This window comes from Euphorbia lathyris, chromosome 7, assembly GCF_963576675.1.
Source record: "Euphorbia lathyris chromosome 7, ddEupLath1.1, whole genome shotgun sequence".
Classification (NCBI taxonomy): Eukaryota; Viridiplantae; Streptophyta; class Magnoliopsida; order Malpighiales; family Euphorbiaceae; genus Euphorbia; species Euphorbia lathyris.
The window spans coordinates 27,555,001-27,615,182 of NC_088916.1; the positions used below are offsets into that span (position 1 = coordinate 27,555,001).

Sequence of the window (60,182 nt, forward strand, 5' to 3'; positions counted from 1 at the left end):
ATCTTGCGTCTTCACGTACTTCAGCTTCACCTCCTTTTGCTCAATGCACTCCCGAATAAAATGATACCTCGTATCAATGTGCTTACTTCGATCATGAAACACGGGATTTTTTGCTAATGCCAGTGCAGACTTGTTATCGATAAAAATCTCTGTTGGATCATTTTGACTCATCTGAAATTCTTTTAGCAATTTCCGGAGCCAAATTGCATGACAGACACACGAGGTTGCAGCAACATATTCAGCTTCACAGGTGGACAAAGTCACAATCGCTTGCTTCTTTGAACTCCACGTAAATGTAGTATCACCCAGAAAAAATACAAAACCAGTTGTACTTTTTCGGTCATCCTTATCACCGGCCCAATCACTATCACAGAATCCAACTAATTTGAAATCGTCAGTTTTTGAATAAAGTAATCCCAAATTAGTTGTACCTTTCACGTAACGGAGAATTCTTTTTGCTGCATTCCAATGTGACATCGTTGGGGCTTCCATGTATCGACTTACTAAGCCGACTGCATAAAGAATATCCAGTCTCGTACACGTTAAATATCTGAGACTTCCGACCAAGCTTCGGAATAATGTCGGATTGACTCTGTCTCCACCTTCATCTTTCGTCAACTTGATTCCACATTCAACCGGCGTGCTGACGGAATTACAATTTTCCATCTTGAACTTCTTTAAGATCTCCTTTGCAAAACCACTTTGAGAAATAAAAATCACGTCGTCATTCTGCTTCACTTCTATGCCAAGATAATATGACATTAGACCAATGTCAGTCATCTCGAACTCACGAGCCATTGTCTTCTTGAACTCTTCAAACATCTTAGGATTGTTCCCTGTAAAAATGAGATCATCCACATACAAACAAACAAGTAACATATCTCCATTTTTCACCTTTGCATACAGGACATATTCATGTGGGCATTTGACAAAGCCATTTTCTTGAAAATATTTGTCAATGCGACTGTTCCAGGCTCGTGGTGCTTGCTTGAGACCATAAAGTACCTTTTTTAATTTTAGCACTTTATTTTCTTGACCTTTCACAACATACCCAGGTGGTTGCTGGATATAAATTTCCTCTTCCAGATATCCGTTGAGAAATGCGGATTTCACGTCCATTTGATGGATACTCCACCCGTGTTGAGCAGCTACAGAAATTACCAGTCTGATACTCTCCATTCTGGCAACAGGAGCAAAAACTTCATTATAGTCAATTTCGGGTCGTTGACTGAACCCTTTCGCCACCAATCTTGCTTTATGTCGGACAATTTCACCGTTTGCATCTTTCTTTGCTTTGAACACCCATTTAAGTCCAATGGGTTTTTGACCGGCCGGAAGTGATGTCAGCTCCCATGTTTTATTTTTCTCGATCGAATGAATCTCCTCTTCCATGGCTTGTCTCCATTTTTCATCCTTCATTGCTTCTTCTGGATCTGTTGGTTCATCATTAACAAAATGACAATAAAGAGTTAATTCATCATCGAGATTTCTTGTTACATCATAGAGATCTTTAATAGGTATGAATTTTTTAGGCTTTCCGGGCGGATGTTCATCTGAACTGTCTCCATCACTCGAGGATGAACTCGAACTGGATGAGCTTGCTGATGTCGAACTGGTTGCTGGTGTTGTGGCTGTGACTGTGGTTGGTTCTTCCTGATCATTGTCTTCATCCATGAAAGGATAAAAACTGTAGCTGTTTTCTTTTTCACCGGTCCAGTCCCAAACTGCTTCTTCATCAATGGTGACATCTCTACTGATGATGATTTTCTGAGTCTGAGGATCAAACATTTTGTACCCTTTGGAATGTTTTGAATAGCCCACAAACAAATATTTCTTACTTTTATCATCTAGCTTCTTGCGTTCTTCATCAGGTATATGGACATGAGCAACACTGCCAAAAACACGCAAATGAGAAATACTGGGTTTTATTCCGTTCCATACTTCTTGTGGAGTTTGATCCCAAACACTAACAGTTGGTGATCTGTTCAACAGGTAGACATCACAGTCTACTGCTTCGGCCCATAACTCCTTCGGTAAATTTTTGCTTTTTAACATGCTCCTCACCATGTTGAGCACCGTTCTGTTCTTTCTTTCTACTACGCCATTTTGCTGAGGTGATCTGGGGACTGAAAGGAAATGACAGATTCCATGCTTTTCACAAAATTGCTTGAAAGAGATGGACATATATTCACCGCATCTGTCTGATCTGAGTGCCTTAATAAAATGACCACTTTCTTTCTCCACTTGGACTTTGAATTTTTTAAATGTCTCAAATACTTCTGTTTTTTCCTTCAAAAAATACACCCAAGTTTTTCTACAATAATCATCAATGAAAAGTAGAAAATATTTATTTTTTCCCAGGGACTGTGGAGTGATCGGTCCACACACGTCTGTGTGAACTAGCTCAAGTGGTGCCTTTGCTCTTGACATGGACTCCTTTGGAAAACTGGTTCTGAATTGTTTTCCAACAAGACATCCTTGACACAGTTGATGAGGCTGGTCAATATGAGGCAATCCGTTTACCATCTGCTTCTGTCCCAACTGCTTCAGTCCTCCAAAATTGAGATGTCCGTACCGTAAATGCCAAAGCCAGGGGGGACTTTGCACACAAGCTTTCAAACATTTGGCCACATCCGTCTGAATGTTAATTGTGAACATTCTGTTTCTCGCCATGGGTACTCGTGCAATCAGCTCCTTTTTCTCATTCAACAGGAGTAGTTTCTGATCCACTATGTGAACTTCATAATTTTTCTCCAGTAATTGTCCAAAACTCAAAATATTGCTTTTCATGTTGGGAACATAATAAACATTATCAATAAACTGGTGAGCGCCATTTTTGAGCCGAATAAGAATGGTTCCTTTGCCTGTAATAGGAACCTTAGAGGAATCTCCAAATACAACATTACCACGAACGGATTCATAGAGCTCCACGAACATCTTCTTGTCACCACACATATGGTTACTTGCCGCATTGTCAAGATACCATATATTATTTTCGCGATTTTCTTCACCTTCGTAGGTAAGTAACACAGTGCCAGTTACTTCCTCATCTTGAATATTATTGGCAGTCTCCTCTACCTCCTTAGGCGGACTCCAGCATTCTACCGCGTAGTGACCATACTTGGAGCAATTATAACTAGACCTGTTCATGGGTTGGGCCGGGCCGGGTTCGGGCCGGGCCTAACTGGGCTTTACATATAATTATCTTGTCCAAGCCCAACCCAGCCCACCTATATTTATATCGGGCTCGGGCCGGGCTGGGCTTGACTATAAAAAGTAATTCCCAAGCCCGCCCAACCCGCCCATCTAATATGTTAATATTAAAAAAAAAAAAAAATTCTAATGTTATTATTTTAGGACTTTAGAGTAATTTAATTTTAGATTCAACTACAAAATTTAATAACAGGAGTAAATTTTTTTTTTTAAATACACCACACATATATATATATATACAATTAAAAATATTACTATATAATATAAAATCGGGCCGGGCCGGGCTCACTTGGGATTTTGAGAGCAATCCCAAGCCCAACCCATTTTATATGCGGGCTTGAGCGGGCTTGGACCGGGCCGGGCCAAAGATCAAATATCAATGTCCAAGCCCAACCCATGAAGTGCGGGCCTGGGCGGGTTGGGCGGGCCAACGGACTCATGAACAGGTCTAATTATAACACTGAATATTGGACTTGTCACGTCCTTCATTCGGCCTCCAGTTTCCTCTTCCTTGACCGCGTCCTCGACCTCTTCCTCTGCCTCTGGTGAATTGAGTGCTTCTGTCATTGTTGTTGTTGCCGTTTTCATTTCTGCCTTGATTTTTGCCACGTCCTCGTCCTCTACCATTTTCTCATCGACCTCTTCCGCGTCCTCTGCCGGACTGACTACTTTCGCCATTTTTAAACACAACCTTTGTTGCTAAGACTTGTTCTGCGGAATCTTCTCTTCGTTTCTCAAACCGCTCCTCTCGTGCTTGTAGTGACCCTACAACTTCGTCAACTGACATTTCACTGATGTCTCTAGACTCCTCCATAGCCACCACTACGTAATCAAATTTTGGTAGTAGTGATCGCAGAATTTTTTCAACAATTCTGGACTCTTCAATTTTTTCTCCATACTGCCGCATCTGATTTACGACAGATTTTACTCGGGACGAGTAATCACTAATGGCCTCCATCTCTTTCATCCTCATCATCTCAAATTCTCCTCTCAGCATCTGTAAACGAACTTTTTTCACTTTCTCCTCCCCTTGAAGAGAAACTCGTAGGATTTCCCACGCTTGTTTGGCGGTCGTAGCTTCGGCTACTTTCTCGAATATTAATTCATCCAAACCTTGATGGATGAGAGTAAGCGCCTTTTGATCGCTTTTGCGATTTTTCTGCAGAGTATCTTTTTCTGCCTGTGTCAACGCTGCCTCGTTACTTGGGACTACGTAGCCTTTTTCGACTATATCCCAGACATCTTGACATCCGAGTAACGCATTCATTCGAATACACCAACTTGGATAATTGGTTTTGGTGAGCTGAGGGTATTGATAAGGAAGTTTGAGACCGTCTGACATTTTTGTAGGGTTTGTTTTGCGGAAGACTGACTTTCGTAACGTGGCTCTGATACCACTCTGTTGAAACTAGAAGAGTTAAAATTATAATTTGAACAACCAATAATTTAAAGATTGAAGCACCTTACCACTCAAATATTTTCTTTTTTATTCAACACCACATAACTAAGGAATACTCTTATATATATATGAATTCATAAACATATTTGTCAATTTAAACACCCCATACCTACCATACATTATTTTTTCAACTAATTAAATGCATTTGACTATGCATTTTGAAGGAAGACTTCTTCCTTATCTTATCTTCACGTGAACTTGCCATTATCCTTTTTTTTTTATTTAATTCTTTATTTAGAATTAAGTTTAATATTTTAACAACCAGCTCCGAAGTCAAAGACAGCGGAAAAAAGTCAGGATATTCACCTAGGCATACTCCCCTTAATCTATTCATCCATTTAAAATACTAAGTTACAAAAGAGTAAATTAATAGCTCTAACTTTGGATGTTTTACATTAATAATTTGAACTTAGGAATACTTTGAAGTTAGTGATCAAGTAATACTAAAATACATATAACCTGTTATAAAAAATATTTATGTTTAAATATTTTTTAATGCTACTGCAGCTAATAAAGTTATAGCAATTCAAATAGTTAAGAAGATATTTAATCTATGATTTCTTAACAAATAAAATTGGAGACTCAATATTGGAGTTATAAAGAGGATTAAATTTGGAAAAATGTTTAGTTGAGATATTTCCTATATTTAGAATTAGAAATATATATATAAAGAATTAGAAAAAATCCAGAAAGTTTGTTTGTCTGATACTGATACTGCCAAATAAAATCCATAGAAAGCCTCACCATATTTAATGTTGCATTTACAAGGACAATCCCACATGTACAAGTACAAGACAACATATGTTTATATGACATTTTACTTTTACACAGAGAGAAAGTATCCATGTATTAATACATGTCGCACCTCATTTTAAATATGCATATCCTATTTGTTTTTAAGAAGTATGCATGCATATATTAATTAAATTATTAATATTTTAAAGTGAAATAAGTTTCTAACTAACTAATGCTCCATCGACATAATTTAACAATAAGTCATCACCATATCTAACCTTTGGGTAGAGTTACTTTATATGGTTTCATCCTCCCAAACATAGTTATTTTATCAAAACTTGCACCATAATTTTATATTATAATATAATACAATCGAGTATATCATAATCAGTTGATACTTTATTTTATAAGTTGGAGAAGGGGCACGCAACACTTTAATACAAATTTAGACTCATGGATGTTTTGATTTAAAAGGTTTAATAATATAATGATAATTTATAGAGCAAATATGAGATATGAATCCTTTCATAAAAAAAATTATACATAAAAATTTAAAATATATTTCAACAAATCATAACTACAATTATTAATTTTTTTGTTTAAAATAATAATAATTACAGTATATATTATTACGTTTAATAAATACATTTGTTTATTCAAAATAAAAAAGATGTTTCAATTTTTAAATTAAATCTCGAATTTATATTCAAAAAATCAATTGGACCTATTTTAAATCTAAAATATCAATTATTTGAGTTTTTTGAAACCTAAATGATATTAATATATGTATAATTTTTTGGAAGCCACTTATACCATTCACATTATTTAATTGACTATCTGAACTTTGAAAATGACTTATTAATCAATTGAACTTATTTAAAATATTTCATTAGCCTCCCAAGTTCACGTGACAGAACAATAAGAGATTTTAACAACTTAAAACTTGTATCACTTTTTGATTAAAAAAAAACTTTATCACTTTAAATAAGTTAATACATCATAATAACTACTTTACAACTACTAATATATCATTTTTTTTGGCAAATTCAAGAAACTAACAGATAATAGATAATTGTAATTAATTTCAGAGACATGGACGATATAATAAGCTGGCTTAAAAAGTACCCATGTAGGCATATTATTATAATTTAAGCAGACTTTCTGATGTATAATGTTAGCTAGTTAATTGTACAAATCAAGTAAGTAAGTGATACCTATAAGTCAGCTTGTGTAATTATATATAGATTTGGCGGTGATGGGAGTGGGAAAAACCAAAAGAAATAATTAAAAATGGGGCTTTTCTTGGAATTGTTATTCTTAATGGCTGAAGCTAGCAAACTTGATAAGTTTTTAAAAACTTCAGAGAAAACAAGGGAACCACAAGACACGGGCCTAACAGAGTGAGAACCAAGAGGATTTGTCAATGTTATAACAGAAGGACCGAAGGAGGATCATTCTCTAAAGAGAAAAAGGTTATATGAAGATAAAGAAAGAATAATCAAGTCTAGATCTGAATTCACGTTTGGAACGTTAAGAAATCTCCTTCGACATGCATACAATAATGTCCTGGTGATTGAAATATTGACAGATATACAATAATGTCACCTCGTTTGGAACGTTAAGAAATCTCCTTCGACAGGCATACAATAATGCCCTGGTGATTGAAATATCGACAGGCATACAATAATGTCCAACGAGTCTTCATTGATACTGAAGTTCGGTGAACATCATCATTAGGAAAGCATTTGAAGCACTTCACTTAAATCATGAACGACTAATACCCACATTGTCATCATCGGTGGGGATTAGTGGGCATAGGCACCATGCAAATGCGAGTGGAAACTAGAGATGGTCTAACAAAATGGTATACAAATTTTGAATTTCTGGTAATCGACTCAATACTTACCTATAACATAATCAGAGGCAAGACTTTGTTATCCAAATCACATGGACCTCTCTCTATCCATCATTTAGCATGGAAAATTTCTACAAAAAGAGGAAAGGCAGTCGCTCTGGGAAGTCATATAATATCTTAGGAGACACATGTCACCTCGTTGAGTATGAAGCCAACATAGGATGTTGTGGAGGAGGAGAAGGAGAGGGATGAACCCCTAGGAGCCTTGGAAACATTGGGGCTAACCGAGGGAAAATCTGTTTAGATCTCTGTGAAATATTAAAAGAACCTAAAGAAGCAGTCATTGGTACATTCGGAGGATGTCAAAGGAGTTTCGCCTGAAGCTATAATGTATTCACTTAATGTCAATCTGAAAGCTACTCTGGTCATTCAAAAGAAGCTATGGAGCAGAGAGACAAAAAATCATTCAAGCAAAAATAAACAAATTAAAGGATTGAGGCCATATTAAAGAGGTGTACTATCTTAAATGGGTCGCAAATATGGTGGTTGTAAAGAAGGCTATTAGAAAGTGGAGGTTGTATGTAGATTTCACGGATCTTAATAAGATTTGTCCTAAAGATTCCTACCCTTTCCCATGTATAGACATGCTAATTGACTCTTGAGCAGTTTATGCTATTTAGTCATTGTTGGATGCGGTTGCAAGATATCATTAGATACCCGGAATCAGATCAAGACAAGTTTTACCACTTATGAAAGTACCTATTATTACAACGTCATGTCTTTTGATCTAAAAAATTCTAGACCTACTTACCAACGTCTGCTAGCTAAATTTTTGTAGTAGCAAAAATATTTTGTAAGATACTTAAGTTTTATTCCCGTCAACAATTTAGTCTATTCATCTATTTAAAATATCAGTTTACCTTTATTTATTAGGAGTAAATTAGTACCTTAACTTTAGATGTTTATACGAAAAACTCATACCACAAAAAGCATGGTTTCCCACCAGGATACAGATCAAAAAATTCAAATAGAAAAGCACATGTTAAAGCCAATCAGGTTCAGACTTAACAATCTAACAATGATGATATTTAATTTGAGGATTCGTTTCTAGCTCATGCAGAAGAAGATCACGAGCCATTCATGTTAACCATGAATCAATATAATCAAATCATGAGCCATATTCCAACATCTTGTTCATAGTAGGGAAACTATTGAGCATCTTCTAGCAACAGTTACTCAGCAAATGCTAATAGCAATCATAAATTGACATACACTGCTACAACTTTATCTACACCTACTCATTATTTTCATTTTTCGCTATGCCAAATAGCCTCTCAGATGGCGGTAAAAAACCGTCATCGCGCAAGAGAAAAAACTGTCACGAAGCTCACTATCGTCTGATGCACCTTCAGACGATGGTTGAGTTCTGTCATGTAAAGGCATGTCACATGATATAAGCCTATTTGCATGCTGTCTTATTATTCATGTTACGATGACAACTTATTTATTATTACCATCACCTTTAATGTCATTGCATGACATACTAATAAGCAAAAAGCATCCTGAGGCCCCTGATCTTTCAATGTTTGGTGCATTAAGCCCTCGATCTTTTATTTAGATACATTGAGTCCCTGATTTTTCACCATTTGGTGCATTAAGCCCTCGACCTTTTATTTAGACACATTGAGCCCTTGATCTTTCATATATGGGTGTATTAGGTCCTTCTATAAATCAATTAATATATAGGTTTATTAAGGGCATGTTTGGTGTGACAACAAATGATGTTCTAAAAATAACAAATTCTAAAATAAAAAATATATTATACAAATTAATAAAAATAATTTAAATAAAAAATAAAAAATTTATTGAACACAATAAAACCTTGTTTTTCGATAATTATGTTCTAAAAATAAAAATAATGTTAAAATTGAAGCACATTTTGTGAAAATAAGAAGAGTAATTTTATCAATAACAAGTAACTACAAACAACTGTTCATGAAACGAGCTTTTCGTGAAAAGCTCCAAAATGTTGCAGTGTCCAGAGAAAATGCGAAACACTGCAGTTATATAAACATAACCAAACATGCCCTTAATAAACTTATATATTAATTGATTTACGGAAGGGCCTAATACACCCATATATGAAAGATCAAGGGCTCAATGTGTCTATATGAAAGATCGAGGGTTTAATGCACCAAATGATGAAAGATCAGGAGCTTAATGTGTCTAAATAAAAGATCGAGGGCTTAATGCACCAAACAATGAAAGATCAGGGGCCTCAGGATGTTTTTTGCCAATTAAAAATGTCAAGTAGATATATGAGAAATTGACATATTGGTATTCATGATGACAGTTTTTATAATAATTTCTGTCGTTCTAGCATGTTTCAGATAACATAGGTTTTAATCAATCATGTCAATGGATTTATTTTTAGATGACATTTTTTTAAACGTAAATGTCACTCCTAACATTATGTTGTTGAAATAGGGGTATAATTACAATTATTTGTCTTGATTTTTAATATGCTTTTCAATAAAATTGTCATTATACTATAATTTAGAAAAATTTATCCTTGTATTTGGAATAATAGTTTATTTATGCATCTAAATCTAGATGTTTGTATAATTATGTGGTAAATTTGAGGATGTTTTTAAATTTAAGTGTCATAATATCCAAGACACTATATATATTTTCAGAAGCGAATGACATAATAAAAATTATGTGGCCAACTTGGGGACGCTTAAATAAAAGGTAATGGAAATTTCTGAAATTGAAATAATTAATATAAAAAAATCACGACGTTAAAAATCTAAGTGTTGGAAGCATGACAATGTTTGTATGCAATATGTCGTCGAGCTAAATTTACCGACACAAGGTTTTATGCGTCTTTAAAATTAACGACACGCAATTTAATGACATTTGTGACGACGCTTTGAAAAACGTAAGTAAATATTTGGAGACATCGAAAAACGTCGTTAAACCTTAAATTTTAGCATCGTAATAAACCATTATTAGAGGTGATCCATGTCAACAATCCGTGCAATGATGAACTATATTATAATCCAATTATTAGAGGTGATCCATGTCAACAACCTAAGTGAAAACGCTGCTATTAAGACCCACGATTCAATGCAAAGTTTCCTTTTATAATCTTCTTTTTTTTTTTTTTTGGATTTTTCGTAACCATTTTTACAGATTTCTTTTACAAACCTTGTGTATAAATAGACTGTACTTCTAACTAATCAAACTAATAAGACTGTCACTTATTCATCTTATTATTCGTTGTTGATTATTCTATCATTAGTCCTTATTTTTTTACCAATTATTCTTAATAAATTTCAGTATTAACAAAAAAATATTTTATATTTATTCTGTAAATAGTTTAGTCTATTCATCAATCTAAAATAAATTATTGAATAGTACCTCTACCTTTGGATATTTTACACTTTAATAATTTGAACTTACGAATACTAAAATACATATAAATAATCCAGAAAGTTTGTCTGAAACTGCCAAATTAATTCCATAGGAACCCCTCACCATATTTAATGTTGCATTTATAAAGACAATCCCGCATGTACAAGACAATATATGTTTATATGACATTTTACACTGAGAGAAAGATGATAAATTAATTGACATGTCGACCTCATTTTAAATATGCATATCCTATTTGTTTTTCAGAAATATTTAACGTATTAATTATTAAAATAATTCGTGCATAATATTTTACGGATAATCTAACCTGTGCCATGAGGCACAGGTTTATCTTTGATATTAATTACTTTTTGGCGTAATAATTACTTCTTTTTGCTGTAAATGTAGGGTAAATTACACCCATGGCCACAGAACTTTATTCATTTCATATTATGACCACTCAACTTTATTTCTTTCCAGTATGACCACTGAACTTTACACTATTTAACATCAGTGACCACTTAACTTCATTTCTTCCCAGTATGGCCACTGAACTTTACACTTTTTAATATCAGTGGCAACTAAATTTTAACTAACTTCTCAAAATGACCGTTAACGATCTCAAAATGAAAATTTTCAAGAATTAAAGTTGTTCAGAACGACATTTACCATGAAACCACATTTTTTTATTTTTGAAAATCACATTTTTCGGAGCTTTCTCTCTCTAAAAATTCACTTTCTCTCTCCTAACCAAACAACACATACATAACCTCAAAACGAAAATTTTCAAGAATTAAAGTTCCTTAGAATATCATTATGTTGTTTTTTATTTTTATTAAACAATAGTTGTTATAGTTTCATCTTTCAGATTCATTTCTGTTATTACTCAGATTCTATACCTCTCACTATCTTATCCATGTTTTTTTTATTTGTCTTTTTTTTTTCCAAACTGATAGTTTTTTTTCATATGTTGTAGTTATTTTTGTTTTCAATTGTGTTGTTGTTTTCTTTTTATTAAACAATAGTTGTTATAGTTTCATTTTTCAGAGATGAAATTCCATTTCCGTCGTTACACAGGTTCCATATATCTCGCTACCTTATCCATGTTTTCTTTTTTATTTGTCTTTTTTTTTTAAAAAAAGACTAAAATAAAGATTTTGTAAATTTGTATTCTTTTTTAGTATATGTTGCTAGGTGTTATCGTTTCGATTGCTAACTCTTAACTAAAATTTAGATTTTCCGCTTTATATGAACTCAATTTTTGGCTTTCTCAATTGTGCTGTTGTTTTATTTTTATTAAACAATTGTTGTTATAGTTTCATCTTTCAGAGATGAAATTCCATTTTTGTCGTTATCCAGATTCCATACCTCTCGCTACCTTATCCATATTTTCTTATTTATTTATTTATTTTTCAAAATGACTAAAATAAAAATTTTGTATATTTGCATTCTTTTTTAGTACGTGTTTCTAGGTGTTATCGTTTTGATTGTTAACTCTAACTAAAATTTAGATTTTCGGCTTTTTATGAACTCAATTTTTAGTTTTAATTGAAGTTAGATTAATTTTTCTAACTCGGAACATGTTGAAATTCACTCATTTTTTTAGTTTGAGTTTAGCTAATTGATATGGATTGTATTTTTTATTTTTATGCATTTTGGTAGAAATAGATATAAAGTTTCACACGATAGTTGTTCATTAAAGTTTGAGACATATTAAATAAAATATTAAAGAGATATTGGAACATTATACTTACAATGAAGTTTATTTCAATATAAATTATGTTATATTATTATTATTATTATTATTTTATCAAGAAGTTATTTTTTTCCAATTTTCTAGACAAGGAGATTGTAAGCGTCTAATACGCTTGATAAGATGTTTATTCTTGAAGAATATGGATTATGCTAGATACGAATTCAAAATCAAGGTAAATAAAAATAAATTTTGATGCTCAAAATCCTAAAAATGTACATTAATTATGGATATTGAGATAATTGTTTTTACAACATTGGCTTATATAATTTTTAACTATTATATTATGGTTCGTACAAAATTTTTAGTATTTCAAGATTTTTAACAGATGAAAATGAAGTATGATCATAGGACAAATTATTGAAAAATATTAATTAAGAAAATATTATTATTTGAATCTCTTCAAATTCTCAAATGTTGAGCATAATGATTCTAATTAATATAATTAATTTCACATATTAATTATAAAACGTTTTTTTTTGTACTGAGTGGTTACAATTGCGATTTAATTATATTTAACTAAAATTAATTTATGGACTTAATACTTCATTAAGAAAAAATAAAATGTTTAATTAATGGGCAAAAAATATTTTCACTCTCCTCTTTATACACTTATATCTCGACATTCTCTCTTATTTTCAAAAAAAAAAAAAACCCGAGAGGAAGATGGTTCTCTCCTAATTATTTTTTTCGTCCCTTCATTTTTTTTTCAATTCTTTTGTTTGTTTTTCTTACTTACAAAATTCAAGAATATATAATTATTAGAAAATATTAATGAAGTCAAATAAGTGATATCTGCGAGTATGGCTAATATTCTATATAGTGAAAGAATGAAGAACAAATTGATCGAATGCCTTGATGAGATATTACGAGATGAAAATAGAAGAAATCATCATCTTAAACTGATTCAATTAGATATACTAGGTTATTGTAGCAGAATGAATAATTGAATTCGAATACTTGGTGATCATGAAATTCCATCAACCAAAATAATTATCATCAAGATGAATTTGTGACTAATTCTTACGAATTTTATTTTTTTATATGTAACATATTGAATTGATAAAGTTTCTCCATATGCAACATTAGAAAATTATTGATTGTAATAGTTTATAGAATAATATATTGATATTGCTTCCATTTTAACATAGATTGTATTTTTTTTGTATCGTAGATATAATATTTAATTTTAATTGTATTTTAATTCAATTTTTGTTTAACCTATATTGTAATTCTTTTGTATCGTAAACATAATATTTAATTTTAATTATAGTTTAATTTAATTTTTGGTTTTTATTATATTCTAATATATTTCTTAATTAATCTGCTATTTTATTATTATTGTTTCATAGAATATTTGAAATATGAAAATGTATTAAAATTCCTAAAAAGTACAAATCATTGAATTTTATAAAAATAAATAAATCATTCATCTTTAGTTAAAATTCTATAAAAAAGTAGTCAATTATTTTTAAAATTAATTTAATTTGAATTATCATTAAAAAATATATATTAATTTCAAATATACATAATATAAATTTTTTTCATAACATGCAATAAAATTATTTAAAAATAAATATGTCAATTTATTTATTTATCTAAATTATATAAAAGTTTCATACCCCGTGCATCGCATGGGTTTTCGACTAGTTTTTTTTAAAAATTGAATCTCAATTTATATTCGAAAAATCATTTGTACTTATTTTAAATTTAAAATATCAATTATTTTAATTATTTAAAGCTTAAATAATATTAATATATGTATAAATTTTTTTAGACCTCTCCAACCGTGGGATCTAAGCCGGCACATTTTAATCTAGACTCAGGACGCCACTTATACTTGTTCACATTATTTGAATGACTCCGGAACTTGTCTTATTAGTCAATTGAACTTATTTAAAATATTGGGTAATTAATTTATTAGTCCCTATATTTTGACAAAACACACTGTTTAGTCCCTGTATTTTCAAAAACACATGGTAAGGTCCCTAACTTTTTTCTCAGTGAACTGTTTAGTCCTTCTGTCTGTTTGTTAGATTTTTTAACGTTTATGACTTCGGAAATGACTAAATTATCCTTTACTATTTACCCTCAAACTTTAGAAGAGGAAATCCAATTTAGAAAAAGAAGTCGTTTGTATGGAGAACAAGAAAAAGAACAGACCCAATGCTTACGATTTTGAACGATTAAGAAGAAAATCAAGAAGAAGAACACTCAAAGTTGATTTCAGATGCATTAGAATTTAAAGGAAAGGAAAATAAAGGAAAAGAATAACACAAATCCAAATTGACTAACAAAATTTTCATGAGAGTCTAACGGCAGGGACGAAACAGTTCACTGAGAAAAACATTAGGGACTAAACAGTTCATCGAGAAAAAGGTTAGGGACTTTATCATGTGTTTTTGAAAATACAGGGACTAAACAGTGTGTTTTGTCAAAATATAGGGACTAATAAATTAATTACCCTAAAATATTTCATCAACCTCTCAAATTCACGTGGAAGAACAATGAGAAATTTGAAAAACTTAAAACTCGTATCACTTTAAACAAGTTAATAGATTATAATAACTAATTTAAGGAACTAATGTATCCTTTTTAGCAAAGTTTAAGAAACCAATAGATATGTAATCAATTTCAGAGACATGGATGATGTCATAAGAGCATCTCGAATAGAGAGTATTTGAAAGAGTGTTTAATGATGTGATAATGACTTTGACAATTTTCAAAGAATGTCATTGGTTGAAGTGATGATTTGGACTTGAAATTTTCAAACAATGTTGCTTAACTATCTTTTTAATACAAAAATATTATTTAGTTTCTACTATTGGTCCATTTTTATAATAATATTTATAATTAAAAGAAATTATATAAAGTAATGATTTGTGGGGTTATAGTATACACTTTTAAAGTTGTTTACTATTGAAGTATTTTTTAACAAGAAATTACCAAAAATGATGTGAATAAGTTATGAAATAAAATATTATATTTTAGTATAAGGTAAATAATTTATTAGTCTCCTCCTATTTATATAACATATTATTTAGTCCTCATATTTTGAAAAACACATTGCAAGGTCCTTATCATTTGTCACTATAAGCCTTTGGCCATTTTGTTTATTTTTTAGATTTTTAACCGTTATTTTTGGCAACAACAAACCGACACAAAATAATAGAGTATCATAGTCATTTTGTATTGTACCATGATTGTCTTGAGCGCTAAGATATGTTCGGTTGAAAATCTAAAAGCAAATAGATAAATGGACCAAATGGTTAATATTGACAAAAGATAATGACGTTATAATGTGTTTTTCAAAATAAAAGAACTAATCAATGTGTTACTTAAAATATGGAGCATAATAAATTATTTACCCTTAATATAATAGGTTAAGTTTTGAAAACTTATATATATATAAATCCGAAAATCTGAATGAATCTATATTATTTTATTTTTGATTTAATTTGGAGGCTAGAAAGATATAAAAACATTGTTTAAAGTGATGTGGATATTGTTAGCGTTATTTTGCGAATATGCTAATTTCAACCTTGTCACGTGTGGTTAGGGTGCGGGCGTGCCAGAGAAGATTACTTCTCAATTGAAATAGTTAAGTTTATGGAATATGCGCGCCAAAACTTGAATTCTAAACGAAACGATTGGCGAGGGACGCAAGGATTGAAAAAATCCCTTTTGGGTCTCTAGCGCCGTTATAGAAACTTTGCTAGATAATTTGTTTTAGGGCTAATTACAAATCTAGCCCAACTAAATGGGCCTATTTACATATTTAACCCATTTTGTTTCTATCTTATCAAATTAGCCACTTTCATCCACTTTTGACAAAAATCCCTTATTTCTATTAGATTGATTCTTTATCTTCTTCCCTTGATTCTTCTTCAAAAAGGGTTTGGTGAAAACCTGGTCCAAAAAAGTGGGTCAGATGAATTTAGCGTAATTGAAAGAAGTATCATCGCTGTTTGGATTTGGGGGAAGTTGGGGGAACTGGTTCTGTGAGTATGAACACAAGCGGCGATGGAATTGAGATTAGGTTGAGGAAGAGGTTTGATTCCGAAGATGGATGAAGAAGAGGTTGGAGAAAATGATTTATATAGAGAAGAAGAAGGAAGCTTCATTGAATAATTTTTATTTTAATAAAATAAAAAGAAAGAAGCTTGATTGGGGAAGAATTTGAGTGGAAGTTGGAAAATTGGAATTATTGACGCAATAGAGGGATTTCCCAGTGAGACCAGTGTAAGAAGTGCCCTGAAGATGACGAAGGATACGCTTGACTACTTTCCTGTGTATATCAATGGGACAGTGAAGGAACATATAGAGTTTGTTTACCAAGAAGGCAAGATCCGATCGAGTTGAGGAAGAAGAAGAATTACCAAGAATAAGAAGAAGAAATTGTATGTTTTTAGTTTATATGCATGTTTTTTTCACTGGTCTTGCCTCTTTCTTCATCTATAATGGTATCGTTTCAATTTCCTCCAATTTCGACCATTTTCCTCCATTGTTGTCGCATTTGTGGCAAAATTTATCGCATTTCGTCACAAATGCGATACAGTTGTCGCATCTCGTCACAAATGCGACAGCAGTTCTCACATTTGTGACGAAATGCGACAGCAGTTGTCGCATTTGTGACGAAATGCGACAGCAATTGTCGCATTTCGTCACAAATGCGATAACATCTGTCGCATTTGTGACGAATTTGTGCGATTTCACAGTAGTTCAATTGTTAGATTTTTTTTTCTTTCTCATTTTTTGAGTTTTCCATCCTAATCATCTTCCGCAGACACTAATTCTTCAAAAGTTGAACGAAACATAATCGCTTCTCTCTATAAACCACCGTCTTTTCATCGATTTAGGATGACGAAGAAGACGTTGAGAGTCTGAGAAAGAATGTGAATTGAAATAAGGGTATTCTTGTCCAAAATGGGTTTAAATGTCTAATTTGGTAAAATGGAAGCAATGTGGGTTAGATATGTAAATTGGGGTTCTTGATTGGGTTAGATTAGTAATTATCCCTTTGTTTTATTTAAGCTAATGCGGGTAAATTGAAGACGAGAAAATAAAGGAATTTAAAGTGCGAAATTGACACAAGATTTGGTGAAAATTGGTATTTTATTGATGAATAAAGGTTTGAATACACGAAATTGGAAATGAATTACAATTGAGAAATCTCCATATTAAACATATAGGTAATCAATTGAATTAGAACGAACAAATCAATACGAATAATTGAAATGCAATAAACAAATTGGAATTCAACAACAAACTCGGAGCCACAATAGCTATCTCGGATTGATGTCGAATTTTGGTGTCGGCGTGAGGTCCTTGGAGAGCTGCAACCGGTCGGGCCCGTACGGTATATGATCTTGGCAATGGCAAAACGTTGGTAGGCAAATGGGGCAGATTTAATCTTCAACTTTGGGAGGCTCGTTTGGGTGTTTAAGAACACGGAATTGGACGAAAAAATAGTGTAAATTGAACTTCGGAATGCCAGGAACAAACTTCTATAAGGGATCGAAGGCTAAAACGGACTTTAAATAGACGTAATTGAGGATTGAAAATGACTGGACGAATCTGGAAAAATCTGGAAACAGAATGTCTAAAAGAATTTGGGCTGCGAAGATCGGCTTGTAACTATAGTTTCTATGTACGCAATTGGGAAAGTAAATACATTAGATCGAAATTCAGGACGTTAGGAACAACTTTGTCGAAGGGATCGAAGGCAAAAAATAACGTTAAATGGACAGAATCGGGCTTTGAAAAAGGGTGGATGAATCTGGAAAATTACTTTAGAAAGGAAATTCTAATTGAAAACTTGAGCAGAATAACGACTTAAAAAACACTAATTTGATTTGAGAAACTTGAAAAAAGGCTTGAATTGAGGCTAAAGCACACTAAAAGAGCTAGAAAGAGAGCTAAAAAATGGAAAGAGGAAACAAGAACTTGAAGAACTAAGAACTTGAAACTAGGAACTAGAGAACATTGAAAGGGACCTTTAGAGAGGGGTTTTGTGTTGTGATTGAGTGTGTGTTTTAGTGTAGGGGAGGGGGTCTATTTATAGTATTTTTAAGTGGCGTTTTGGTAATTAGTTAGTGGTATTAGGGTATTTTGGTCTTTTCATCACCAACTAACTCAACTAACTCCAACTAACTCTCCAACTAACTTAACTTCCTTAACTGCCGTTGACTGTTTCCGGAAGAGACGATACGCCCCGTGTATGTCCTACTACGCCCTGTGTATTGGCGGATACTGGGCCTTGTGCGTTTCATTGATGATTTCTATGCGTGACGTCTCTGGTGTCGCGTCCCGCGTAAAGGAGTACGCTCTGCGTATTGGCGGATACGCCCTGCGTATTGGAGCTTCTGATCTTGGAACACTCTGCGGATGCGTCTTACGCATGACGTATTGGCAAGTACGTCCCGCGTAAGAAAGTACGTCCTGCGTAACGTGAAGGACGCGCTGCGTAATTGAGTTTTTGACGTTGATTTCTCCGGACGCCTTGTTTACGCGCTGCGTATTGAGGACACGTCCCGCGTGGTGCCAGACTCTCTCATGGGTTGAAGGTTAGCTTACACGTGTACTATTTTCTAGAAAATATAAACTATATCCTAAAAACATAACCCAAGCATTTTATATACGTAAAAATAATTATTTTATTTTTTGGGCCAACAATTGCCCCCCTCTTTTGTGCATAAATGAATTAGTAATAATAAAATTTATGTACAAAAGAAGTTTTATTAAATACTTTTTCTTTTTTAAGATAATAGAGAAAAGAATCCTGCAGGATTTTAGAATTTGAATTCCTTGGAACTCTCTATCTTAATCAATCTACAACTCTTTTTTTCTTTTTTTTTGTTATCTTTGTTTCTGCCATTTTCTTTTCCCCAAGCTTAAGAACACTCAGAATCAAGCTCTCAGTCTCTCAAGCATGAGTATGCAAACTATTTTTCTTCTTTATTTTCTTTCTTTTTGATTTTTCTTTTGCTTTTGTGTGTGTAGAATCACATTTTATGAGAAAATAAATTGAACTAGAATAAAACATAAGAATTTTAGAGCTTTTACGTGGAGATGGAATTGTATTACTAAAATTTTGCCTCTGTCTGTCACAGCTGCGAACTCATATTCTGACACCATTCGCGCTGATTCTCGCCTAGGCATAACCCTTGGCTTGTAGGAGGTAATTTTTGTAATTTCATGATCATGTATTTGAAGGTAGCATCCATAGGCTTTGATTGATTGTGTCTGTACTCCCAAATTCAGGACAGTGTCTTTACTATTAGCCCTATTGCTATGAATAACTCGCCTTTGCCCCCTTATCCCATGAGTAGTGCTACCGAATTAGCCCTTCATAGGGAAACTTATCAATTTCCTGCGAATAAAAAAGGTCTGGTATTCCCTCGTTGTTACACTGGGTGGAATGACCTTGTAGATCGTTTAGAATTGAGGTATGCAAGTGTTTGGGACCAGGTTGGCATCAGGGATTTTGTTCGTTTGACTCGTCATGAAATTACTCCTTGTGTGAATGTGCTTGAAGGAGTTTTGAATTTTTGGTCACCGACATGCAACTCATTGATTCTCCCGCTGGGTCCTATGTCTATCACTTTACGTGATGTGGTTGCTTTGACGGGGTTGCCTATTATTGGAGAGGAAGTCCCAAGTTGTGTAGATACACACGTATTCCCTGGAGTGCAAGCCATCTTATCTAAAGAGGTTGGGACGTATGTCCAAATAATTAAGAAGAAATTGGATAAGGCGGAGTTGGATGATGAGGATCATGTGCATTTCCTGTGGATGATGCTTAGCAATTACATTTTTGAGCCGTTGGGTCTTAGGCCTACCACTGAAATATTGATTATTGCTAAGGCTTTGGCTTCAGGCCGTCGTTTAGCTCTTGGCACCATGTTGTTGGCTTCAACCTTCCACCGTCTAGCTCTTATGGTTGAGGGGAGACCATTTGTAAAACCTCGGGGTGGCTTGTGGTTGTTACAACTGTGGGTTTTTATCTACTTCCCTCATTTGGCTACTGTTTCATCAGTGGGGGTTTCAGATCATCTTAGTGTAGACCTTTGCTACAGCTATTCGAGTTTGGCCGTTGGTGTGGTTGTGAGATTTCTTCGTACTTTAGTGCCATCCCCTCACAATGAGCTGTTTCTCTTTTGGAATAAGAGTAATTCCTGTCTACCATCCTGGGCGCTTTCTTACTTGTCTGCTGCCCCCCATGAAGGTACTGAATGGTGGATGACGGTGTGTGCAACACGTCGGTTACACCACGGGGTGAACCGAACTAGAACCTCGAGATCATCAAATCCTGGTCTGACTTTATATGCACCTTGTCTTTGGGCACGTCAATTAGGATTTTTCCAAGCTATTCCAGGGCCACTCTCATTTCCTACCTCTTCTCAGCGGTATGGAGCTAGTGACGAAGATATAGCCGCTGCGGTTCTGGACGCGGGATATGATCAGGGACCACTTCTGCTTGGATCAGATCGACCTTCGTTTGATGCTTGGTGGGATACCGTTTTTCAGCAGTGTATTCCACCCGTTGGTAAGCTCTTTTTATTTTGTTTTGTATGTACATTATATATATATACATTCTTTTCATTTTTTTTTAGATTCGAGCGGTAGCTCGGGAAAGGATAACAATCTGACTCTTCTGGTCCCGAATACTCTTAAGATAAACGAAACGGGCAAAGGCAAAGGCAATGCAATCATGTTGGATGGGGGAGGGCAGGTACCTACTATGGTAGGCCCTTCTGTGAGACCAGGAGAGAGAATTGATTCTGATGAAGACCTATACTTTGGTTTTGAGGATGGAGCACTGGATCAACTAGGGGCACGTTGGGACGTGACTTCTTCGATTAGAACTCTGTCTCTTGATGATGGCTCGACCGAGGTGGACATGACTCCATTGCAACTTCCAGCACGAACACATCTTCCTTCTGCATCTTCTTTAAACCGATTGATTGCCGCACCATTATCTCAAGTTTGTATGATTTTGTGACTCCGTTACTTTATGAACTATGTTTGGGATGCTCGAGTCATATTGTTTGATTGAATTGTCATTTGTGAATGTGGCAGGAATCAGCTCTAGTGCGTCCTCCATTAGTTCCTATCGGTCTTAAGGCTGATAATCCTTTTGCTGGTTTGGATTTTTCATTTTTGAAAGGACCGCCTAACGCCGTAGCTGACTCATCCTTGCCTATTGATGATTCTTTGAGTGATGCTCGTGCCAATCTCAGTAAGCTTGTCGCCTCTCCTCTTGACTCTTGGACTCCGACCCGTGTTGAAAGAGCTATGATTGATTTTGACCTTATGATGGGTGTGTGTGTTCATCCCTTCAAGACTGAGCCGTTGAAATCCGTCAAGAACCACGTATTATTTTGCTATCAGTCCTATGTTACTGAGAAAAACGTGGCAGCAGGCCTCGCAGCTCGAGTTAGATCAAATATGGCAGAGTTAGAGGCCTACAGCAAGAAGTTTAATGCTTTGGTTGATGCTAAAGAAGCGGATAGGCAACGATTGGTCAAAATTGCAGCTGTAGAGGAGCGGCTTGCGGCATTGGAGAAGGAGGTGGCTGAAGCTCGAGCGTTTAAGGAAGATATGGTTAGAGCTAGCTCCGGGTTTAGGGCTTGTTTCCCCCGGATGGAAGAAGAGTTGGGCCGTGAGAAAGATCGATTGGCCAATCATTATGATGAGATGTTGGCATGGCACCGACAGAGCGAGCAACACAAAGAGGCTGCCTCCAAACTTTGTGAATCTTGGGCGAAATACCCGAAGCCTGATTTTTGTTTGTTTTCGTGAGGTACGTTCACGGGTTGCCCGTACTTTTCATCTTTGTTTTGAGTTTGTACGCTCATTCTTTCATTTATTTATTTGTGTAGCACAAATGGACATTGTTTTGTGAGTTGATTGCCGTTTGAGCAATTGCTAAGTCATCTATTTTTGGCCATGGCACACTTATTCTTTTATTGATGAACATTTATAGCACTTGCAAAGACACTATATAAATGCCCAGGAAAATTGTAAATGCCTAGAAAAAGACGCATACGCCCTACGTGTGCCTGGTTACGCCCCGCGTATTCGTGCTCCTGTAGTATATCTTCTATGTACGTCTAGTACACGCCCTGCGTATAGGGGGAGCGCCCTGCGTGCGAGGATGCACGCCCCACGTATTGTCGAACACGCCCTGCGTGTTGGTGCTCCTGAACCTGAAACGTCTTATTGATGTATTTTACGCATGGCGTCTCTTGTGTTAAGCTTCGCGTAGGGAGTTACGCCCCGCGTATGAGAATGCACGCCCCGCGTGTTCGTGCTCCTGTAGTATATCTTCTATGCACGTCTAGTACATGCCCTGCGTATAGGATGCACGCCCCGCGTATTGTCGAACACGCCCTGCGTGTTGGTGCTCCTGAACCGGAAACGTCTTATTGATGCATTTTACGCGTGGCGTCTGTGGTGTGCGTCGTGCATAGTTGAGCCTCTTCTATGTCTCGCGGGCTGGCTGCTACATTAATTATGTCCCACATACTTTGGAAATATTTCTTCAAGTATTTTCCGTTAATGTATCTCTTGTGTGGTTCTCCGCCCAGGCTCTTCAACCAATACGCGTTCCCGGAAAGCACCTTGTGGATTTGAAATGGTCCTTCCTAGTTGGGAGACCACTTCCCAAGCTCACGATCCTTCGTCCCGATTGGTAGAATTAGCTTCCACACTAGCTCGCCTTCTCTGAAGTTTTTCTTTTTTACTTTCTTGTTGTACACATCTTCCACTTTCTTCTTTTGGATCATCATGCAATCGAGCGCTTTCTGCCTTTCGTAGTCCAAATCTTCTAGTTCCATGGTCATGGCTTGTACATAATTGTCTGGCTCCAAGTCATTCTGACGCATTACTCATAATGAAGGCACGATGACTTCTAATGGTATTACTGCATCATGACCAAATGTTAGGAAAAATGGACTCACTCCGGTCGCTCGTGTCTTAGACGTTCGCATGGCCCAGAGTGTTTCTGAGAGAACTTTATGCCACTCCCTAGGATTGTCTTCTAGCATCTTCTCCAAGATTTGGATCAGGATCTTGTTGGACGCCTCAGCTTGACCATTCGCTTGTGCATAAAATGGGGTGGAATGAATCAACTTAATCCCGTACTCTTCTACGAACTCGTTCATATCTTCGCATGTGAACATGGTTCCTTGATCCTTGGTGATGGATTCTGGGATTCCGAATCTATGAATCAAGTTCTCTTTGATGAATCAGATCACTTGTGTTTGGCCGACTTGTTTCATTGGTGCTGCTTCCACCCATTTGGAAAAGTAATCTGTGGCAACTATGATGAAACAATGACCTTTTGATGAAGTTGGGAATATTTTCCCTATTAGATCAATAGCCCATCCTCTAAAAGGCCACGGCTTCACCACTGAGTGTAATTCTTCTGAAGGGACTCGTTGGATTTGGCCATACAGTTGACACTTCTTGCAACCCTTCGCATATGTGATGCAATCGCGTATGATCGTTGGCCAGAAGTATCCATGGCGATTGATAAGCCACCGCATTCTCCTTCCGGATTGGTGAGCTCCGCATATACCTTCATGGACTTGCTTCATGACTTCCATTGCTTTTAAGAAGCCGAGACATTTGAGTAGCATTCCGTCGTAGCTCTTACGGTACAAATCACCTGCCATCAACATGTAATTTCGAGATTGAATGCTCAATGAATATTTTACTTTTTTGGATGGGTCATTGAGGTAGTCGGTAAATGGTTTCCTCCAATCTTGAGCTAAGTTAATATCGATGTCGAATGATTCAAACTGGACGCCTCTATCCGCCACGGAAGGATGGCCCTGTCTTCTGATGATAACGACTTTGTATGCTGTTTCTTTGGAGATCTTCATTCTAGAAGCAATTTGGGCTAACTCGCCAGCTTCCCAGTTGTCATTTCTTGGAATATGCTCCAAACTGAGCTCATCAAACATTTCCAAAAGTTGAATTGCAAACGCGAAATAAGGTAGCAAAGATAAACTTGAGCATTTATATTCTCCTGTTAGGTGCCGGATAACCAATTGTGAATCACCGAAAATCTTGACCTCTTTCGCTCCTAGGTCTATCAAGATTTCTAAGCCGATGATTAGAGCTTCATATTCAACCTGGTTGTTCGTGCATTCAAAATCCAAGTTTACCGCTAATATTGTCTTAGTCCCGGATGGGGCTGTGATGATCACTCCTGCCCCGTTGGAACTGTCTGTGCTTGAACCATCAAACTTCAACTGCCACGGTTCTTTGTGCATCAGATAAATTGGCAGTTCTGCTTCTTCGGGATATTGAAAGTTGGTTGGGTGGTCGGCCACAAAATCTGCAATTGCTTTCCCTTTTATCGAGGATTGCGGGAGATACACCAACGTGAACTCGGCCAGTGCTAGTGACCATTTTCCTATTCTTCCTGAGAGGATAGGCTGGCTGAACATGTATTTGATCAAGTCGGTGCTAGCAATCACATAAACTCTCGCTTTGAGCAAGTAATGCCTCAACTTTGTGCAAGCGAAGTAGAGGGCTAAGCACGTCTTCTCAATTGGGCTGTACCTCATTTCTTCCGATAGCAATGTTCGACTTAGATAGTAGATGGCTTGTTCATGACGGTTTGCATTGTCTTGGGCAAGCAAGCATCCAATTGACTCATCGGTTGCTGATATATAGAGCTTGAGTGGAGTACCCTCCTTTGGTGGCATCAACACAGGTGGGTTGCTCAAGTAAGTTTTGATCTCTTCGAACGCCGCTTGATGCTTGTCGTCCCACTTGAAGCTTTCTTCGTCTTTGAGTCTTAACAGATCTGAGAAGGCTCTGGATTTTCCAGCCAAGTTTGATATGAATCGTCTCAAGTAGTTTACTTGGCCCAAGAACCGCTGCAACTCCTTCTTGTTCTTCGGAGGTTGTGCTTCTTTGATTGCTTTTGCCTTATTGTCGTCAATCTCGATTCCTCTTTGGTGGACTAAGAATCCGAGAAAGTTCCCTGCTTTGACCCCGAAGGCGCACTTCAAAGGGTTGAGCTTTAGGTTGTACTTACGCATCCGCTCGAAGCTCTTCCTCAAATGGCCGACATGTTCCATTTCTCGCTTGGACTTGATAACGATGTCGTCCACGTATACCTCCATAGAGGTGCCGAGTAGATCGTGGAAGATGGCATTCATTGCTCTTTGGTATGTGGCGCCGACATTCTTTAAACCGAACGGCATGACGACCTATTCGAACGTGCCGATTGACCCTGGGCATCGAAATGCCGTTTTGGCAATGTCTTCTTCGGCAATGGGGATTTGGTTATATCCCGCATAGCAATCACACAGAGATATTAATTCATTTTTAGACACATCATCTACTAGCATATCGGCAATAGGCATCACATAGATGTCTTTTGGCGTAGCTAGATTTAGATCGCGGAAATCTACGCATACACGTAATTTACCGTTCTTTTTTACTACAGGCACGACGTTAGATAGCCATACCACGTACTTTGCTGGTCTGATGAATTTAGCCTTGAACAGCTTTTCTATTTCTTCCTTCACCTTGCCTTCAACCTCTTTGCTCATCCTTCTTGTTGGTTGTTTGAAGGGTTTGAACTCCGGTTTGATTGGCAATCTATGTTCCACTACGTCTTTGCTCAACCCGGGCATTTCATCATAATTCCAAGCGAAACAGTCTTTGAACTCCTGAAGCAAAACGATGATGGCTTCCTTTAACGTTGGTCGTAGTAAGCTACTAACAAACATAACCCGAGGTTCCTCTTCTGTCCCTAGGTTCACTTCGTCTAGAGGGTCGACTTCCATGGAACCTTCATCTTCTAACTTCGGGTTCGCCCTTTTCAGATCTTGAAATTGGATTTCTTCTCCTTGAGGATCTAGTTCTGCTACTCCTTTGGGTGCTTCGATTTCTGAGACCCTCATGTCGTTCCCCTGGTATAGTTTCTCCGCTAGTTGTTGTGCATTCAGTTTTGATATAGCGGCTGAAGCCATCGCTTCTTTTCCGGATGTTGTCTTAATCATGGAATCTCTTCAATTATCGGTTCATCACGGAATGGCCTTCGACGGGGCACGATTGCCGTTGGCCTTAGGATATTCTTAATCTCTTCGCCACATGATTGCTCTTTGTAATTGGATCCCACTCGGATTGGGCCTACAGATTCCTCGTAGAGTCTAGCCTCGACCACATCTGAGTAGGTTTCGAATGGTTTCTCGTTTGTCCGAATGACTTCCACCTCGTCTCCCTTCCAAAACAGAAGAAGTTGGTGCAAAGACGAAGGGATGCATGAGTTGGAGTGAATCCAATCTCTCCCTAACAGTGCCTGATAACTCGCGGTTGAATTTACCACGAAGAAAGCGGCCATGGCGGTGTGAGAGCCAACGCTGAGTTCCAATGGTAGGACGCCGTATGTCTTTGCAATTTCTCCCGTGAAGGCTGAAACTGACACCTCTGATGAGATTATATCTTCCTCTGATTTCCCTAAGGATAGGACCATCTTCATAGGCATGATGTTAACGGCTGATCCATTATCAATGAGCACTCTGGAGATTGGTTTGCCATCTACATCAGCCTTGACGTATAGAGGTTTGATATGGAGAGTCATCCTTGGAGTGGGTTTGTCAAAGTAAACCCTCTTCATGCCCTCTTCAGCCGATGCCTTCGGTGCTGCGTCTTCTTACTCCTTGTATTTGGGCTTGGGGAATTCTTTCTTGATGTCTTCGCTTCTAAAATCCGAAGGTAAGACTAAAGAGGTAGCTGCACAATCTACCCGTATGATAAAATCTCCGACCCGGATCTGGAGGTTCTTCTCTTGGTTTTTTCCTACTCTTTTCGCATCGTTGGAGTTGACGCTGGATGACTCCTTTTGACTATTTCTCTTTTCTGCCTCTCTTTTCCTTAATCTTCTCTTTGCATTCCTGGAGAGAGGCCTTGGGAACTTCTTGTGGCTATTCAACTTCCATTGATCGACGGGGGACGTACTCGAAGGTGTCACGAAACGCGGCCGTTGTTGTTGCACGTCTCTTTTCTTTGCGTTTTACGACTGTTTGAGTTGTCCTCCAACTTAGATGGCGTCGCTTTTGGTACCCATATCTGTCGGGTTCTCGTGTCGCACTGTTGCTTTCCTTTGCCCCCCCACGCTAGTGAAGTGGCATTGATCATATTGGCTACTGGGAATGGGTCCTCGTCGATCAGCATGCTTTCCTTCTTTTCCGGGAATTGGAGTATCCCGAGGTTAATCCTATCCTGCACGGCGTTTCTAAAACCAAAACATGCTTGAGTGTTGTGGCTCCAGTTGTCATGATACTTACAGTAGTCTCGTCCGCGTATTTCCTCTTTGGATGGGATCACATGTCTAGGAGGCAGCGTGATGAATTGTTCCTTTAACAAGTAGTCGAAGATCTCTTCCGTCTTCGAGACGTCAAACGTATATTGGGCGGTTGGGATCCTCTTGACCACCTCCGGTGCTTTGGGATTTTTTAACAACACGGGACACGTTCGAGATTCGGTGTTTGTTAAATCGACGATGGCTACCTCATGCGTTTGTACATCCCCTTGGTAACTTCCCACAGAGTTCTTCTTGCGTCGATGATCTTCCCTCATTAACTCCTCGTACTCTGAAACCTTGGCTACCAACTCGTAGTAGTCGCGGAAATCTATCCCCTGAAATTTCTTCCGGTTTTCGAATTCCAAACCACGTTGGGCAATCTTCACGAACTCGACCTCGGGGATGTTGATTCGACAACGATGTCGCATCTTTTTGAATCGGTTGATAAAATTTTCAACCGGTTCTCCATGTCGTTGCGTCATTCGGGACAGCTCCGCAACACAGATCTCGGGCTCCGTTCGATAGAACTGGTTGTGGAACAGTCTTTCCATTTGTTCCCATCCATGAATGGATCCGGATGGTAAGGTGGTGTACCAAGAGAAAGCTGGTCCCGTTAGTGAACCTGGGAATAGCCGCAAGCGTAACATGTCGAAGTTTGTGTCCATGCTCAAACCGCTGCACTGAAAGGTGAAGCGTGCCACGTGCTCCACAGTAGATTGCCCTTCTTCTCCTGAAAATAAAGCGAAATCGGGTACTCTAAAATTGTGGGGTAAAGGGTATAGTTGATCATAGTGCCGTGGATAGGGTTTCTGGAACTCGGGTCGGTATACTTCCCTCACGGCTGGCCCATAGATCTCTTGGACGATGTTTCTTATGCGTTGGGCCTCTCCCAAGTTGTTGGTGGGCTCCATGTGTGTATGCATCGTCCGTTGTGGGTGAAAGTTGGCTTGTCTCACATTGCCCCCCACATTACGAGCATAGCTTTCCTCGTAATGTTCAGCATGGTTACTAGGTCCTGTATGAGATCTAAACTGTTGTTGAGGTGGCGGGACTTGAATAGGTTCTGGGCTGATCCTGTCACCGCGCTCATTGAACTTGAGATTCTCTTCTCGAGCTGGTGGCGGGGTATACCTTTCCCCAGTTCCTGATGTCGGTGCTTTCTTCCCACCGTCTACCGGTCCTTGAGATGTCGACCTTTGTGTGAACAGCTCGGGCACTTTTCCGGGATTTTGCTGATCTCTCCGGTTAAATCAACGATCCTTTCCTCGAGAGCCGGTCCCTTGTTGGAATTGTTCATCGCCTCGTTGTTGGCTTGCATTGCCTTGCACACATCCTCATAACTTTCTCTCATGGATTGCGAAAATCTATGTAGAAATTGGTCGAATATTGGCGGGCCTTGAGGTGGTTGTTGGTTTGCACCTCCGCTATTGTTCACGGTTTCCGCCGCATAACCTTCAGGCATGCCGGGTTCGTTGCTCTGATCCCGGTTCTGATTTTGACTCTCTTCGGAGTCCGATGGGATGGGATCTTTCCCCGTGTTCTTCCTAGGAGGCATTCTTCGTGAGTACTTATGGATGAAAATTATGAAATTATGTTCGTAATTCGGTGAACAAAAAGAAAGAACAAGAAAATAAATAAATGCTTATTAATGGAATAAAAGCAAAGCATAAAAAACAAGTGATAAAAAAAAAATATGAGCGTGAAGAATATATACGTGGTATGAAAAACAAGTCTTAAAAAATTTTTGGCTAAGCAAAAAAAAAAAAAAATAAAAGGTCCCACTGGGCGTGCCAAAAATTGTTAGCGTTAGCTAATAAATTTTGGTATGGTAAAGTGGGGCGAGAAAAATAAATGTGTGATGGAAAAAAGTTACGAAAGAAAATAGACACAAAAACGAGTTTTAAATTTTTGGCAAAGCCTAAATAAAAATTGTAGGTCCCACTGGGCGTGCCAAAAATTGTTAGCGTTATTTTGCGAATATGCTAATTTCAACATTGTCACGTGTGGTTAGGGTGCGGGCGTGCCAGAGAAGATTACTTCTCAATTGAAATAGTTAAGTTTATGGAATATGCGCGCCAAAACTTGAATTCTAAACGAAACGATTGGTGAGGGACGCAAGGATTGAAAAAGTCCCTCTTGGGTCTCTAGCGTCGTTATAGAAACTTTGCTAGATAATTTGTTTTATTTAAGCTAATGCGGGTAAATTGAAGACGAGAAAATAAAGGAATTTAAAGTGCGAAATTGACACAAGATTTGGTGAAAATTGGTATTTTATTGATGAATAAAGGTTTGAATACATGAAATTGGAAATGAATTACAATTGAGAAATCTCCATATTAAACATATAGGTAATCAATTGAATTAGAACGAACAAATCAATACGAATAATTGAAATGCAATAAACAAATTGGAATTCAACAACAAACTCGGAGCCACAATAGCTATCTCGGATTGATGTCGAATTTTAGTGTCGGCGTGAGGTCCTTGGAGAGCTGCAACCGGTCGGGCCCGTACGGTATATGATCTTGGCAATGGCAAAACGTTGGTAGGCAAATGGGGCAGATTTAATCTTCAACTTTGGGAGGCTTGTTTGGGTGTTTAAGAACACGGAATTATACGAGAAAATAGTGTAAATTAAACTTTGGAATGCCAGGAACAAACTTCTATAAGGGATCGAAGGCTAAAACGGACTTTAAATAGACGTAATTGAGGATTGAAAATGACTGGACGAATCTGGAAAAATTTGGAAACAGAATGTCTAAAAGAATTTGGGCTGCGAAGATCGGCTTGTAACTATAGTTTCTAGGCACGGAATTGGGAAAGTAAATACACTAGATCGAAATTCAAGACGTTAGGAACAACTTTGTCGAAGGGATCGAAGGCAAAAAATAACATTAAATGGACAGAATCGGGCTTTGAAAAAGGGTGGACGAATCTGGAAAATTACTTTCGAAAGGAAATTCTAATTGAAAACTTGAGCAGAATAACGACTTAAAAAACACTAATTTGATTTGAGAAACTTGAAAAAAGGCTTGAATTGAGGCTAAAGCACACTAAAAGATCTAGAAAGGGATCTTTAGAGAGGGGTTTTGTGTTGTGATTGAGTGTGTGTTTTAGTGTTGGGGAGGGGGTCTATTTATAGTATTTTTAAGTGGAGTTTTGGTAATTAGTTAGTGGTATTAGGGTATTTTGATCTTTTCATCACCAACTAACTCAACTAACTCCAACTAACTCTCCAACTAACTTAACTTCCTCAACTGCCGTTGACTGTTTCCGGAAGAGACGATACGCCCCGCGTATGTCCTACTACGCCCTGCGTATTGGCGGATACTGGGCCTTGTGCGTTTCATTGATGATTTCTACGCGTGGCGTCTTTGGTGTCGCGTCCCGCGTAAAGGAGTACGCTCTGCGTATTGGCGGATACGCCCTGCGTATTGGAGCTTCTGATCTTGGAACACTCTGCGGATGCGTCTTACGCATGACGTATTGGCAAGTACGTCCCGTGTAAGAAAGTACGCCCCGCGTAACGTGAAGGACGCGCTGCGTATTTGAGTTTTTGACGTTGATTTCTCCGGACGCCTTGTTTACGCGCTGCGTATTGAGGACACGCCCCGCGTGGTGCCGGACTCTCTCATGGGTTGAAGGTTAGCTTACACGTGTACTATTTTCTAGAAAATATAAACTATATCCTAAAAACATAACCCAAGCATTTTATATACGTAAAAATAATTATTTTATTTTTTGGGCCAACAATTGCCCCCCTCTTTTGTGCATAAATGAATTAGTAATAATAAAATTTATGTACAAAAGAAGTTTTATTAAATACTTTTTCTTTTTTAAGATAATAGAGAAAAGAATCATGCAGGATTTTAGAATTTGAATTCCTTGGAACTCTCTATCTTAAGCAATCTACAATTCTTTTTTTCTTTTTTTTTGTTATCTTTGTTTCTGCCATTTTCTTTTCCCCAAGCTCAAGAACACTCAGAATCAAGCTCTCAGTCTCTCAAGCATGGGTATGCAAACTATTTTTCTTCTTTATTTTCTTTATTTTTGATTTTTCTTTTGCTTTTGTGTGTGTAGAATCACATTTTATGAGAAAATAAATTGAACTGGAATAAAACATAAGAATTTTAGAGCTTTTACGTGGAGATGGAATTGTATTGCTGAAATTTTGCCTCTGTCTGTCACAGCTGCGAACTCATATTCTGACACCATTCGCGCTGATTCTCGCCTAGGCATAACCCTTGGCTTGTAGGAGGTAATTTTTGTAATTTCATGATCATGTATTTGAAGGTAGCATCCATAGGCTTTGATTGATTGTGTCTGTACTCCCAATTTCAGGACAGTGTCTTTACTATTAGCCTTGTTGCTATGAATAACTCGCCTTTGCCCCCTTATCCCATGAGTAGTGCTACCGAATTAGCCCTTCATAGGGAAACTTATCAATTTCCTGCGAATAAGAAAGGTCTGGTATTCCCTCGTTGTTACACTGGGTGGAATGACCTTGTAGATCGTTTAGAATTGAGGTATGCAAGTGTTTGGGACCAGGTTGGCATCATGGATTTTGTTCGTTTGACTCGTCATGAAATTACTCCTTGTGTGAATGTGCTTGAAGGAGTTTTGAATTTTTGGTCACCGACATGCAACTCATTGATTTGAACTAAAAGTTTAAGTTGATAGTTAAAAATCCCTGATGCCAACCTGGTCCCAAACACTTGCATACCACAATTCTAAACGATCTGAACTAAAAGTTTAAGTTGATAGTTAAAAATTCAATGTGACGAACACTATTTATTATTATATTAATATAGGTATAATAAGACAACTATATATAGCTGCTAAATATTGATTAATTAATTGATGTTGCAGGATCATGGTTTACTTATGATGTAAATATGGTAGTTGCTGAAGATCTTGCAACCGGAGCAAATATAGATGAATCAGATGGATACCTCATAAATGGCCTACCGGGAGATTTATACCCTTGCTCTCAAGGCATTTTTCTACTTCTACATCTTTGTTTTTCTTACATAACTCCATACAGAAATCAAATTGCTTATTCAACAAGTTAGTGAAGAATCCAGAATTAACTCATAGGATTTCTTTTCTTTTTTTTTTTTTTCCGGTGGACTCTCATGATTTTATGGGTGCTAAATTGATATTTTTGGAGTCTAAAATAAAATCCTGTACACAATTTATATAAAAGTTTTTGCATTTTCCCGCAATTAGTGGATGCTCAACTCCCCAATCCTCCATCTGGTTTTTATTTGGTGCGTATGTATAAATTGTTGTTGCTTGTAAGATATTAATATGAAGGTGCACATTTAACTATCGGTTTGATTTTTAGTCTAACGGTTAAATAATATAGTATGAGAGCCAACTTGACCAAGTGGTCTACAATTCGATTTCTGCCAACCAGCACATGGTAATATGGTCTTTTATTGTGCATGCTTCAAACTCAGTGAAATTATATTAATATGAAGTGACATTGCTTTTAGTTTAATTGGTTGTACGATACCATATTAGAACCACCTTGACCAAGTGCTCTAAGATTCAATTTATGACCGTGCTATTTATTGATTTAATTGTAGAACATGGTAATATAGATCTCTTACTATAAAGAACTTTCAATTCAATTGATCCCATGATATTGACGAATGAATTATTTTAATATGTTGCAGAATCAACAACATACCGTTTCAAAGTTGAATATGGAAAGACATATCTTCTCCGAGTAGTAAATGGAGCGATGAATTCACAATTGTTCTTAGCAATTGCACAACACAACCTGACAATTGTAGGAATGGATGGATCATATCTTAAACCCTTCAATTCAAGCTATATAATCGTATATCCAGGAAACACAATGGACATTCTTCTTACAGCAGATCAAGCTGAGTCTGAGTCAGATAATGGCCTCTATTACATTGCTGCTAGACAGTTCTACTCAGGAGCAACGGATTATCTCGTATTCGATAATACAACTGTTACTGCAATTATTGAGTACCAAGGAAATTATAGCACTTGTTCTTCAAAAACTCCGGCATTCCCATCAGATACACTTCCTGGCGGCATAGACTATGTTTCTGCAACTGAGTTCAGGAAGAAATTTAGAAGCCTTTATGATCAGAAAGAGAGTGTTCCTAGGAATATAACGACAAAGATGTACATTGCAGAAGCTATGAATGAATTCTTTTAATAAATACTTAGCTACCACCTAATAGATATTGACTAATTGATTAAACCTTTTGATTATTTTTATGTATATATTTTTAATTTTTAAATTTTAAAATAATATAACATAGAGTTTAATTAATTAGTAGGTCCTCTATGATGGGGTGATTGTAAAATTTAACCATTGGAGTTAATAGTTTAATAAAATGAAGTTTAATAAATGGACATTACAATGATAATGTGCCATGTATATTGAATGATTGTGTATATGAACTATTGGAGATGTTCTAATTTGAGGAGTGACTAATACATGCCATATCCAACTATACTCCTCATACTCACTTTTTATTTATTTTATTTTTATTAAAATTAGTATGTGTTGTTATATTTACTAATACTGAAAGTAGAGACTCATCAATAATAAATAATTAATAAAAATTGAAATAAGGAGGGGACTAAGAGTGAAAAGCGACTCCTCAATAATAGAGAAGAAAAAGAGACTTTTCGTGATTTGACGAGTAACTACGAGTCTCTTAGAGATAATTTTGAACCCAAACTCCTCAAATTTCAAAGTCCATTACATCTCTAACTTTCTAAAATCATCAATTAGATTCTCAACCTAAAACATATAAAGTCAATTAGATCCAAACGTTATAAAATTGCCAATTAGATCCTCAATGTATGTTGGAACTGCCAATTAGATCCTCAACGTTATAAAAATTTGGTTTGATTTTTTTTTTTTTATATATTTTCGGTTCAGTTCTTATCAATTTTTTTGGTATCTCTAGTTTCGGTTTTATATTTTTGTTCGGTTCGTATCAGTATTTTACGATGTTTTCAGTTTCAGTTATCGGTTATTTTATATTTTCGATTTGGTTTTGATTAGTATTTTAATATTTTCAGTTTTGTCTTGATTAGATTTCCGTTATGAATTCAATTTTATATAAAAAATCGGATAAACCTAACCCGTTTGTTTTTTAAATGATAAACCTAATCAAATTAAATATTTATATACATATATTAATTTTCATTTTATTTAACTTTTTATTTATTCAAACCAAACCGATAATTAATATAAAATATAATTAAACAAATTTTATTTTCATTATAAGAGGGATTATGAGAGGGATTCAACTGATGGTTTGAGCATATATAAATTACTGATTTCTGAAGATTAATGACCTAATTGATTTTCAAGGTATCCGATTGAAAATCTAATTGACTATTTTAGAATGTTAAGATCTAATCAACTTTTAAATATATATTAAGTACCTAATTGAAGTTTTATCAGTTTTTTTTTTTTGTAATGATTAATGTGAAATTAATGTGTGGATACACATGCAATGCAGCAACATAAGTGAGTTCTACACAGAAGATTTCCCAGACATGCCGCCGACATTATATGATTTCGTGCAAGAAATATTACCTCTGAATACAGTAACTCCGATTAGAGGCACAAAAGTGAAGGTTTTAGAATATGGAGAAGAAGTAGAGATGGTTTTTCAAACATCTAATGTATTGAGAGGAGCAGTTCAACATCCAATGCATCTCCATGGATATGCTTTTTATGTTGTTGGAGTTGGAGATGGTGATTTTGATTTCGAAGAAGACCCTAAAATTGAATTCAAAATTTTTTCATGCAGCTGCTAATAATAGGAGGAAAAAGAATAGCTTTGAGAGGCTTCGTGATGCAGATGGAGAATGGCGCAGCTGGGGTGCAGGTTTGGATTCTGTTATTCTCTCTTACTTTTTCCAGCTTTTTTACCTCGAATGGTTGTGTTTTGGGTCCTATTATTGAAAATGTGGAGCCGAAGGTGTCTGTGGAAAATTGTGATATGCTCTGTGGTGATTTTAATGCTGTGGAAATTAAAGAAGCCTTGTTTTCAATGCACCCTGACAAAAGCCCTGGTCCAGATGGTTTTAACCCCGGTTTTTATCAGAAATTTTGGGATGTAGTAGGAGGACATGTTACTGAAGCTTGTTTGTTATGGTTAAATTCTGGAGTGTTGCCTGATGTGATTCATGAAACTAATATTGTATTAATCCCTAAGAAATCAAAACCTGAGATGGTTGCTGACTTAAGACCAATAGCTCTTTGTAATGTGATTTACAAAATTGTTTCTAAAGTCTTAGCTAATCGGTTAAAGAAAGTCCTTCATGTTCTTATATCTCCATCCCAGAGTGCCTTTATCCCTGGCAGACTAATCACTGATAATGTTATGCTGGCATTTGAGGTGAATCATTATCTCCATCAGAGGACTAGAAGGGTTTCAAGTGGTATGGCTGCTCTTAAGCTTAATATGTCTAAAGCATATGACAGGGTGGAATGGAAATTTCTTCAGGAGATGTTATTGAAACTTGGTTTCCCATCAAGCTTTGTTAACCTATTAATGCAGTGCGTTACAAAGGTTAAATATAGGGTTGTCCATGGGAAGCATGTAGTGGGCCCTATTGTTCCACAGAGGGGACTCCGTCAAGGGGATCCGCTGTCACCATATCTTTTTATTATCTGTGCGGAGGGTCTCTCTCTCTACTTATCTCGGCTGGAGTCAGAGGGTCGGATCCAAGGTTGTGTTGTTGCGGACCAATCGCCAGCAATCTCTCATCTGTTCTTCGCTGATGATAGTTACTTCTTCTTTGGAGCCAATCGATCAGAAGCTTCAGCAATTAAACAAGCTCTAAATGACTATGAGTGTGCTTCTGGACAGAAAATAAATTTATCAAAATCTTCTATATCTTTCAGTCGAAACTGCCCAGATGGTGGGTGTGCAGAAACTAGTAATATCTTGGGGGTTTCCACTGTAGCCCTCCCGGATAAGTATCTGGGTTTACCTTCAGTGATAGGAAGGAATAGGTCATATGTTTTTGGCTTTGCAGAGGATATGGTGCGGTCTAGATTAAAGAGTTGGAAAGCCAGGTTTCTATCAAGAGCAGAAAAGGAAATTATGATCAAATCTGTTGTGCAGGTGCTTCCTACTTATGCTATGAGTCTCTTCCTATTTCCGATGAATATCTGTGATGATCTAGAGAAGTTGATGAATTCTTTTTGGTGGGGATCGGATAATTCAGGTAAAGGTAGTTTACACTGGAAATCGTGGGATAAGCTGTGCTGCCCTAAAAAATTTGGTGGAATGGGGTTCAGAAAGTTGCATAACTTCAACTTAGCTTTACTGGCTAAACAAGGTTGGCGACTTAGCTCAAATCCTGAGTCTCTTGTGGCACGAGTTTTTAAAGATCTTTATTATCCGAATAGCTCTTTTCTTGATGCATCATTATCTGTTGGGCCTAGTTTTATCTGGCGTAGTATTATGGATGCTCAAGAGTTGTTAAAGTCAGGTATTCGTAGGTTTGTAAGGGCGGGTGGTGAGGTTCGGATTTGGGATGACCCGTGGCTCCTTGACGATCATTTTCCATATATTGTAAGTGAAAAATTGGATGGTTTAGGGGTGGAAGTGGCGGCTGATCTTATGGAGGAGGGTTGGCGATCATGGGATGTTGGGTTAGTTTCGGGCATTTTTGTCCCTCGGGATGTAGAACTTATTCTCCGTATCCCCTTATCTAATCGGATTGATCATGATGGGTGGTACTGGAAGGATGACCGACGGGGCAACTATACTGTTAAAAGTGGGTACCGAAAGCTTATGGCTGGATTTGGAACAAATTGGTTCATTGATTCTCCAGTTTGGAATAAAGTTTGGAATCTTAAAGTGCCCCCTAAAGTTAAGAACCTTCTTTGGCGAGTTCTTGCTAGCTGTTTCCCTTCTAAAGTCGCGCTGAAAGCCCGGAGGGTTCCTATCTCAGATTTATGTGAGCTCTGTCATAGGACGGTGGAAGATTCTTATCATATTTTTCTCAAATATTCTATGGCTCAAGCTATTTGGACTCTCTCGCCTATTGGGGATGTGGGAACCCAATTTCATAACATTTTTTATTATTGGGACTGGATCTTCTCTAAACCGGTGGAGCTTGTAGCGGTTTTATGGTGGATTATTTGGTGCTATAGAAACGACATTGTGTGGAATCGAAAGGATTCACACGCCTCGATCCTGTACCATTCGGCCGGTTCCTTTCTACAGGCATGGAGGAAAGCGCAGGCATCGGTTTCTCCTTCAGGCTGTTTGGCCGTGCCAAGCCCGGCGGTGTGGCAGCGTCCTCCAACTGGCTTTCTAAAACTAAATGTGGATGGTGCGTCATTTGCGAATCAGAATGTGGCTGGGTTTGGGTGTATCGTTCGGGATGAGTTGGGCCGGTTTGTTGCAGCTAAAAATGGTATCTTGCAGAATTATCAAGATGCATCGTTCATTGAAGCGCTATCGGTCCGTGAAGCTCTCAGTTGGATCAAAGACCGCGGATGGAAGGATGTAATCATTGAATCAGATTCTTTGATCGTGGTACAGTCTATGGTCCGCCCGTTAGAGGTTTCATCTCCTTTTAATGGCTTAGCCAATGATTGTCATTTTTTATTGAATGAGCTTTTTAATTGCTCTATTCGATTTGTCTGTCGTTCTTCAAACTCTGTTGCTCATTTGTTAGCTAGAAATAGTATTTTACCTTTACATCGGGGTGAGTGGTTTTCTGTACCCCTGATTTTATTTATAATATGCTTCTTCTTGATTCTTAATATATGCTTCATTGGTTGTCAAAAAAAAAAAAAAACCCAATAAATAAAAAAGTCACAAAATCAGATTTAAAACGTGAACATCTAAAAAAAAAAAAAAATACATATTTAATTATACACCAAGATATCAACATATATATATCCGAAAGCATATTATGCATGCTTAATATTTAAAAATAGAATGTTTATGGTTGTACTAACATGTGCATTACCTAATATTCTTTATCTATAAGTCAAAATTATGGACTAATTGTCCTAATTAAAAAAATGATAGTGAAGAAAATGTTAACGATAAGTCAGAGTATCTTTAACAATACTGACTCTATTATATAAAAGAGAGAAGCAGCTATTATTTAGTTCAGCAAAGCAGTTCAAAGTGTTGAGCAACAAAGACAAAAGAAAAATGGGTTGCCTTTTAAATCTTATGATAGGGTTTGTGGGTTTCAGTGGATTGCTCATTTTCATGGCTGAAGCTGAGCGTCATTACTACACTTTTGAGGCAAGTACTTATTTATTCATTTAATTTGTTTACTACTTTAACTAAAATCCCTTATTGCTGTTATATTATTTTTTAACCAAATTAGTAACTCACATTTCAATAATATTTCAAAATGTGAATATTACCTTATATATATGTAGACCTGGCCACGGGTCCGGGTACCCGCCCGGTCCGCCCAGACCCGTGTCCCTTGAGCAATGCTAATTAATGTTAGGCCAGCCCGGCCCAGGTCCGCTAAAGCCCGCCTATTTTTTGGGCGGACTTGGGATTAATAAAAATAGCCCGACCCATGGCCAGGTCTATATATATGTAAGGAGTCCTATAGCTCTTTTGTTAAACAACCTCAACATTTAACTATGATTTTGATACCATGTAAAAAATAATTTAAATAAGAATCTATTTAATAAAAAATTATTTAATGTGTATAAATTTAATCAAAACAATTTTTATGAAATATTTTTTTTTTATATAAATTATTGATTTTGAACCAGAAAGGTAATATATTTACTATTATGTATTGTAATTAAAACTGAATGAACCTGAGTTCCATTGCCATTTTTGCACCAAAACTCTATTTCCCAAAAAGATAATCATAAACAATAAAGATAGCAACTGATACTTATATTTATCTACTATCTACTAGAAGTATTTGATTTTGTTTATATAAAAAAGAAAGCTAAATTACATACGTGATATATAACTTTTATCAGTTTTTATATTTTGGTGTACGATTTTCAATTTTGCATTTAAAATTGTACAACATTTTAGTAACATCTCACTAAAATATAACTAGTAATTATGACCGGTTAACGTTCACGTGCCACATCAGCAATTTGACCTCCATAATTTGAACAGTTCAGAAGACAACTTGGAATGACAAACAAGTACGAGCTACTAAAAGTCGGTGTTGAGGGGGAGTATTAAAAGAAAATGCACCACCCACTAACTATAATTATCTAGACTAAACTATTAGATATTCTAAAATAAATATCTTAGATTTTTTTTGTTATGTTTTATGGTTGGTTTTGTAGCAAATAAAGCCTCCCACCACCGACATAAAGTGTGGTCCAAAATGAGTGAACCCACCTATAAATATAGGAGCATGGAGAGATGTGATATATGGGCCGAAAAATGAAGCTAATGAGTGATGTGAGTGAGTGTATCTTGATGAGTGCAAGAGTTGTATAATTTTTTCTTGTAAAATTATCTTCAATAAAACTTAGTTTATTAAATTAAGTCTTACAATTATCTAACACTACTAATATATCACTTCTTTTTGACAAATTTAAGAAACTAATACATAATAGATAATTGTAATTAATTTCAGAGACATGGACAATATAATAAGCTGGCTTAAAAAGTACCCATATTCTCTTTAAAAAAGAAGTAGGCATACTATTATAATTTAAGTAGACTTTCGGATGTATAATGTTAGCTAGTTCATTGTACAAATCAAGTAAGTAAGTCAGCTTGTGTAATTATATATAGATTTGGTGATTGTGAGAGTGGAAAAAACCAAAAGAAATAATTAAAAATTAGGCTTTTCTTGGAATTGTTATTCTCAGTAACTGCAATTCTTCTTTTGAATAAGGTTCAAGGAAATGTCCATTACCATGATTTTGTTGTAAGTACACTTTTTTATTGAATTGATTATCGTTTTAACTTAACTTTCTGAATTGATCCAAGTTTTGTTTTTCCCTTAGTTGGAAGAGAAGAATTTTACAAGATTGTGTAGTACAAAATCAGCTATGGTGGTGAACGGAAGCATTCCGGGGCCAACAATTTATGTGCAAAAAGGAGACACCATGTATGTTAATGTGCACAACAAAGGAGAGTCTAAAGTGACTATCCACTGGCATGGAGTGAAGCAACCGAGAAATCCATGGTCCGACGGTCCAGAATATATCACACAGTGTGCGATAAAGCCTGGTACTAATTTCACTTATGAGGTTATATTTTCTGATGAAGAAGGAACACTTTGGTGGCATGCTCATAGTGATTGGACTCGAAACACTGTCTATGGAGCTATTGTTATTTATCCAGAAGAAGGAACCTCCTATCCTTTTCCTATGCCTCATGCCGAACAAGTCCTCGTTTTAGGTATATAATAACTAAATGCTTAAACTTAAACTGATAGTTAAAGGTCCGATTCATATTAATATAAACGCTACTTATTATCATATTAATATGCTTAGACTAAGACAACTATATATAGCTACTAAATATTGATTAATTAATTGGTTTTGCAGGATCATGGTTTACTTATGATGTAAATATGGTAGTTGCTGAAGATCTTGCAACCGGAGCAAATATAGATGAATCAGATGGATACCTCATAAATGGCCTACCGGGAGATTTATACCCTTGCTCTCAAGGCATTTTTCTACTTCTACATCTTTGTTTTTCTTACATAACTCCATACGGAAATCAAATTGCTTATTCAACAAGTTAGTGAAGAATCCAGAATTAACTCATAGGATTTCTTTTTTTCTTTTTTGCCGTGGACTCTCATGATTTTATGATTTTATGGGTACTAAATTGATATTTTTGGAGTCTAAAATAAAATCTTGTACACAATTTATATAAAAGTTTTAGCATTTTCAGTGGGTGCTCAACTCCTTAATCCTCCATCTGGTATTTGGTGCGTATATATAAATTGTTGTTGCTTGTAAGATATTAATATGAAGGTGCACATTTAACTATCAGTTTGATTTTTAGTTTAATGGTTAAATAATATAGTCTGAGAGCCAATTTGACCAAGTGGTCTACAATTCGATTTCTCTGCCAACCAGCACATAGTAATATGGTCTTTTATTGTGCATGCTTCAAACTCAGTGAACATTTTCTGTATGGGTATGTCAGATATTAATATGAAGTGACATTGTTTTTAGTTTAATTGGTTGTATGACACGATATTCTAAGATTTTATTGATTTAATTGTAGAACATGGTAATATAGATCTTTTACTATGAGGAGCTTTTAGTTCAATTGATCCCATGATACTGGGGAATGAATTATTTAATATGTTGCAGAATCAACAACATACCGTTTCGAAGTTGAATATGGAAAGACATATCTTCTCCGAGTAGTAAATGGAGCCATGAATTCACAATTGTTCTTAGCAGTTGCACAACATAACCTGACAATTGTAGGAATGGATGGATCATATCTTAAACCCTTCAATTCAAGCTATATAATCGTATATCCAGGAAACACAATGGACATTCTTCTTACAGCAGATCAGGCTGAGTCTGAGTCTGATAATGGCCTTTATTATATTGCTGCTAGACAGTTCTACTCAGGAGCAACTGATTATCTCGTATTCGATAATACAACTGTTACTGCAATTATTGAGTACCAAGGAAATTATAGCACTTGTTCTTCAAAAACTCCGGCATTCCCATCAGATACACTTCCTGATGGCTTAGATTATGTTTCTGCAACTGAGTTCAGGAAGAAATTTAGAAGCCTTTATGATCAGGAAGAGAGTGTTCCTACGAATATAACGACAAAGATGTACATTGCAGAAGCTATGAATGAATTCTTTTATAATGGTACTAACCATACCACAACTACAAGTTTTTCGAGCAGCTTAAATAATATCACGTGGGTTCATCCTGACACAGACGTCCTTCAAGCTTACTACAAGTACGTTTTCTTATTCTTAAACTGTCTTTCTTGTTTGCTTTCTGGAGCCGGGGACCAGTTTTCTTAACTCCACCTTGTTAGGTAGGCCAATTTTTTTTTATTTGTTTTTTTTGTCCTTCAGCTCGCGAAAATCTCGTGGTTTTAAAATTCGGAGGGTTAAAAAACCAAGGGTCCATTTGTTTTTGGTAAATTATATCTATGACCACTTGAACTTTGCCTATTTAACACTGTGGCTACTGAACTTCAATTCTTAACAATATGACCACTGAATTTTACATTTTTTTTAACATCTGTGGCCACTCAACGCCTCAAAACGACCCGTGACGGTCTAAAAATAAAAAAAATCGAAGAGTTAATGATATTCTAAGGAATGTTCTTGAAGATTTTCATTTTGAAATCATTTAGGTTTTGTTTGATTAGGAGAGACAGTAAACTTTTAGAGAGAGAAAGCTCCAAAAAATGTGATTTTGGAAAATAAAAAATGTGATTTCATGATAAATATCGTTATAAACAACTTTAATTCTTGAATATTTTCATTTTGAGCCGTTAACATTCATTTTGAGGACTTGGTTAAAGTTGAGTGAGCGTTGGTGTCAAAAAGTATAACATTTAGTAGCTATACTGTTAAGAATTGAAGTTCAGCAACCACAATGTTAAAATGGACAAAGTTCAGTGGCCATAAATGTAATTTTTCCTTCTGTTTTTTTTAAACCTGTATAAAAAATTGTGATACAAGCCAAACTTTAATTTATAAGTTTTTCCTTATAAATTTTTAAAATAATTTTAAAATCCAATTTCGGTTCGGTTTTATATTTTTGGTTCGGTTCGGTTCGTATCTTTGTGATGTTTTCAGTTTCAGTTATCGGTTATTTTATATTTTCGATTTGGTTTTGATTAGTATTTTAATATTTTCGGTTTTGTCTTGATTAGATTCAGCTATAAGTTCAATTTTATATAAAAAAATATTTGGTTTGTTTGTGAAATGATAAACCTAAGCAAATTAAATATTATATATACACATATAAAAAAAATATTTTAGTAATATATTAATTTTCATTCGATTTTACTTTTTATTTATTCAAATCAAACGGATAATTAATATAAAATAAAATTGAATCAAATTTTATTTTCATTATGGTTTCAGCATATATAAATTGCTGATTTCTGAAGGTTAATGACCTAATTGATTTTGAAGGTATCCGCTTGAAAATCTAATTGATTATTTTAGAATGTTAAGATCTAATTAACTTTTAAAGCATATATTAAGGTCCTAATTGAAGTTTTATCAGTTTCTTTTGTAATGATTAATGTCTGTATGCAGCAACATAAGTGGGTTCTACACAGAGGATTTCCCAGACATGCCGCCGACATTATATGATTTCGTGCAAGAAGTTTTACCTCTGAATACAGTAACTCCGATTAGAGGGACAAAAGTGAAGGTTTTAGAATATGGAGAAGAAGTAGAGATGGTTTTTCAAACATCTAATGTATTGAGAGGAGCAGTTCAACATCCAATGCATCTCCATGGATATGCTTTTTATGTTGTTGGAGTTGGAGATGGTGATTTTGATTTTGAACAAGACCCTAAAACTTACAATTTGATTGATCCACCTTATGTGAACACTGCTGCTGCTCCTAAATATGGATGGCTTGCTGTTAGATTTAAAGCAGTAAATCCAGGAGTATGGCTTTGGCATTGCCATATGGATCGTCATTTTAGTTGGGGAATGGCCACTGTTCTTTTAGTCAAGGATGGACCAACTGCTGACACTTCTATGCGCCACCCACCATCTTATATGCCTCCTTGTGATGATGCACCTCAAATTCAATTATGGAATTCTCAATATACTTCATTTATTTAAATTTTATAATACATTACAAATAGATAATTCAAACCTCTTATAATAATGTGCTAATAGTGTTTTCCTTTTTTGTTCGACTATATAATTGAGTAATGTTAATATTAATTAGTTCTATTACATACCAACTCATCCCTCAAGTGATACGGTTCCCTTATCGACGATGGTTTTGATCTTAAACCAACAAATAACAATATCTTCATTAGCTAAACTAGTAGAAAATAATCTCAAAGGTTGATAATCTTTTGTTTCTAAAAAGAAAAATATGTTTGATTTCATAAAAGTTAAGTTGTTTTTACAAAAATTGGGCTTAAATACTTACCCAACCATATGAGAATAAGACCAAAGACCCCTCCCCTCTTGCTTTACAATCTCAACTAGCAATAGGGGCAAGAAGGGCTTTACAACAATATGGCAAAATAGTAATTAAACACAAATGGCAAGACACTAGTTTATGAATGGCAAAACAATAAATAAGAGAAATACAGAAATGTGGCAGACTTGTCTTCCTTGGTCATTAAGTAGAGCCACACGGCGAGAGTCTATCTGACACGTCGTGTGACTGGGTTTTGGACCAGTTCACATGAGCTACATGCCTGACTCGTAGCTTTCAACTAATTAAAGGGGTTACCATTGTTTTAACCCACACAACATGTGGACTAAGTGATAGGCATATGGCTTAATTCGTGAAGAACCAGAGAGTTGCGTCTGCGGTGTGTGGATTAAACACGCAGTGTGGAGCTCCTTCACTCAAGCCTTCCTCTTCTACCCTACTCACACGACGTGTCAGATAGGCCACACGCCGTATGAGCCCATATTCAGTCCTGAGCTGGGCGGCTTCGTAGGATGCTCTCATCATTCTCCCATTCTTGAAAAGAGTTGGATCCCAATTCTTCTTTATAAACTCAAGAGGTGCAATCTCGCTTGTACGGGCTTAGATCATGTATGTTAAAGGATGGACACATCTTAACTAGCCAATTTGGAAGTCCAATATGGTAGGCATTGTCATTAGGGGTGCAAACGAGTCTTGGTAGTTCGCAAACAATTCGAGCTCAGCTCGATAGGGCTCGACTCGAGTTCGGGATCAGCTCGAGCACTAACGAGCTGAGTCCGAGCTTCCTCAGGTTCGGCTCGAAAGCTCGCGAGCAAGTTCGATTATTTTTAATTACTATATATATTTCATTGGTTATTATTATCTTTCATCACAATTCACAATTCACAATTCAAATAAGATTTGACCCATAAAAAATGATACAAAAAAAAGTTTAGACATTTAAGCCTTTAGCTAGACAATTAGGTTTTGATAAGGAATAAAATACATTACAAACTTTAATATATATGTCATTATTTGAATTTTTTTTTCTGAACTTGTGTTTTCCGATTACAAGTACCATATACTATTCTGGATTCTCGACAGTAATATAATTGTTTTTTTTATAATATTTTAAACTTATATGAAGTATGTTATAAGGCTTTTCTATTTTTTCCGCTACTTATTCTATGCATGTATGATGAATTTGGTTAAAGCCCGTTAGAAGCTCGATAAAAGCTCGGTTCGGCCAGATTCGGTCAATACTCGACTAGGTCAAAGCTTGTCAAAGTTCGATTCGAGAGGGCTCAGCTCGAGATATTAATGAGCCAATACCAAACCTACAAAGGGTTTGGCTCGGTTCGGCTCAGTTACACCCCTAATTGTCATTGACTCTCTTAATGACTTTGTAAGGGCCACACTTTCTTAGCCAAAGTTAGCTACTTAGTGCACTGGCAAGTCGCTCTTTACTCAAATACACCATCACCTCATCTCTGATCTTAAATTGAAGGCCCATTCGGTGCTCGTCGATCTTAGCCTTTAACTTATTATTTCGCTCCTCAAACATCTCCTTCACCTTTTAGTGCAATTGTTGATACTCATTAGTGAGCTTGTGAGCAGTCACATTCCCCTTATCCCCTTTTGTAAGGTCTACAATGTCAATGGTGTGGTTAGGAGTCTTCATATATACCATCTCAAAGGAAGACTTCCTCGTTCCCGAGTAAACAGACCCATTGTAGGCGAACTCGGCTTAGGCCAACACTAAGGTCCGGTTGAAAACTTCGATTTATCCATCGATTTGGGGATGAACGGTGGTACTAAACTTCAAAGTCATATCAAATAGGGCCAAAAAATTTCGAGAGTATCAAATCTGATATTCTCTCCATGGAATAATCTCGAGGGCCCTTAAGTAATGATCATAATCTTCCGAGTTTTTGACAGAATAAATCATATTAAAATGATACTTATCCCGACCACTATAGGATTTTCGAAACGAATTAACAAACGTACAAGGTCTCGACATATGCTTCGGAATACGGGGATAGTTATTGTAAATACCATATTTGATTAGGAAAGTTTGCTTTAAACCACTTCCTGAATAGTTTTATAATTTTGAATATCATTTTATCATTTTCTCCAAGTCAAAGATTTTGTATAAATTTTATCATTAGTCCAACGTTGAACACATTCTGAATTAAGATAAAGTAGATATAAGATTCCACGAACTCTATCTCTGAAGGGTGTGGTAGTTTCATTACAACGTCTACCATGTCTATTATTTCTCGGATTAGTGGAAAACAAACTGAGTGGAGACTCTCACTATTCCTTAAGGGACATGTTTTTTCCTGTCCATAAACAAAAGACCCAACTAAGAAAAGAGAAGGAGACGGTATCGAAGGATCTGTTCCCTTCAAAGTCGCGTGACCTGTTCCTAATATGAAGAAAATCATAAAGGAACCACTAAAATGGTATCTAACTTACCCACGGTGGGAAAATCTCATCGCGCGCGTACAATTTTTTAAGGACTGCCCGGTCACACCAAAGGGCATAACATTATAATAGTATGTCCCTTAGTGGGTGGTGAAGCTTGTCTTTTTCTTACCTTTCGGGTTAATGGGGATCTGATGGTACCTCTGAGCTACTTTATAGAGAGAGAAGATGTTGTAGCATGTCATTGAATCAATGAGTATGTCAATGCACAGGCAGCCACATAAAGCCACCACTTGCCCTTTGCCTTTTTAACCGAAACAACATTAGCTCTCCATTTTGGGTACTGAACTATCTCAACGTGCCCACAGTCTAACAAATTTTGGATTTCTTCCCTGATGATCCTTTGCCTTTCGGGGCTATGGTTTTTCTTCTTCTACCGAACGCCTTCTAATGACTCATCAATATTCAATAAGTGAATCATGATGGCTAGTGAGATTTCAGTAACGTCGATCGAGCACCATGTGAAGGATGAAATGTTATCTCTTAAGCAGCCGAGGACATCGAATTTTAGATGCTCAGGCAACTCTAAAAGCTATTTGAAATGTCTTGACCTCTGCCAGCCACATGGTTTACAACGCACCCACTGGCTCTGCCCTCTCTCTGTCTTTCTCTTTTCGATCTTACTTGGGGCTTTATATTAAGAGAGGCCATATAAGTCTGGTGAGCCACCAGGCCAAATGCCGGATGGATAGGGCCCCGACAAAACTTGACAGTATGGGCCTACCCATTATTTCATTGTAGGGTAAGACCGTGTCCACCATTAGGAATTCATTTTCGATCCTCCATTTTGGTCTGGAGTCTCCTACTTCTACTTCGAGATGGATGCTACCCAATAGTGGGACCGTATGTCCACTGATTCCTACCAGTGGGGCCATACTGGGAAGCAGTTTATTTGGGCTGATAGGAAGGCTTTAAAATACTTTCCTCGTAATGATGTTTACCGAGCTTCCAGTATCTATAGAAACCCTCCGAGAGTTGAAATCCACGATCATCATCTCAATGGCTAAAGGATCATCATGCCATTGGTCAGATTTGTTCTTGAGATTTCCAAGTAGAAGTTAAACCAAGTTTTATGTACCTTTACTAGACTAGTTGAACTCTCATGGAACGATGCTTTTATGGGTAATTTCTCTCCCTATCCTCATTGTCTCGTGAACGATGTCTAGGCTCATCCACTCACCACCACTCCATCTCCGCTCGCCTTCTCAGAATCTCTAGTGTCGGGTTTTTATATTGGTCGCCCTCATGCCTAAACATAGGCGTCCGACGCACAATGCTATATGGTAGCCCTACTGTCAGGCTATGGGTTCTAGAATGTTGCCTCTTAAGGGATGGGCTCCGCATATGGTGGTCGGAATGCCTGGGAGAATGATGCCAGGTTGCGCAAGTATTCTCTCGGTGATCTCGCCTTATGGCCTCTTCAGCCACCCAACTTTTATTTTATTTCATCCATTTTTATCGCGTGCTCCATTCTGATGCCATTCATATCTCGCTGAATGCGGAAAGATTATAGGTGAACTCCCTGCTAATCTCATCGAGGAACCACTAGTGCTAAGGGTCCAGGGGTTCTTGGTAGCGTTAGTCGTGGATTACCTGTAGAGAATATGGTTGAGATTTCTTCACATTTTCTTCCTCAGTTATAGGTCCTGGAGGTCGGCTGGTTGTAGCTCCATAGATTATGTTTGTAACTAGAATCATTGCTTGATCGGAGCACATGTTTCGTCCATGTTCACCACACCAATTAATGTCTCTCAATAAGTGCTGCCTTTTGGGACCTTCTAAAGTAACATGAAAGAGATGTAATAGATGGTTAGATAGGGGCTGACATCTGGCGAACCCGCTCTAATGCTTAAGTTAGAAAATATTGAAGGAAGGTTGAAGGCAATGTGACTATTGGAGATTGTTACGCTTACCTACATTTGAGGAGTGCTCACTTTATCTATTTATAGTAGCTTTCAGGAGTGAACGTTGTAATCTTGGGAATGTTTCCTAATAACTCAGCATACACGTGTTGTCATCCAGTTGGTTCTAAAAGCTTTCAAACTGCTATGATGTCAGGTGGCGCACCATGCCATATAACAAGCATCCTTCCTGCTGTTATCATGCGATTAGTCCTCAAGGCTTTCGGTCCGTTCTGACGTAAGACGACGCACCTTAGCATGTAGCAGTTGTCCTTTGTGTATAATCTAATTGGCTCTGCTTCTTCAACTGTCATGATATCGGGACGACCGGTGGATATTGCTCCAGTTAGTTGGATGGTACCATTAGCATCTTTATGGAATATACCTTACTTTGAATCGGATAATTCTTGTGAATCTTTTTTAATTCGAAGGGTGATATTCATCCACGTAAGGGGATCACTATGTATTTTGGTTTTACTGTGTGGCATATATATATAGGACATGTCCACATTCCGAGGGATTGGATTGGCATTTAGGTTCCAATTTTGAAAAAAAAGTAAGAGGTAAGAAATTGATTTACATTTTAATGCCCCCATCATATCATAGTTAAAATATATATATACTACAACAATTCCACAAGCCTCACGGATGCCTAGCAGAAGCAGCACATGCTTCTTGACAATAACGTATTAAATTGGTAACTATAAAACAAATAACATATTAAATTATCAAAATTATTGGTGCACAATATTATAATGTGGAACAGGAGTCTAACTAACCCATGTCTTCATCAACATATATAATTTAACTATAAGTCACCATATCTAACTATCATAATATATTATAGGAAAATTACAAAACTAGGTCAAATGGGATGCCCATTTACATATTTAACCCATTTACTCAACCTATTACATATCTAGACTGTTTTTATATGACTTTCCCGTAATACCCCTACCCTTCCCACTTCCCCTCACTCTATCGGTTTCTCTCCCCTGTTCTCTTTGGTGCGCGAAAACGGTTTGGCTCCTCCATTAATGATTTGAAGACTTTTGATCTTCCTATTTGCCTTTAAATTGCATGAAATCTGCACCATGTTTCCAAATCACAATGAAGTTCTCTTTTCATCTCTTGATTCTGCAACTTCCTAACCCTAGAAAACGAAGCCATGGTTCTTCATCTTCCTGTTCGTTAATTGGTTTCTTTCTTCTTGTTACCATTCCAGAAATGGTTATTCTACGTTATTTCCATCGTTCTTCCCAGTTTATCATATTGTTAGGAGCGAAAAATGTAAGTATCTGCTGTTTTTTCTGCGTTTTCCATGAATTCACTTCGCGTAGTCGATGAATTCGCGGAGATCTGCGAAGAGAACGAGCCTGAAACTTGATGATCTACTTCGCGAATCGATGAATTCGCGACGTTCTGCGAAGAGAAAGAGTCTGAAACGTATGGATCTACCTCGCGAATCTATTAGTTCGCGAAGTCTGCGAATAGATCCTTACGTTTCAGACCTCGCAGACTTCGCGAAAGCATCGATATGCGACGTAGATAGTCACATTTCAGACCTCGCAGTCTTCGCGAAAAAATCGTTATGCGAAGTAAAATCACCTCTTCCCATGCACATTTACATTCGCATGCTTCGCTAATTTTCATTTCGCGAATCCAAAATCGTCCTTTTTCATAACTAACACGGTTAATTTTTTCTGTAGATGGTTGAATACGTAACATCCCTTTCTGGAAGGCGGCGTACTGGGCTGCAGGGAAGATGATTTTCCTTCCTGTATAGGGATGAACTTCCCCAAGATTGACACATTGACTCCTGAAATGATTCGTTAGGAGAGGTTGTGTCAATCTCGGGGTGCACCATGGGACACGTCCATCCCATGGTGCCAATTTTGAAGCGGATGCGTAATCTTGGTACCGGATTAGTTAGTTTCACTTTGAAATGATTAGTTAATAGAGTTCATTGTGGCAATCTTGTTGTAAATTTTGATAATGTTATGATTTGAATGTCGTTATTGTGACAATCTTGTTGTAAATTTTGATAATGTTATGATTTGAATGTTAGAATCCGTTGTTGTTTGCCCTTTTTTGTTATATACCACTTCGCGAATTAGCTTCAAAACACATCCAGGCTTCGCATATGCGAACTAAATTCATCAAGCAAACCCAAACATTTACTTCGCAGACTTCGCATAGTATGGAATATGCGAAGTCAGACGGGATGGGGCGAGCCGCGTGTAAATATTGGGGGTATTTTTGGAAAGTCACACAAAATGAGTCTAGATATGTAATAGGTTGAGTAAATGGGTTAAATATGTAAATGAGCCTCCCATTTGACCTAGTTTTGTAATTTTCCCTATATTATATCTACACTCATTTCAAACAATTTTCATTCTTTGGAGAATCAACAACAAAATCAGTTTCACAAAACTTTTCATTCTTCTTCAGAAGTTTGGGATAGTAGTTAATCTTTTTAAGATTTTACTGATTGGATTATGATGTTAGGATTTCATCTGAAATTTGGTCATTTTCTTTTCTCTTTTCTGAAAAGTAATTTAGTATTCTTCCCAAGGCATTCAAATAAAAAATTGAACAATGGAATCGAATGGGATGAAATAGGGAGGAACGAGTTGGAGAGGTATAAATTAAAAGAAAAAAAAAAACTTAATACATTATTTACCTTTTCAATTTGTAGAAAGAATTTGATTGAGCATCTTGAATAAAATATCTAAATAACCTCTTTCAATTTGGCTAAAATATAATCAAGTAATTATTCGGTTGTCAAAAAGTAAGTTACATACGGAAGATGTGTCGCATGCATCTGAGAAAAGTGAAACGACTAATGTCGATGTATGAAGTTCTAATATAAAAGGTGACAAGTTTTATAGTTAAACAAGTACTAACTATATTTTTAATATGTTTTAACCTATTCTAGGAACTATATAATAACATTGACGCGTGCAACACATTTTTCATATACAACTTACTCTTTTTTAACCAAGTGATTAATTTATTACATTTTATGCAAGTTGATGGACTATCAAGCCGTTTTAACTATCAGGACACTTTAAAAATTCATGGACCAATAAAGTTTTCTGAACAAGTCCAGTAGTCGAAATGATGTATTAAGCAAAAAAAAAAAAGGCTTAATACATCATTTGCCCCCTGAACTTGTCCAAAACACTTTGAAAGTTTAGGAGGCCAATCAAGCTTTTTGGACAAGTTCAGAGGGCAAATGATGTATTAAGCAAAAAAAAAAAAAACATTCATGTAATTTAACAAAAGTTGGGTTAAATGCACCGTTAGTCATTGAACTTTCATGGTTATTTCAAAATGAACACTCAACTTCAATTTGTCTCAATAAAATCAGTTTACCTTGAATTTTGTCTTAATAAAGTCACCCCAACGACTTTAAGAACAAAAAGATTTCGAAAAAGTAATGTGAATGCCACATTAGAAGTAGTCAACTTTTATCGCTGACCAAAATGACATATGACTTCCATCTAGAGAACACGTGGCTGCCACATGTCAACAATTTTTATTGAAAAAAAAAGTAATTTTTGAGAATGTTAGAGTTAGAAAAATTTTAAGTTAGCAATTCTTTTGATGTTAATTGTGGTTAAATAATTAAGTTGGGTGATTTAAGTTATTTTATTTTTTCTCATACAAAAATATTGATCGGCACGTTGCAACCACGTGACGCATATGTGGCTACCATGTGTTGACCATATCAGCGATCTGATTTGAGTATGGCTGACATGAAAGTTACATTATATTGCCATTGTGTTTTTATTAAAGTCATCAAATTGACTTATTGATATAAAATTTAAAGTGAAATGGTATAAATTGAAATTGAAATAACATAAAAGTTGGGTGTATTTAACCCAATAAATAAAAAAGTCACAAAACCCATAACTCTATAAATACAAACCTATAATCAGATTTAAAACGTGAATATCTAACAAAAATTATACACCAAGATATCAACATATATATGTGGTTCCGAAAGCATGTTATGCAAGCTTAATATTTAAAAATGGAATGTTTATGGCTCTACTTTTTTTTTGGTAAGAAGGGAAGAAAAAAAAACAAACAAACAAAAACCTAACCCGGGATCAGTCTAGGAAGACTGACCCCAATCCTATCCTCAAGAAGAGAAGGTAACAGAAAAGAAGGAGGAACGGAAAGGGTAGAAACACCTAACATCCCCCCATGCCCAGCAGCTGCCAAGCGATCCGCCACGCGGTTTTGCTCCCTATAAATATGGGAGAAGGTAAGAGAATCGAAGGCAGGACGAAGCCTCAAGATGGCTTTAATGAGATTCTGACTCTTAAGACAAACAGCCTGTCTATCCGAAATCCTGTTGATAGCCTCCAAATTGTCAGACTCCACCGAAAGTCTTTTAACACCCATGCGAATGGCGAGTTTAATGCCAGACAAGATCCCCCAGAGCTCTGCAGTAAAGGAGGAGCCCGTACCTAAGTTATGGGTAAACCCAGCCAGCCAGGCGCCACCAGCATCCCGAAGAACTCCACCAGCAGCAATTCTGCCATTACTAAGGCAGGAGCCATCCGTATTCAACTTGACAACCCCTTCCCTGGGCTTCCTCCAACCAACTAACTGGACCTCTTTAACCGGGGAGGGGTGAACCAGGGGCTCTCCTTCAAAACTCTTTGTAATAACAGAGAGTTTTTTCGAGAAGTAAAACTGGAGGTCAGGAATAAAGACAGTCTTCTCAGCAAATAACTCTTCATTCCTCCATTTCCACATTTGGTGACAAATAATAGCGAAGAGAATAGCCCCGTGCTCCATACTGGCCAACAAATTCCCATTAACGCCTTCAGAGAACCAGTCAATATCAGAGAACCCCATAAAGGAAGGAAGGATGTGGTGAGGAAGGACCCCTTCCCAAACCTTTCTACTATTCGGGCAATCCCTCAAAGCATGACACAATGGTGAGGAAGAATGTTTATGGCTCTACTAACATGTCCATTACCTAATATTCTTTATCTATAAGTCAAAATTATGGATTAATTCTCGTAATTAAAAAAAATGATAGTGAAGAATGTTAATATCCGAAAATGTTAACGATAAGTCAGAGTATCTTTAACAATACTGACTTTATTATCATATAAAAGAGAGAGGCACCAATTATTCACTTCAGTTCAAAGTGTTGAGCAACAAAGACAAAAGAAAAATGGGTTGGCTTTTAAATCTTATGATAGGGTTTGTGGGTTTCAGTGGATTGCTCATTTCCATGGCTGAAGCTGAGCGTCATTACTACACTTTTGAAGTAAGTACTCATTAATTCATTTAGCTTCAATTATAAAATAATAGTAATAATATAAAGTAATAAGATTTATTTTCCATCTAATAGAATTGACAAAAGTTTGTCAATATGCTCCCAATTTAACTTAATTTACTACTTTAACTAAAATGCTTTAACTAAAATGCCTTATTAGTATTATATTATGTTTTAAACAAATGTCTAACTCACATTTAATAGTATTTTAAAATATGAGGATTGTCCCACATATATAAGAAGTCATATAACTCTTTTGTTAAATAACTCTGACATTGTATTACCGTATAAGAAAATAACTAACACACTCTAAAGATATCTCAAAAAATAAGAATTGCCCCACATATATAAAGAGAGCATTTTAGGTCTTTTGTGAAGCAAATTTGAGATATTTAACCTATCATTGCATCTATTAAATTTTTTTTATCTATTAAAAAAACGCTACTTAAGAATATATTTAATAAAAATTAATTAATGGGTATAGATTTAATCAAAAAAATTTTAATTTTTTTTAATTATTGATTTTGAACCAGAAAGGCAATATATTTACTATTATGTATTGTAATTAAAACTGAATGAACTTGAGTTCCATTTCCAATTTTATACCAAAACTGTCTTTCCTCACAAGATAATCATAAACAATAAATAAATATATAAAAGACACACATATTTATCTACTAAAAGTATTTGATTTTGTTTATATAAAAAAGAATGGTAAATTACATACGTGGTGGTATATCATTTTTGTCATTTTTTACATTTTGGTATACGATTTTTAATGTTACACTTAAAATTGTGTGACCTCCAGCTAAAGTGTATAGCCGGTAATTATGACTGGTCAACACGAAGTGAACGTGCCATGTCAGTAATTTGACCATAAAAGTCAAAATTACTGACGTGGCGCACTGACTTTGCTTTGCCACGTCAGGAATTTTAATTTTTATGGAAGTTAATTTGCTGATATAATGCATTAACTTCACGTTGACCGGTCACAATTACCAGTTGTATATTTTAGTGAGAAGTCACCAAAACTTTATATATTTTTATATACAAAATTAAAGGTTATATATCAAAGTGTGAAATATAGAAAAAAAAAGGTACATCACATATATAATTTATCCTTAAAAAAACAACGTATTTAGTTTTTTTTTTTTTTGAAGATACAACTTATTTAGTTTTTAATTCTAGTAATTAATACTCAGCGAAACATTGAACTTATAATAGTACCAGCCTCGGATTCTAGTTGTTGTTGTTTTTTTTTTTTTTTTTTTCTTTTGCTAGTTGTGTAACTTTGTTACTCTAATTAAATATATAAAAATACAATTGGATCATCTGATCATTTTGCTATTGAGCAATTCAACTAATGATGCTGATTTTGGGGTAGTGTAGTTTAATAAAATAATATTTTCCACTAAACAATGTCACTCAACTAACTTCCAAAGGATTTGAATTTCTTGTTTGTTGCTTAATATATAATTAGTTTTTATTTTTTATATATTATTTAGATCGCTCTATGTATACACATCAAAAAATTAAATCTACAAACATATAAGAATAAAATTAAATAAGTATATAACCATTGATTTGTTTATGGGTTGTTATTTTTCCAATATTGATCAGATAACAGAGAAGAATTTTACAAGATTGTGCGAGACAAAGAAAGCAATGGTTGTGAATGAAAGTATTCCTGGACCTGTGCTTTATGTTAATAAGGGAGATACTGCCTACATCAATGTCATTAACAATGGAGATAGAAAAGTCACCATTCACTGGTAATCTCTACTTCTCATTCTTAAAAAAAAAAAAAAGAAACTTATAATTTTTAATTTTGTAATTAAACAATAAAAGTAAATATCACTAAATTAAAATAAAATAGGAATAAGGTGCAAAAATATCTTTAACTTCGTGAGCAATTTTATCCCTAACGTCTAAAATAATGTAATTTTACCTTTAATGTTGATAGTAATTTACCACAAACTGGATCAATTTCAGATATTATTAGAAAATAAAGATATTTTATACTTTATTCCACATCAGTTATATATTAGTTGCTTAAAAGAAAAGATTTCTCATTTTTTATGATTTAGTAACATTATTGAAGATTAATATTTTTAAATTTGAAGAAATATTTGGATTTTATTGCTCACGTATAATTTTTAATTTTTTAATAATGCAAATATGAAGTATAGATGACACGATTCGTGGTTAGAGAAGAAAGTTTGCTCAATTATTTCACAAATTAACTTAATTTGCCAACGTTACGGGTAGAATTAGTTTTAACTGCCAATGTTAGATATAAAATTACAATATTTTAGACGTTAGGTGTAAGATTGCTTTTTTAACGGTCAGCATTAAGGTCATTTTTGTATCATATCCAATAAAATAATATATAAGAAGACCTTTTAAAGTGTTTTTGCTAAAACTTGTGGTTTTCAGGCATGGAGTGAAGCAGCCAAGGAATCCATGGTTTGATGGACCAGAATTCATAACACAATGTGGAATTAAGCCTGGTAATAACTTCACATATGAAGTTATATTTTCTGATGAAGAAGGTACTCTTTGGTGGCACGCTCATAGTGATTGGACTAGAAACACTATTCATGGAGCCATTGTCATTTACCCTGAACCAGGAACCACCTATCCATTCCCTCAACCTGATGGAGAAGAAATTCTTGTATTTGGTATGTATATCTTCTTCTAATTTCCTTCTGCAAAATTAACCACGATCATTATGATATATATATATATACTTGCAGGGTCCTGGTACACCTATGATGTAAATGCAAGGGTTGACTATGATCTTGAAATTGGATTTGATGTACCTATGTCAGATTCTTATACCATAAACAGCCAACCAGGCGACTTCTGCAATTGCTCCAAAGGTATGCAAATCACCAAATTTAATGTACTCTCATACTTGATCGGTGTCTCGAATGCTGATTATGTACTAATTTGGTTGCAGATTTCACATACCGTTGGCAAGTTGAATATGGAAAGACATATCATATTCGTATAATAAACGGAGTAATGAATACACAAAATTTCTTCGCAATTGCGGGGCACAACTTCACAGTTGTAAATATGGATGCTGCATATGTAAAACCCTTCGTTGCGGACTACTTGATGATAGCTCCAGGACAAACCATGGAAATTCTTTTGAAGGCAGATCAGCCTCCTAGCCATTACTACATGGCCATGAGGCAATTCAACTCAGGCAAAGAATCTTTCACAGTATTTGACAAAACAAATGTTACTGCTATTCTTGAATATAAAGGCAACTATACTCCTCCTGCTTCCCCTTCTTTCCCATCTGATACTCTTCCAAGTTTCTTAGATCTTATAGCCGGAGCTGCATTCAGATATCAATTAAAGAGCCTTACAAATCAAGATGTGCCTAATAACATTACCACTAGTATGTATATTACTGCTTCTCAGAACCAAATCCTTTTCAACCAGACCGAAGTTATCACCTGGCTTGCTACAAGTTTGAACAATATCAGCTGGCAGAATCCCAAGATAGATGTTCTTCAAGCCTACTACTAGTATGTTCTTTCAATTCTTTAATATGATTTCTATACCTGGATGTGCCCAGGCGGCTATCTCCGACACATATTGAGCTGTCTGATAATATTTTTCTTGTAGTGAACGCCTACATAAGTGGAATTATGTTGGTAATGATGTTAACAGAGTTTTATTATTGCATTGCAGCAACTTAAGTGGTTTGTATACCGAAGACTTTCCTGACATGCCGGAGACGTTTTATGATTTTGTCGCTGAAGACTTACAGATAAACACGACGCAACCTGTCTTGGCGACTAAATTGAAGGTGGTGGAGTACGGAGAAGAAGTGGAAATGGTGTTTCAATCATCTAATGTACTAAATGCATCAGAGGATCATCCAATGCATCTCCATGGACACAGCTTCTACGTTGTTGGATCAGGGTTTGGCAATTTCGACTTCGTTGAGGATCCTAAAAATTACAACTTGGTTGATCCTCCTTATGTCAACACTGCTACAGTTCCCAAAAATGGATGGGCTACCATTAGATTCAGGGCCCTCAATCCTGGTACTAATTCTTGAGATTAAAGTCAAAATTATTAGGATTACTTACTTTTAAGGTTAATGAATGATTATGATGCTAATTTTTGCAGGAGTATGGATGTGGCACTGTCACTTGGATAAGCATCTAACGATGGGAATGGCGACGGTAATGATAGTGAAGAATGGTGGAACTCCAGAAACAACAATGAGGAAACCACCAGCATATATGCCAGAATGTGATGGAGAAGCTCCTCTTAGGCTCATCAAAGCTGATTATCCTTCTCCAAATTTTGCACAATCATGAATTTGAGCATATCTTTTTACATGATTCAAACCTACTTTTGTTTCTCATTTAGTACCATAATAACACTATAAAAGTAAAGATTAGAATCAAATGTTGCATATGTGAAACAAACCAAGTGGTTTGTGTTATTAGAATCTATGGAGCTTTTTTTTTTTTTTTTGTTTGCTTTTTCTTGTTACTAGAATGTGATGAGGGTTCCTATTTGGTCACTATTACAATTAATTGAATATCTCTACAAATTTGAACTCAAATAAAAGTAAGCTAAATTAAACAACCTTAAATCCTAAGTCAAAACAAGAACAGAAGAAGCATTTGAAAACTCAAAACCGTTGAATCATCCTAAGTGGTTGATATACATTTTGTGGGTGAGCCAAAAGCAAATACTTAGGAGGTTAATAGACAAAAATATGTGAAAATTACAGATTTTTTTGGACTAAGCATCAACTACGGATAATGTCATTGTAAATTTTGCAGTAATGCCAAATTTGATTCTGAATAAAGTGAATTTGCCGTTACTGCAAAATTTTACTCAAGATATTTGAAAGACATAATGAATTCGAGCCTGAAGGAGTCTAATTCTCTGTGTTTGTTATTGATATCAATTGAAATATTTATACAGAATACAGTTCACTATGTAGTGAACAACTATAGTCAATAACTGAACTTATATTCTAGGCTAGAGATAAGTAACAGAATAATACAGATAAATAATAACTAAATACATAGTCTAATACACCCCCGTAGTCGAAGGGTTCGGAGGGCGAACATTGAGACTATTGCGAAAATCTTCAAATAGTGTTGACGGAAGACCTTTGGTGAAGATGTCAGCGATTTGATAGCGAGATGACACGTGAAGGACACAGACTTCTCCTTTTGCAACTCGTTCTCGGACAAAGTGAATGTCCATTTCCACATGCTTAGTGCGATGATGCTGAACCGGGTTGCCTGTGAGATACACGGCGCTGATATTGTCACAGTACACTATTGAAGATTTCTGAATCGGACAGCCAAGTTCTAAAAGCAGATTGTGTATCCAGCATGTTTCTGACACGACGTTGGCAACGCCGCGATATTCGGCCTCTGCGCTGGATCGGGACAGTGTTGGCTGTCATTTGGCGGACCAAGAGATTAGATTGTCCCCTAGGAATACACAGTAGCCTGATGTTGATCGGCGAGTGTCGGGACAGCCTGCCCAATCGGCATCCGTGTAGGAGACCAATTGATTGGGAGAGGATGCTAGAAGTGTGAGACCAAAGTCAAGAGTGC

General features: G+C 36.1%; 3 protein-coding genes across 4 annotated transcripts; all 3 read left to right on the top strand.

Annotated features, from left to right (window-relative positions):
• The first annotated feature begins 32,047 nt into the window (after positions 1–32,047).
• On the top strand, positions 32,048–33,965 carry LOC136236049 (laccase-3-like). Its single transcript, XM_066026161.1, has 4 exons — positions 32,048–32,059; positions 32,108–32,336; positions 32,636–32,761; positions 33,448–33,965. The coding sequence occupies exons 1-4, from the start codon at positions 32,048–32,050 to the stop codon at positions 33,963–33,965; spliced, it is 885 nt and encodes a 294-aa protein (XP_065882233.1).
• Positions 33,966–38,933: 4,968 nt separating this feature from the next.
• Positions 38,934–44,637, top strand: LOC136200641 (putative laccase-9). Of its 2 annotated transcripts, none has more exons than XM_065991060.1 (5): positions 38,934–39,057; positions 40,761–41,157; positions 41,307–41,432; positions 42,090–42,705; positions 44,027–44,637. In XM_065991060.1, the coding sequence occupies exons 1-5, from the start codon at positions 38,962–38,964 to the stop codon at positions 44,565–44,567; spliced, it is 1,776 nt and encodes a 591-aa protein (XP_065847132.1). In that variant the 5' UTR covers positions 38,934–38,961; the 3' UTR covers positions 44,568–44,637. The 2 variants fall into 2 exon arrangements, with proteins under 2 accessions (XP_065847132.1, XP_065847133.1); XM_065991061.1 differs by lacking the exon at positions 38,934–39,057 and adding an exon at positions 39,621–40,681.
• A 9,809-nt stretch (positions 44,638–54,446) lies between these two features.
• LOC136200844 (putative laccase-9) lies at positions 54,447–59,115 on the top strand. Its single transcript, XM_065991320.1, has 7 exons — positions 54,447–54,561; positions 56,191–56,342; positions 57,007–57,251; positions 57,327–57,452; positions 57,533–58,112; positions 58,279–58,637; positions 58,723–59,115. The coding sequence occupies exons 1-7, from the start codon at positions 54,466–54,468 to the stop codon at positions 58,914–58,916; spliced, it is 1,752 nt and encodes a 583-aa protein (XP_065847392.1). The 5' UTR covers positions 54,447–54,465; the 3' UTR covers positions 58,917–59,115.
• The last annotated feature ends 1,067 nt before the right edge of the window (positions 59,116–60,182 follow it).

Bases quoted from the DNA above. Each gene is read 5' to 3' on its own strand.
- LOC136236049 (XM_066026161.1), top strand. The intron at 32,337-32,635 runs GTTTGACTCGTC...TTGATGTTGCAG, and splicing joins TGGCATCATGGATTTTGTTC to GATCATGGTTTACTTATGAT. The intron at 32,762-33,447 runs GCATTTTTCTAC...AATATGTTGCAG, and splicing joins TTTATACCCTTGCTCTCAAG to AATCAACAACATACCGTTTC.
- LOC136200641 (XM_065991060.1), top strand. From the start codon at position 38,962: ATGGGTTGCCTTTTAAATCTTATGATAGGGTTTGTGGGTTTCAGTGGA. The intron at 41,433-42,089 runs GCATTTTTCTAC...AATATGTTGCAG, and splicing joins TTTATACCCTTGCTCTCAAG to AATCAACAACATACCGTTTC. The intron at 42,706-44,026 runs GTACGTTTTCTT...GTCTGTATGCAG, and splicing joins GTCCTTCAAGCTTACTACAA to CAACATAAGTGGGTTCTACA.
- LOC136200844 (XM_065991320.1), top strand. From the start codon at position 54,466: ATGGGTTGGCTTTTAAATCTTATGATAGGGTTTGTGGGTTTCAGTGGA. The intron at 56,343-57,006 runs GTAATCTCTACT...TGTGGTTTTCAG, and splicing joins AGAAAAGTCACCATTCACTG to GCATGGAGTGAAGCAGCCAA. The intron at 58,638-58,722 runs GTACTAATTCTT...TAATTTTTGCAG, and splicing joins ATTCAGGGCCCTCAATCCTG to GAGTATGGATGTGGCACTGT.